Consider the following 51955-nt stretch of genomic DNA (forward strand, 5'->3'; position numbering starts at 1 on the left):
TTTGTATTCCCCATAATATAACAATTCTGAAGCATCTTTTCTTCCAGGCTCTGCTTTGTATCTTGCCTCCATTACCCCTAGAGACATATGAGTAAATTGACAGTAGACTGCATAGACCCTCTTTATACACAGTACAGATTGTACAGAATTCCTCTATAGAGGGTGTGTTTAAACAAGGATGTTGGTTGCACAAAGCAATACAACAATTCTCAGAAGTTTGGAAAAGGAATAACTTATTTACACATTGCTTCATATTTTACGCAAGTCTCTTTGTCCGGGACTTTTGTTCTCCACATTAATTTCAACAACGGTCTCAACTACTTAGGAACGGTAGGCAAGTACAAATATGTAACGCCCTTAAAAAGTTCTGAACAGTCAGGACACGTGTGCAGGTTGGACAGGACAGTGCAAGTGAATCGCATTTTATAAAAAGCTGCGGAAAACAAATCCGCACATATTTGAGGCCGGCAATGGATTTTCAAATACACAACAAGCTGCTTTGCTTCATAGATTTGTTGGGCAGACACAAACTTGTCATATTTGCTGAAACATTTATTTGATAGCTTTATATGTTCCCGCGACTCTTTCAATTAGCACATGATCCCAGTCTTCCCATGAGAAATATCCCATACGGGCAAATGGTCAGAGCCTGTGAACTCCCTACTGATCACCCTCTTGTATTGTATTGCATATATTTAGTGGGGCCCAGAGGAAGGCCATTATACATCGTCTACGGACCCACTGATATAATCCACATAAGCCTGAGGATGAGTCAAAAATGTCTAAAATTGGAATAATTTATTAAGTGGGCCCATAAGTACCAACTCCGGTTTATGGATTTACACAAATATAAAAGGAAAACCACCATCTTGGGAACCAAGTTGGCTCATCAATTCCTATTTAATACGAAACGTTGTAGTTCCTATGCAGTGACTGGTGGGAAAGTGGTGGATGGACCCACAGGTGCATTTATATGCCATCTTCTCCTGGGCCCCTGACAGAAGTATTACCTGTGCTGTGTTGATAGCGGTATTTCTAACAGCTCCCTCACGGTCACTTTTCTGCAGTATTGATGCTGATTTGTTTGCTTTATGGCAGCTACCTGAACTTGGGCACAACAAGCTCATTGCTTATAATCAGAAACTCTGGGTTTCACATAAGTTTCCCTTTAGGATTTGCCAACTAAAATAGAATGATTTACTGTCATCAAACATTTATGTACTTTTTGTAGTATTTATTTGTTTAATTGCAAATACCCATCCCTGAATGCCTGTTACTTTATAGACGTCAGCTAGCTCATACAGGCCAACCCGACCACAAGTATTTCCAAAGAGCTAACACAATGAAAATAATCTCCTGGTAAGATATGGCATTTGTAAAAATACAATATACTGTTTATCTTTCCATTGTGGTCAAATAGAATGATCTGGGTAAGATGGCAAAAAAAGAAGAATTGTAGATATTATTTGCTTTTTCTTCTTTAATTTTCAGCTATTGAATTAGTTGAAGTGCCGGGTTACCCCCAGCAATGTAATGGCTTCGAATCAGGTATACCCGCATCACCAGGTGAGATGAACACTTGTCTTTTTGGTATGGTTGCAGGGGTTGAAATTAACATTGTGTGGGCAACAGAAGAGACTGTGACTTTGTAAGTGCATTACTTGCCTGATTATTTTGAATGGGTAACCACTAACCTCGTATAGTAAGACTATAGTTTTACGATAACCCCTTAAAGGGCAGTTTCACACACAGCTTCTTTTTGAAAAATGTTGCCATTTTTAATGTATTTTGATTGCAACTGTTTACTTCTTCTTCCTGCTGTATCCACTTCTGACTTTGGCTCAAAAACGGCATGAAAAACTGTTCCAAAAAATGTGCCTTTAAAAATGACGTATGCATGAAACCACCATATAGCTGATCTGCTACCATTCTACATTACTAGACCCCATCTTTGAGCAGCCAAGTATGGAGACCGGTCCATTGTAGAGGTCTACTGGACCTATCTTCATTCTATGCTGCCCTTCAATAGCAGAGCATTATGGTGACTGGTCCACTTTATGTTCAACAGACATGCGAGCCCATGCTACACGGTGACATAAAGCAACCAGCAGCAACAAAGAGCAAAGTCATGAATATTCATATATTTACTGCATAGCCCACATTGTTGGCAGAGTGAATAAGATCTTTCTGCCATAAGTGACAAAAACTTTGCAGAATGCTATTCCCATCTGACTAATTAACATAAACGACACATTAATTGGTTTGTTTGCTCTTCAGCGGCATAATTATTGCACCTAAATACAGATTTGAACTTTGTTTAAGCACTTAACATTGATGGCCTGCCACTTGAATGGACGAGCTACTATACCAAGCAAACAATGTGGGGAGGTGATGCTCACAGGAGTGGCCCCTTCATAGTGCTGATTAACAGGCATCCCAAAGTTCAGTCCTCTACCAATCAACCATTGATGGCCCATACGGAGAATAGGTTGTAAATGTTATAGTCCCAAAGAACTCCTTTATTAGAATTGCCCCTGTCAGTGACAGGAGAGATCTGAAAACTCAAGAAATTTGAAACCCAACACACTTTCTATGTGTCAAAGTTGCGCCCAAAAGAGGCAACTTGCAACCTGTCCATGTGGTGTCTCACATACGGATGGCCCGCACATTGATATGCATTTGCATGTCCTAATTCTTGTCCATGATACAGACAAGAACAGGACATGCAATGAGTGTTTATAGCCCCATAGGCTCTAATGGGTCCGTGTGCTGTTCACATGGACCTAAGTGCACTACTATGCACCCGGCCTTAGATTGCGAGATTCATAGGGCCTTGATGCCACATAAGAAGACACCAGTGTTATACATGGCACATGGAAAGTTCTGGCCCTTTCATAGATTTTGTGTTGGAGCCAAGAAAGCTTTAAGTTACACCAGCACAGTAGTTTTGGAAGTAGGAAAGCCAAAGTCATCGGAAACATCTATTTTTTGGGTAGTAAAAGGCCCATTTACACGCAACACTAAAAGTTATTAGTCATCTGTTTCTAAAACTATTGTGTGTGCATAAAAATCTTCATTATTGCAGAATGGGTACATATCACTGGACCGATATTTATAATACATATACTGCTATGATTCAAAATGGCGGCATAAAAGTTCTAATTGTTGGGATAAAAATGTGTGCATGTTTCAAAAAATGTTGCATGTGAATGGGCCAGAGAGCAATCTGAGCAGATCTGTCTAGTTTTTGGTAGCCAAAATAAAGCCAGATTAGTGAAGACCAGTCAGTCAGATCTGGTCTATGACAGAATTAATGACGGGAAGACTATGCTATTACGCTGGATGAGGAGTGAAGTTCTATGCACTAAGTCATTGTGTCGTTAGTAACTTCTGCTTTCTGTTACAATCTCAATAGGATTATGACACATTCTCAGTTTCAACAGAATGGGATTCTAGAAAATCTATGACATTTCAGCGAGAAAGAGGTGAAGGTACGCTGTCTGAGGGCTTGGCTTCTGCAGGGCGAGTTGTATGATTCAATGGTACTATGTAATGTAGCATATAATGTACTGAAAAACGTAAAAATGTCTAAGTGGGCGGGTCTTGTTTTTATGGTGTAAACACTGTGACAGAAATGACATGATAACTTTATTCTATGGGTCGGTACGATTACTACGATACTAAATTAATTAGTTTTTTTGCTGTACTCCTTTTAAAAAATAAAATATCCTTGGAAAAAAATTCTAATTATTTTCTGCCGCCATCTTCTGACCGCCTGAACTTCTTTATTTTTCAGTCAAAGTAGCTGTGTGAGCGCTCATTCTTGTGGGACATCCTGTAGTTACCATTGTTACCATTTTGGAGCACATATGGATTTTTGATCACTTTTTATTAAATTATTACATAGGAGACACGGTGACCAAAAAAGTGTAATTCTGGAGTTGTGCTTTGACTTCCACCATGTAGAGTATATAATACTTTGATAGATCAGACTTTTTTGGGATGTAGTAATACCAAATATGTTTTTAGTATATTTTGTTTTGATTTTTTTACTATATATATGGGAAACGTTTTTTTTTTCCTATTTTTTTCTAATAATTATTAAAACTTTTTAACTCATTATTATATTTTTTAGTCTTTTTTTAGACGTGAAATTTTGATTGTTTGATCGCTCGTAGAATGCAATTCAGTACCATAGTATTGCATTGTATAGTGTTTTTTGTGACAGGCCCCAAGCTGCCATGGCAACCACATGGCACTTCGCAATCTCACTACGCAGCATGGGGGCGTTTGGGACTCCCAAATACTGATTGAGACTTTCAAATGCCACTGATTGCAGCTGTGGTGAACAAATGTCAGCTGTCAAAGACAGCCAGTACCCAGCGGGATCGGCCCCTGATGCTGCTCTGTACAAACCCTGTGTACGCATGACATAAATATATATGTCCTAGCTCATGAAGTGGTTAAGGGGGTTTTTCAGGGCTATACTATTGATGACCTATCCTGACGATAGGTCATCAATATCAGAACATCGGGGGTTGGACATTTAGCACCCCTGCCAATAAACTGTTTTTCCGCGCCTCCGTGCTAGTGCTACATATGGGGTAAATCTAACATAGAATCTAAAAGAATTCCTCAGGGTGCGTTTAGACACAAAGATGATCGCTGAAAAGATGGCTTTTGAGCAATCATTTGGCGTAAAACTAATACTTGGTATTAATGCCTATTAGTACCAGTTAATAGCTTCTGAGCTGCCAGGAGCTGTATTTAGGGAACAGACCACCCGCTGTTCTCTGAATAAATTCCCTTTCTTCTGCCAGCGAGGCTGACAGCTGAGACAATATAATCAGCTGTTATAAGAGGTTCCCGAGCAGAGCACAGCATGCGGTCCTCCTTATCAGCTGTTCTGCTGAACTATGGATTTCGTGCCAAACTGAAATCCATCGTTCGCAGAAAACTGAAAGATGGGCACATTTACACGCAACGATTATCGCTCAAAAGATGGCTTTTGATTGAATTTTGAGCAATAATCGTTGTGTCTAAATGGGCCTTTAGCCTTGGTTAACTCCTTTAAGCAAGAAATGTAAAGAGATTGTTCAAAGCAGATAACTACTACAGACTAGTTTATCAGAGATTGTATTTTCCACTGTTCTCGCTACTCATGTAACGGCCGACTTTTAACCATCACCTGTTTGTCTTTACAGAATGTAGCTGTTGCTTTAGAAGAAGGTGTTTCTGTATCACCGGTCTGGTACTCCTCATCCTAGGCATGATCTCAGCATTGATCACATTAGGCGTCATCTATGGAATACCAAAAAATCAACGTGAGCAAAAAGATGGTATTATAGTGCATATTATAACCAACCATAGAAAACATGTGGCCCTGTGGCAAAATATACAGCATAATGCATGTGTTGGCTTATATCATCATATACCCCTCATTAGTCTTTAAAGGGAATCTCTTACCACCAAAGAGCACCATAAGTTAGTTTATAGGGCAGGTCCAGAGGAGTCCAGGAATGTAATTTTTTCAACTTTATCTGGCTCCCCGTTTCTGCGTTGTCACCCTTAGAAGTTGGTATACAGAGAGTACAGTGGACTAATCCCTTAAAACAATGGGTGTGCATGCACAGCCTGCAAACATGAGTCCGCTGCACTATCTGTGCGGGGACCTGGCCTGTGAGCACTATAACTTAGTCTATGATACTCATATATAGTGACAATTTCTCCTTAACCCCTTGAGTAGCACGCCCGGAAAAGTTCCGTGACGAGCTCCACTGCTCATAGCAACATAGCCCGGAAGATTTCCGGGCTATGTATCACTATGGGAGCTGCAGAGCACACTGCCACAAGCTGTGACAGTGTGCTCTGCCTGCACAGACCCACAGAGAACAAAGCAAGGGCTTTGAAAAAACAGCAGAAGATATTGCCGGCATATCAGCAATGTCCTGCTTTGTTTACAGGTTGCCATAGAGACCATCGGCTTGTCAGAAGCAAGCCGATGGTCTCTGTGGCAGGGAGAGCTTGGTGCTTGGCTGTGAGAGGACAGCTAGGTACTAGCTCTTACAGCAGAGATCAGAGAAAACCTCCGATCTCTGCTGTGTTAACCCTTTACATGCTGCAGTCTATGTGACTGCAGCATGTAAAGGGCTGTCACTGCAGCATGTAAAGGGCTGTCACCATCGGACCCCTGGAATGTGATCAGGGGTCCTGATGGGTCCCTGTGGAAGTCCCCTAAAGGGACAAAAAAAAATAAAAAATTTAAAAAAAATTAAAAAAAAAAAGTTAAAAAATTATTAAAAAAATAAAAAAACACTTGTCTCCCTTTACTTTGTAAAAAAGCAAAAATACAATCACACATGTGGTATCCATGTGCGTCGTAATGACCCAGAGAAGGAAGTTAATACATTATTTAACCCCTTAATGACATGGCCCCTTTTTTCTTTTTTCCCCATTTCTTTTTTTCCTCCCCCCTGTTTAAAAAATCACAACTTGTCCCGCAAAAAACAAGCCCTCATATGGCCATGTCAATGGAAAAATGAAAAAGTTATGGCTCTTGAGATGCAACTGCAAAACTAGTTGAAATTCAATGATTAGACCATTTTAAAAAATCTGCCCTGGTGGGCACGACAGGGTGGTAGGAAACCTGCCACTCAAGGGGTTAAAGGGGTTATCTGGTTTCTACAAAAGGATAAACAAACTGCCTGTCCTTTGTGGGGTAAAGGGTTGTGGAAGCCTTTCCTGGTCTGGTTTCCGACTCCCTTGTCTGCTAATGTTTCAGAACCTGTGAAAGGTATAAGCCATTGTCAACCTCCATTCATCCATTTGGAAAACGCCTGCATCAGTCCTCCCTCCCTCTGGGGGCTCCTTAGCATTAGTTACCTTTATAGCATCTATGACCTTGTATGTTTCTAAAATCTTACAATCCTATTTTAAAATATGGGAGGTAATACTTAGAACTCATATATAGGACACAACAATGCAGGAAGTGTGTATAAGGAGTCCTTCGTGAATCAGCACACCCAATAACAGGGGATCTCAGAACTCAAACTACTACTGAGGAGTCATTTGGATCCTCATCTCGTGGACATAGTGGAGAGCGGTTACAAAGAGCGTGTCTCGCTCCGGAGGACCTTTCCTGCTCTGCATTATACAGTGAAACCCATTGACTTCAATGAACACTATGTAATAGTTTACAATGTGGTAGCACTGCCACGAGATTGAACACTTACTTTCCATTTCTCTATAGACAACAGCAGACTACTGCAGGTTCCAGCAGACGAATACTTCATGTTCTGCTTATCATTAAGGGGCCCCTATAACAAGTAGGAAGTGTTTGTGTGGGTTTCCTCCTACACTGCGAAAACATACTGATAGGTGAATAATGGTTGTAAGACCCTATGGGGGACAGGACAGAATGTAAGTGATGGAAGTCCATGTATAGCACTTCAGAGTATGCATGAGCTAAAAAAAATAATCACATTTACACTAAAGGTTTAGAGTGACATATTTATTTTCATTTATATATTTGCTGTTACTTATATAGTACTCTGAACAATGGTATGTATGACTCTCAGGGTTTTATAGCGGGGTGGGCTGTGCAGGGATCATCATTCAGGATTTTAAGCTGCATGAAATCCTGAACGATGATCGTTCAGTGTAAATAGCAGCCGTTCAGTACTGCACAGCTGCTGTGTTAAGTGAATGCATAGCGGCAGGGGAGAGCGGGGAGAGAAATCTCCTGCAGACTCTCGGCCCCCCCCCACTGGCCACTCTGTGAGTGAGCCAGTGATACTTACTCCTGTGTGACAGCACGGGAGCGAGTACACACAGGGACAAGGGTCAGGCATTGTTTGCCTGACATTCGTCACGTGTAAGGCAGGGTTCACACAGGGCGGATTTGCCGGCGTTTTTCCGTTGCGGTTTTGCCGCAGAAGAACTGCTTCTGTGGCAAAACTGCTTCAAAGGTTAATTTGGGCTTGCGGAATTTTCTGCGGAAAAATCCGAAATTGTTTTTTTCCGCAGCGCTTTTTTACTTTTTGCTGCGTATTTTGGTGTGGATTTGGCTGCGTCCATAAAGGTCTATGGACAAAAAAGCGCTGCGGAAAAGACAGTAGAATGGACATGCTGCATCTTTGAAAACCGCGCCGCAGTTGCATTTCCGCATTGTGGCTGTGCGGAAAAAATCCGTCCTGTGAGAACAGCTTTTTGGCAAAACTCATTTGTGCTGCATTGCACTGCAAACGTAGCGGTTTTGCCGCAGTGCGGGTATGCGACGGCAATCCGCGGCAAAACCGCAGCAAATCCGCCCTGTGTGACCCCAGCCTAAATGGGCCTTAAGGATTTACTCTGCAGCCCATCCTGTTCTATGATTGTTTTATATGCAAATTAATCACACCAGGTGTGTGCCTATATATATATATATATATATATATATATATATATATATATATATATATATATATATATATATATATATATATATATATATATATATATATATATATATATATACACACACACACACTTCTTCAGATCTATCCTATTATAAGTCTCATGAAGTCTCAAGGAGTCTCAAAAGCTTGCAGCAACATCATTTCTTTTTGTTAGCCATTAAAATGTATCATACTTACAAGACTATTTTCTTTCTCTTACTCAGAGCTATAATTTGTTCTACTGAAGCAAACTTTTTGTCTTCTTACATAGTAGCAACATGTTCCACATCGCGGTATAGAGGTTTACAGTCTAGCTCTCTTATCTCAGACAATCACTCTTTGGTTTCATGGAAACTTAATAAACCCTGGCAATACATGTTTGTAACGGTTTCTGGAGACACATATGTGTCGATAAGACTTTCCATATGCCATTACTATGCATCATTTAGCTCATGGTCTTTTTTTCTGCAATGCATCTAATTCCCGATTACAGAACAATTGTCACATTCTTTTCTCATCCATCAGATATCATTACACGTGAGTGTAAAGCATCGTCAGCCCAAACTGGCTTCTTATGTGACGACAGAACAACATGCATTGCAGCGTCAGCATTGTGTGACGGGAAAGTAGATTGTGGAAATGGGGAGGATGAATCTAGAGGATACTGTGGTGAGTTTTACAGTACAGTGGTACCTCGGGATGCGAGTGCCTCAGCTTGCGAGTTTTTTGTCTTGGGAGCAGGCTCTGTTCCAAATTTTTGCTCTGATTTATGAGCAAAAACTCAGGGTACCAGCCTGCTTGCATCATTGAATGGCTGTGATTGGTTGACTCAGCGCCAGCTTTCATTGGCTGACGCGGCGATGAGTTAATCAATCAGAACATGAGATTGCTGGAGGCGGGGCATTGAAGCCCCGCATCCAGAAAGCAATGCTCTGTCGGCGTGGAGGAGGGAGCGACAGCCTGCAGCAGCACCGCAGACCATTGGGGAACTCACCAGTAGGTGAGTATTGATTTATTTTTTTTTTATGTGTAGTTAGTTTTCCCATTGGAACGCATTAATGGCGTTTCAGTATATTTCAATTGGGAAAAGTGCTTTGACATACGATTTTTTTGGCTTAAGAGCTCCGTCTCGGAACGGAACAAACTCGTATGTCAAGGCACCACCGTATTTGGAGACTGTTTAGAAATAGGTAATGTTACCTGAGGGCCATAGACGTACAGGGAGGAATTTATTTATTAATTATATTCTATATCTTTATTAATTAATTTTATTCTGCAAGCAAGCGTGGATTGCACTTTTTCCTGCATGGAATTCTCTGTTGAATTTATTAAGACCGATGTTTCAAGACTGGTCTGAATATGATTTGCACAGTTGTAAGATGTGCTTAATGTATGAAGAGTCGCACACCCCGTCATACGTTAGGAGCATCTTGAGTCATCTGTGCTACCAGCTGCAGTAGATTTCTATTATAATTTGTTTCTGGCATCATACATAGATATGTAGAAATCTCTTTACAATTGCAAAGTGTTTGCATATATAAAGGACCATTTACATACACCCAGAACAGTTGATAAGACCACCACAGGCTGTGCTCTGCCCGGGGATTGCTGACAACAGCTGATTGCCAGCAGAACAAAAAGAATTTATTCAGAGAACAGCGGGTGGTCCTCGGAATAAATTCATCTCCATGTGGCTCACAGGCTACTAATTGGCACTAATAGGCATTAGTACTAATTAGTAGATTATTCAAAATGATCGCTCAAAAGCCATCTTTTGAGCAACCATTTTTGTGCCTAAATGCACTTTGAGGGTGCGGGCAGACGAGCGTAGGCGTATTTACGTTCGCACGAGCGCAACGTATAATCGCCCGAGCGATCGTTTTTCACCGATCACAACCAGAGCTAGAAAGCGTATTTTCGTTTGTTCCTACTTTGCAAACGGTCTTTTCGGCGATCGAATAGGCGTTGGCGCGTATTTCGGTCGCATATGTTCCGTTTTTTTCGAATTGCCGTTTTTACGCGCCGGAAAATCGCCCATGTGAACGAATACATTCGAAACCATTGCCTCAGATGGTCACGTATATACGTTTGGTCGCAAAAACGCGCCGTTTATGCGCTCGTCTGCCCGCACCCTAAGGCTGGGTTCACACGGGGCGGATTTGCCGCGGGAAATTCCGTCCGGAATTTTGCCGCGGCAAATCCACCTGCAGCCGCTAATCCTGGGATTAGCCAGCCATGTGGATGAGATTTCTCAGAAATCTCGTCCACACGGGGTGGTGAATCCGCCGCGGCAAAGCCAGCAGAAGCCAGTTGCTGCAGCGCGGATTTTTTACTTCTTCTGCTGTGGCTGCGCTTTCCTCTATGGGAGCGCTGGCCACAGCGGAAGAGCAAGCGACCAGGCCGCTTCAAAACCCGCAGCTAAGTGCCGCGAGTTTTGAAGCAGCGCTTCTCCCGGTGGAAATCTTGCGGTTTTTCGCTGTGGCCAAACCGCGAGATGTCCGCCGAAAATCCAGCATGTGAGAACCCAGGCTAAGTCTACCACCACATTCGTCTTGATAAATCTCCCCCACAGTGTGTATACTAGTCACCCATGGGCAGTTGTACTGAGTTGCTCAAAAGTATCTTCGTTCACATTGCTGTCATGCTACAGCCCAAATGAGCCTTATAGATGTTCTTATTTAAAGTGCCTCATTGCAAAGTTTTCAGTCATTGATTACTATGGCACCTGTATTTGCACCTTTTTGGGTATGCCCAAATTTTTTAATTTAGATTTGTCTCTTATTTTTAAACCAAATAGGAAATTTACCTAATAGTCTTCCTGAAGGCCTGGTCTTCCACTGTGCAAACAAGAGATCGTGGACATTTATTGATAAACTTTGCGACAATAAGAATGACTGTGGAGACTGTTCTGATGAAACAGGTATTGCCAGTTCTATAATAAGCCAAAGTGTATGGTACAGTATTGACTGACACTAAGTTATTGAGAATATGATTATATTCCAGCTCTTCGCTGCCCTCCATGTCCAGGGTGGAGATGTAACACCGTCTTCTTTACCGATTGTGACTGTATCCCAAAAAGCCGCTGTAATGATACTATCCAGGACTGCATAGACTGGAGCGATGAAATATCTTGCCGTTAGGACGCCATTATGCTGACTATATTCAACACTGGAACCAGAGCTGCATTTGAGAACATTACACGGTTCTCTTTAGCCTCCCACTTTGATACTTTTGTTTCACTCCGATATCCGCTTGAACATCATGTGAATTATTACATGTACGGACTTGAAAGCCATAGTGCAGGGAAAAATAAGCAGCATGTTACTTTTTGGATCGGACTCCATGACATATTTGCACTGCACAAAAAACCTGCAGTTAAGCTTTAGCTTGAGATCAGTATTGGATTGTTCTGCCTCAAAACAATGTACGTGTGTCCTTACAACTTCTATACTGCACAGCATCAGCCATGATGCAACATCTCTAAAGGATGTTCAAACTGCTCCAAATGTAAAGTGTCGAAATACAGCATGGCAATGGAATGGTTAGTTTCAGTACTTCTATATCTTCAGCAAGATGCTAGAAAGGAACTCTGCTATCTGTGCAAAACACAATGGTGTGGTCAACCAAGCATGCTGGAAATAAAAAGAAAGATATGCAAAGGGAGACCTTATTAGGTCTCCACTTAAAAAGGTTCTTCAGGACTTTTCCTATTGATGATCTATCCGCACACTAGGTCATCAATAGATGATAGTCAGGGGTCTTCTACTGCTCAGGATCCCTACTTATTGATCAGCTAATCCTGGTAGACAATCGATGGGATCTATGCCTGCAATACCAACCTGGTCCACTGCACTACAGAGAGCACAATGTGCTTGCCACTCCAGCTCTATTGATAGCAGCTCCAGGAATCAGCTAATTGGCAGCGATCCTGATGAACAGACCCAACCAATCATATCTTGAGGGCCTATCCAGATTATAGGTTATGAACAGAAGAGGGGTAAGAAGAACAAAAAAGCCTAAAGTCCCAGCCAACCCATGGCAGACTATGGCTGCACCTGAATCCTGTTTTCAGAGATTGATTAGAACCATGGGACGTAGTGTTATGCACGATGTGAACTGGTGAATGAGGCGAAGAACTGAAGAAAAGGCTGACATTTAATTTAACAATGGTATGCATATAAAATGTAGTAATGTAAAGAGAATTTTAATAAAAGGGAAAACATGATGTGCCATTAGTCCGGCTCTGTGTAACTGCAGGGGAGAGAGGTCACATTCATCTTCTTCACTAGTCTTGGCTGAGATCTAGTATCTGGTATGCCATAGCAGGTTGACCACTACTGACCTATAGCTTGATGAATGGTCTTGTAAGTAACTGTTAGTGTACACTGCTAGTTTGCATATCCATACTGGTCCATTCCTCCTCTCATTATAATGTCAACAGTAAACCATTTATATACTTCTATATGGTACAGCAATTATTTCTTTAAGCAGTGACCAATATTTGCTTAGGTTAAAGAGAACCCGTCACCTCAGTACAGCACCATAATCTAAGTTATGGTACATGTCAAGGGGAGAACAGGAGCAGGGGGATGTCATTTTTATACTCGCCTGCTGCCCGCTGAAGATCATGCAGTGTCTGAAAATCTGATCATGCACCCAGCAGTCAGAAAGGAGTCCGATTTTCAGACCACATATGATCTTCAGTAGGAGACCGGCAAGTATAAAAATTACATGCCCAGCTCCCCACCACAGCTTAGTTTATGGTGCTGTTGGAGGCGACCGGTTCCCTTTAAATATACCATGGTGCTCGGTATCAGCTGGTAAATCCCCAGACATAAGACAAGTTTTCATGAAGTTTATTATAGATCAATCTTTATTTCCAGATGTGTTGAGTTAAACTAGTCCGCAAAGGCAGAGTCTGCATTAAAGCCGAGCTGCTACATTGTATTGTATATTGTACATTTTCCATGAATTCATCTTTATTTAATCTCAAAGAAAAAAAAAAACCCAAAACACAAATAGATAAGTCACATTATAAAATAGCAGCTCCATTCAGCGTCATGTTCCTCAGTGGTTTTCACATCAGACAGACTCATTCTTTGAGGCTTCGTCAAAATTCTCAACCAGTTCTGTGGATAAACATTAGAGATACCGGCATTAGAAGTCAGAAAGCATGTATTAATGTTACATGTAGATCTACCCAACATGGCATAGTTTATGTGAACCATCTCCTATAGATCCCGAGTTAGGCCTGTGTCACACGAATGGATTTGAGCAGCATTTTGCAGACGCATCACACGATGAATAGAACACATTTGTTTCAATGCTTTGAGTCGCACAATGATATTTTGCACATACATTTAGTTTGCGCAAAATATGCCACATGCGCTACTCTGCTGCTCACGGAAATACCACATGTGGAGCTAACTTAATTGCCATAAATAGGAACACCGTAAAACACAACTGTGTGCAAATACACAACGCCCATTGCACTTACACTTGTGTGACAACAGCACAACTAAAAACCCATTTACACACAACAATTATCGCTCAAAATTCACACAATGTCTTTTGAACAATAATCGTTGCATGTAAATGCTACCATCGTTTACTTTTCAGATGAACGATGTTTAGGTGAGAATAAAGCCCCATTTACATAGGACTGCTGCATAAAATCCTGAAAGATGATCGTTCAGTACTTAACATCTGGTGTGTTAAGTGAATGGAGAGGGGCTGGGGAGAGTAAGGAGTGAAATCTCCTCCAGCCACCCTGCTGCAAGCTAAGGATACACGCTGTACATGCAGGGACGAGCCTTGGGCATTGTTTGCCCAACAGTCATCCTATATAAATGGGGCTTTAAATCCATTGTTCAGCTGGAGAGCGGATAGCAGGGACCGCACATACTGTGTTCTCCACTAGAGCGCTGATTACATTGTATTCAGCTTGCATTCCCAAGGCAGAACAAAGGAGCTAAATGCAGAGAACAGTCCACCAGCTGTTCTCTGCATACAGCTCCAGAGGCTTATGCTAAGTGATCGCTAAAACTGTTAATCATTCTAACTTTTGAACAAAGTTAGAGTGATCATCTTTGTGTGTAAATAGGCTTTAATTTTTGTATTCCCTTAAAGCATAGTGTGTGTGTTGGTAGTGGTTTACAGCTTTGCAGAAGTGCCAATCTAAAAATTTGCTGCTTATTCCTACAGCTAAGATCCAGACTATGCGTCTTCATAGCAGCAGAAACTGATGAGCCTACAGCTATTCCTTTCTATCTGTCCACTGCTTCTGGCTAACCTACTAGATATACGTTAGCACAGTGTATGAGACTGCCGGATTACACTACACAGAATCAGTTTTTGCTGGACAGACCATAAGGCTGCCTGACCACGGGCGTTGCGGTATCCCGTGGCGGAGAACCGAGAGCAGGAGCCTGCAGACGGATCTCCGCTGTCAGCCTATCTGACAGCTAGGCTGACCACGGAGAATCACGGCAAATCGCAGCATGCTGTAAATTGCTGGCCGCAAGCAGAGAGTCACAATGATTCTCCACTCGTGGACACGGGGCCGGCGCTTTCCATAGCAACGCTATGGAAAACTTCAGACAGTGATTTGCTGGCTATTTACCGCCGGCGGTATCACGCCTGTAGACAGGAGCTCTTAGTCTATTTTGTCCATTTTCAGCAAAAACAGCCTCTTGAAATGCTACTCCTATCCAATGCTGCCAAGAAAAATCCATCTGCAACTAGCTGCATAGCTGAAGAGGGATAGTGAATATAGTACATCTACTCTTCAATGCGCAAGCACTCTTACACGCTGTGCAGTGTACATTGAATAGTTTATTAATGGCTGCCCTTTGTCTAAAGTAGACCAACCGGTGATCTTATAATACTGCTGCCCATTTGTGAGTGTTGTGGGAAAGGGAGCCATGCTGCGATGCATACAGCTTCTCAGCACAGCACGCCTTTGTGTACTGGGTGTAGTACTAAGATACAGAGCAATGGGTCTCAGTGGTTAGCGGGTATGATGCAAGAAGCCATATGAAGCACAGGACACCTTCTCACAGATGACCTGACCAGAAGCAGTATTAGATGCTCTAGTATGTACACTGCTGTTGGCACTACAGTTGAGAGGTCCCTGCATTCACTAGCCCTATTCAGGGAAGACAGATTTAACATCGCAGCTGAATAGGGATTAGGGCAGTTTGTCCAAGAGCTTTTTCTGCTAGAATACAAAGATGTATTGAAAAGCTGCTTATAATTACCTGCTCTACATAAATCACCTCGAAGGATGCCCTATTACAGCTGTGTGCAAAACAGACCTACAGTACGGCCAGGTGAGGATTAAGGCTTACATGGGTGCTGCAGTTTGTCATGGATCTGTTAACACAGAATGGGCTAGTCTGTTCTGAGAAATGAGCCAGAGTAATGCATGCTGTGAGAAAGGCTTGTCAACCTACAACTACTGAGGTCTGTGAACTGCGATGAACACACAAACGCAAAATATGCCCAGCAGAATAAGTAACAAGGCTGTGGAAAGCGAGGACATCCTACCTGGAACTTCATCATCCTCTTCCTCCCCAGTAGCAAGTGGTGCTTTGCCATCTACAGCTAGAAGAAGATGGTCAATAATTAATACAAAAGAACACAAGCCGAATATGATTACTTTAATTTCAGCCCTTTCCTAAGGACCAGACTGCTTGAAATTGTACAGAATAAGACAAATGTCATATTAAAAAAAGAAAAGGTCATGATAAAAAAAAAATAGCTTTACGGGCCTGAACACTTGATAATATGTTATATCAGATGAGAGATGCTAAGCGGTAAGCCCCCACCGATTAGTTGTTTGAAGTGAAAGCAACGCCTACATGGACGCCATGACTACTTCAATCAGCTGATCGGTGAGGATCGCAGGCAGTGGACCCCTACCAATTGATACCGGTTACCTTTTGTAAGGATAGATCATCAATATTTCTGTCCCAGAAAACCCCTGTAATGTTCTAAAGAACTATATAAAAAAAATAATTGCATGAAATGGAGCTCACGACTATTAGACAACGGTTATGTTAATTAGGAAGGTTGCCAGTAATAAAATGTTTATATCAGGAAAATACCATCAATACAAGTTTTTTTAAAGTTTTTAAAAGTTTTTTTTTTAACCTCAAGTTTTCAGTCCTGCTATGACCAGGTTGGTTTGAGTGCCACTTACTACTTCATTTTTGCATTCCAGTTGCTGTAATTTATTTTTGTATTGGCAAGGTCTCATATTAAACAGGAAAAAAGTATATTTATACCAAACCAAATTTAAAGATGCCCATACAAAAATATACGGGAAATGTAGTTACATTTTTCAGCGATTACTGTTATATAGCTTAAAATAAAAATTACTACATTTTCCACACTAAGATCTGCAGCAAAGTCACAGTGGATTTCAATCATTACAATGCAGTGAATGAAATCTGCAATACAGCCTAAAATAGGACTCGCTACGATATTTTTTTATGCACATAAAATATGCGCCTCAATACCGCAACACAGATTAATGGCGTTTAGGCTGTCTAAAAAAAAATAGAGGTAATAGACAGAAAATGTGCCTTGGGAATATGCCCTTAGGCTGCCTCCACACAGGCAAGAAAAGTCATGCGAGATTTGCGCGTTGTGAGACACACAAATCACACATATATGAACCCATTCTTTTGAATGGGGTCATACACATGAGCGATGTTTTCCTGCATCACGGTGCTATACAGGAAACAAGTCGCTGCATGTTTTAGCCTTATCTCTCTCGAACAGCTTGTTTTAAACGGGGTCGGCCACCACATCTCACCATGGGCTAGGTGCACACCATGCGAGGTCTCCATTGAAAACAATGGGAGAAACTCCACGATCCTCTGCTGTGGCTTACAGCTGCAGCAGAGGATCACTGCATCCCTTAAGTGATGCAATGCCATTTTGTCATAAAAACGCCTCGCATCCGTGAGGAGCGCAATATGGGGCTGTGATTCATAGCCACATATTGCGCTCACCCGTGTGAAGTTAGCCTTAAAGGGGTTGTCCCGAGGCAGCAAGTGGGTCTATACAATTCTGCATGGCCATAATAATGCACTTTGTAATGTACATTGTGCATTAATTATGAGCCATACAGAAGTTATAAAAAGTTTTATACTTACCTGCTCCGTTGCTAGCGTCCTCGTCTCCATGGTGCCGACTAATTTTCGCCCTCCGATGGCCAAATTAGCCGCGCTTGCGCAGTCCAGGTCTTCTTTTCTGAATGGGGCTCCGTGTAGCTCCGCCCCGTGCCGATTCCAGCCAATCAGGAGGCTGGAATCGGCAATGGACCGCATAGAAGCCCTGCGGTCCATGGAGACAGAGGATCCCGGCGGCCATCTTCAGCAGGTGAGTATGAAGACGCCGGACCGCCGGGATTCAGGTAAGCGCTGTGCGGGTTGTTTTTTTAACCCCTGCATCGGGGTTGTCTCGCGCCGAACGGGGGGGGGGGGTTTAAAAAAAAAAAAAAACCCGTTTCGGCGCGGGACAACCCCTTTAAGGCTGGGGTCACACAGGGCAGATTTGCTGCGGTTTTGCCACGGATTGCCGTTGCATATCCGCACTGCGGCAAAACCGCTGCGTTTGCAGTGCAATGCAGCACAAATGAGATTTGCCAAAAAGCTGTTCTCACAGGACGGATTTTTTTCGCACAGCCGCAGTGCGGAAATGCAACTGCGTCGCGGTTTTAAAAGATGCAGCATGCTCATTCTTTGGTCTTTTTCGCAGCGTTTTTTTGTCCATAGACCTCTATGGACGCAGCCAAAACCGCACCAAATACGCGACAAAAAGTAAAAAAGCGCTGCGGAAAAAACAGCTTGCGCACGAAAATCCGCAAGCCCAAATTAACCTTTGAAGCGGTTTTGCCGCAGAAGCAGTTCTTCTGCGGCAAAACCGCAACGGAAAAAAAACGCAGCAAAACCGCTGCAAATCTGCCCTATGTGAACCCAGCCTAAGGGGATAAGCCACTAATGCAGTTACTAGCATTACTGCAGTAAGTTGCTAATGAATGAACATTAGTGTAAACTTTACATGGCGCCACTAGGATGTTGGCAGTGTAAGCGATCTGACCCTGCAGTCAAAGGTGTTATCTTCCAGTCCTAGTACTGCCTAATACCAAACACTTTTGCAAATACCGGCTGAATGACAAGCGTTTCACTTACATTGTTTTGGCAGGGCTTCTGCAAGTCTCCGCAGGCTGGTGAGGCTGTCTGCTCCGAGCTGATTCAGGATGCTTGGCAACATCTCTGTAAGCTGCTTGGTCTCAGCATGTCCTGTAATGGTGAAGGTGTTGGCAGCCAAGGAAGCCTGAACTTTAGGGTTGTTGAAGTGGATAACGGTCCCTTGGTTTGTAAACATGTTTACCTGGAGAGACAAACAAAAGCTTTCTAAGGCCTCATGCCCACGGGAAAAATGTAATTGTGGAATACGCGTGGATGATCCGCAGTTCAATATGCCCATAGACAGTCAATGGGCATCCAAAGGTAATTAAATACCTGTAGATGTCATGTTATCCCAGGGTGCGGATCCCACACACAGGTTTTAATAATTTAAAAAAAGAATTAAATAAAAGCACAGCGCATGCAGAAGATCGATCTGGCCGCGACGAAGGAGACCCGCGCCGCATCCGGACAGGTGAGAAAATGTCATTTTTGGCCTCATGGCTATGGGCACAGCTGCAAACCGCTGCGGGATTCTGTACTGGGAATCCATGCATGCCCGTGAACATGAGGTCTAAAGGTTTAATGAAAACGCATAGCAGACGTTTACCTAAACATATGGTTTCCAAAGCTACAGCAGCAGTGACCACTAATAGTCCACACTGCACCAACTAGATGGAAATACCTGCAAGCCCTTTCCTGCACTTGTGTTATGTACAGGGAACCTAGTTGAGCAGGTCCTATTACATTATTGGCACTGGTAAATGGATTTGCATTTCTGCTGCCACAGATCAGTACATGGATTTTGGCCTCAATGGGGCAAATCTGCAAGCTGTAAACCAGGCGCAGAATAAGCATTGAAGAAACATCACTTTACCTGCAATGCAGATTTAAAATTCATGGCATATGTACTACGGGGCATATTCCTATTCAGATGAATGGGACACATTCACATAGACGTCACTGTTGAATCCATGTCAATCATGCAACAATTTTTTTTTTTTTTGGGGAGGTGGATATATTTTCTTTTTTTAAAATGTAAAACTTGCTGGTGACCCGGCCATATGAGGTGTTTTTTTACAAAGCAAATTGTAGTTTTTACTGGTACATACAATATATTGCCTCACTTAACTTTTGGGGGGAGGGCAGGAAGAGAAAAAAGAATCTAAAAATAGTATTTTTTTACAGCATTAATCATGTAGCACAAGTGACCTGATGAATTTTTTCAGCCAATTGGTACAATAACAATATCCCAATTTTTTTTTTATATTTTTCAACTTTTGCACGATATAAAGCCCCCTTTGCTTATATTTTGTTTCATTACTGCATTGGAAGTCTTATAACTTATTTTTCTATTGACAAAGCTGTGAGGGCCTGTTCTTTGTGTGTTGAGCTGACACTATTTTGGGCATTTTTGATCACTTATTACTTTCTTTGGCAGGCAAAAGTAAACATTTTTTACTCCTTTTTTCAATAGCATTTGCTGTGTAGGATGAAAAGGGAATTTAATTTATTGTAAGGGTCGTTACGGATGTGACAATACCAAACGTGTGGTTTAATTATTTTATTTTTTAAAAACAAGAGAGCGAGTGCCCAAAAAGTTTTGACTATGTTTAACTTTTTTTTTTGCATTATTTTTATGTCCCTGTAGGAGACTTAGGCCTCATGTCCACGGGCAAAAGAAGAATTAAAATCCGCAGCGGATTTTAACTCTTCTCCTGCCCGCGGATCCGCATCCCATAGGAATGCATTGACCACCCGCGGGTAGATAAATACCCGCGGATGGTCAATAAAAGAGATTTTAAAAAAAATGGAGCATGAAAAAATCTGGACCATGCTCCATTTTCGTGCGGGTCTCCCGCTTCTATTGAAGCCTATGGAAGCCGTCCGGAACCGCGGGAGACCAAAACAGGAATTTACTCACCTGCTCCAGATCTTCCCTTCGCCGCGGCTTCATCTTCTCTCCATCGCAGCCGGATCTTTTTTCTTCGGGACGGCGCATGCGCGGGGCACGTAACCGACGTGCCCTGCACATCCGCCGAACCGAAGAAAGAAGATCCGGCCGCGACGGGGAGAAGATGAAGCCGCGGCGAAGGGAAGATCCGGAGCGTGTGAGAGGTGAGTTAATTTTTATTTTTATGTCTCATGTCGGCGGGGCAGGAGGGACCCGCTACGGATTCTACATGGAGAATCCATAGCGGGCCTGATTTTCCCCATGGACATGAGGCCTTAAACCTGTGATGTAATTGCTTTGATAAAACACTGCACTACTGCAGTACTGCAATGTAATATCGCTTATCATAGCAATCACAGGCCATGGCAGACCTGGCCACCATTGACTAGGTTACGGTTGCCATGGCAACCCATCAGTCCTCAGCAATTACATGTCGGAGGGTTAATGATATCACAGGTTGATCACCCTTCCTCTGTGATCCTTTTACATGCTGCAATCAACATTAATCGCAGCATATAGAAAGTGAACAGTAGTGATACTAAGTCACTGATTCCTGCTGTTGCATTGGGAGGCCAGCTGTCCATCACAGCTGCCTCCCACTGCAGATGGCACCGGCTTAGCTTCTGAGCCCACGCCAAGTGTATTCTCATTCGTAGAAACCCTTTCCCACCCAGAGCGTATTTATGCCCCGAGTTGGGAAAAGGGTCAAACAGTCATGAAAAAAAATTAAAAAAATGCACAAGTCTACAGATTTATCAGCTCCATATTACAGTCCACAAAACACAGATTAAATGTGGATTTGAAATACGCTCATCTGAAAGCGGCCTCAAAAGAAATAGAGGCACAGACAGGCATTTCCTTCCTTCTGGAGTAAGATCTGCCAAATTAAGAGGAGCACACCTCTGATGGCAATGTGTGCGCCAGGTCTATGGCACCAATGAGCTGGTGTAAATTATAGTAAATATGCTGGACCTGAAGACAAACACCCCTCACTTCTTAAATGCAATACAAAACCTAAAGGTCACAAGTTTTTGTGCAAACATTTATGCCTTTAAAATTGGTGCAAGTGCCTTTATAACCCAACGCTCCTCCCCCCCACCCTTCACCCCCCAAAAATGAAAGTGAATAGCTTACTTCTTCAATGCCGGAGATGTTATTCACACCCAGCTTCTTCAGTGAAAACTGTAGTTTCTTGTCATCAGCAGTGGCTGTTCTGTGGACGACCTTCTTCTTTCTACGGGCTGTTCCCTGAAGAGTCATAAAACACACGAAATGAAGTCTGTGTACCTAAATATTCACCTCTAAGGCCCTCTATAGATGTGGCTTCCATTATAAAAGGAAACCACAATGGTGTGATGATACCACTGACACTGGCAACTGAATCATTGGGTCTGTCTGGTTTGGATGGGTAAAAACAGCAGCGCATCTCGTTAGTTTTCCTAGGAGAAAAGCCCCAAATTGTGACTGAAGCTCCCAAGTCTGACACCAGTATGAAGAGAACCTTATAGTGTATTTTCAATAAGATTGTAAACATCTTAACCACAAGAACCATTATAGAGCAAAACAGTTCAGTGAAGTGTACAAAATATCGCCAGGCTGCCCAGCATACCCTGGGTAGGTTTCCATTTGAACCATAGTTTGGCCAAGTTACAATATTACTTTATACCAAGACTCAAGAGATCTAAATGACCAGCCATGGAAGGCTAGTGAGTTAGTCCTTGGAGGAGAAAGGCCAAAGCACAGAGTTGAGCATAAAGACTGAGGAGACAGACAATCTCCACCTACAAGTTCCTATCTTCCCAGCGCAGTCAGTACTTGCCCAACAGTGCTCTGCAAGTGGGAAACACCCTTCAGTAAGTGACAAACGACTGCGGCACATAGCAAGTTTCCAAGTGGCAGCTGCAGCCTGCAAACTTGCTGACTACTCAAGATATTCCTATGGCCTGCAGCTGTCTCCATATAACCCTAGCCTTAAGACCAGCCAACACAGCAATACCACTTAAGGCACATTACTAATGCAGACCAACAACCAATGCACTGGTGTATGACCATAGCAAGCTGCAACTAAACAACTGTGGGTCCCCGTATACCTGCAGGCGTCTCAATAATATAGATTGAGCTTTTAGTGGCCCTCTGCATTATCCTTACTAGGACACATTCAATGGTCCAGTAATTCCCTCATCGGGGTCACTGACATGCAGGAAACACACTGTTCAAACATTATAGCAACAGCCAAAGGGTGGTGGAAACTGTCTGAGCACTGCTTCCCTTCAAGCATTCCACAGCTGATAGCAGAGTAAGCACACTGAGTGATGAGAAGTGCGAGGATTTAGATTACTGATATTTTTTCTCTTATTTAAAGGGGTTGCCCGGTGACTGAACTAACCCACCAGCCCCTTCAGTGCTAAAATGAGAGGAACAGTACTCCCCCATTTCTGCAGCTTCGATGCGGTACTGGTGTTTGTTGTGACAGATGTCACCAGAAGCCAGGTGACAGCTGCAGCGTCTGCTTGCTCTACTGGCATCGGCACTCACATATGCCAGGAACGCAACACTGCAGTGGTCACCTGGCTTCCAGTGACATCTGTGACAAATGCCGGGACCACGGTGCTAGATGAAGCAAGTACTGCTCCGCTCCTTATTTCAGCACAGGAGGCGCTAACGGGGCATGTTGACCAGTAGTCAAGACAACCCCTTTAACACATTCAGTTTTTAAACACACACTTACCTTTCCACCGATGCGGACTTGTGCTTGAAGTTTTGCTAACTTTTCTTGATTCATGATACTTTCTTTCATCTGAAAAAGAAAACAAGATCTAAGAGGATTCCAGAAGACTCACACAAGGGTGAAGTGACCCAAGTACTAGATGGTACCTGGAAGGACAGTGGGTCACATTAGGTGGTCTGCACACCAGTGACTTCTACTCCTCCAGTGCGCAGCATTTTGTCGTGACCAAAAGTCATTGAAAACTAAGTATCAGTAGGAAATTTCCTCAACGCTTATAAGATAACCTGCAGGATTACCATCATCTGCACGAGCGCTCAGCAAACTGCAACCGAGAGTTGGTTAAACCTACCAAACCATCTGATGTGTACTGCCAGCTTAAAGGGGTTGTCCAGTTGTAAACCATTGATGGCCTGGCAGGAGATCAGCAGCAGGGACCTTGCTGATCAGCTGTTCACTGGGCTGGTGCATGTGTGCAGCAAGCTAGTTTCTGCAGAAAGCAGTCAGCTCTGTTCCCACTGCAGTGGAGAGACTTGGTATTAGTACTAGTGTACCTTGACAGCCAGGTGACGCCCCCACTTCCTGATTGGCTGAAAAGCTCCTGCCTGCTGCAAGGTCCTAGGAGCGTGGAAGGACTTTTGTAATGGAGGGTTAGGGGTAGTTTAACAGTTAGGTGTAGATTATTCACGTGAACATGGAAGCATGTACAGCTCATAATTTACGCCTGACTGTGAAACAACCCCTAACCATCGATTACGAAACTCGTTCTAGGCTCCTAGGCCATGAAGCTACAAAGTTAGGCGCCCATGTGTTAACCCCCTCCCTGCCGGGAGCACCGACGCTGATCCAGATGCCTGCATCACTGTGCAATCTCCCATGCTGATCCTCCGCTCTCCATCCTCTGCTGTCACGCTCCCCAGAGCCACAGGAGCCTCTGCTGTGCCTTTCCCTTGCTGCTGCGGCGCTGTCGGTTCCCTGCTCCCAAGGTCCTTGGCACCGCCGCTGCGCCTTCTCCCCTGTGCCTCTCCGTCCCACCCCCAGGAAGTGACCCAGGGCGTCACCTGGCTGTCAAGCAGCCTAATAGTAGTGTACACCCACCACTTCCAGTGGCGTCAAGTTACACCAGTACCCTTAGTATTGCATGTTAACTTCCTATTCATTTCACTGAAAACTGGGCCTGCAATGCCAAGCCTCTCCATGGCAGTGGGAACGGAGCTGGCTACAGAAATCAGCTCAATGCATTGTCACACCAGCTCAGAGTGTAAGGGGTCTCATGTGGTAGACCCTCAGGCCTCATGTCCATGGGCAAAAGAAGAATTAAAATCCGCAGCGGATTTTAACTCTTCTCCTGCCCGCGGATCCGCATCCCATAGGGATGCATTGACAACCCGCGGGTAGATAAATACCCGCGGATGGTCAATAAAAGTGATTTTAAAAAAAATGGAGCATGAAAAAATCTGGACCATGCTCCATTTTCGTGCTTTCTATTGAAGCCTATGGAAGCCGCCCGGATCCGCGGGAGACCTAAAATAGGAATGTAAAAGAATTAACTCACCCGCAGCGGACCCGGAAGGTCTTCTCTTCCTCACGGCCGGATCTTTCTTGCTTCGGCTCGGCAGATGTGCCCGGAGCATGTGTGCGGCACGTCGGCGACGGGTTCATCCGCCGCCCGAAAAAGAAGATCCGGCCGTGAGGAAGAGAAGACCTTCCCGGTCCGCTGCAGGTGAGTTAATTCTTTTAAATTCTTATTTTCAGCCCTCATGTCCGCGGGGCAGGAGGGACCCGCTGCAGATTCTACATGTAGAATCTGTAGCGGGCCTGATTTTCCCTGTGGACCTGAGGCCTTACTGATCTATTAATGGTCAGATGTGGCCTATAGCTGTGGGTCAGGAATCTATACTCTCCTATTCCCCCCCTCCCCCAGTCTCCTTACCACATCTTTTCCTGGCTGAGCTTCTTCAGTGCCACGGGGTCACCTCACCAGATGCCTTGTTATGAACGCTTCATTCCTTCCTGCCAGTGAAGGTCATGTCCCTGTGACGTAGCCTTTACTGCCTAGGAAGGAGTTCTGATCTATTGCAAAGACAACTCGCATGAGCAGCCCTATGCAGTAGATCGGCAGTCCCCTTGCTGGCCTCTGAACTGTGATGTAACGTACATTGGCTGGCAGGCAGAAGACTGCTAACCAATGTACGTAACCTCACAGAAAGGAGAGGAATCAGGCAGCTGGAGGTGAAGTGATCCAGGGGAACTGCAGGAGACAGGAGAAGATAGGTGAGGAATAGGCAAGTATCTTTTTCAATGACAGAACCTATAAGGTGAGTGAGGAAACTTAGACCATCCATGCTCCTCTGGGAAATATGCAATACCTCTGCAGCGCCACCTATTGGAAGGCACCATTCCTGCAAGTCAATATCAGACTTCTTAGACAAGCCTTGTAACAATGGCTTCAAGAAACTAGAAAATCCCCTTGGGCCCATTTCAGCCTTCTGTAGACATGAAATAACAGATAGCACGCCGAACATCACAGACTGCAGCTTATCAGACTGCATAGAAGAGAAGAGTCTACCTTTGTGAACCTAGACAGATCTCTTTATGCTCCTGTGCCTTTGGTCTCAGCCAAAGTCCACAGAGTTTTAATCTACTCACTCTGGTAACAACCTTACACCGGTCAGTGATCAGGAATGATCATTTGGGTCAATCACCCCCCTCCTTCCATGTAAAAGCCCTTTACAGGGTGAAGCTGCAGCCTCTGCTATACCGACTCCACCTGTCACATAACAGCAGCGGGACGGCGTACATTACACGAAAGGGACTCCTAAGGCTCCTGCACACGACAGGGTTGGGCCTGGCATGCGGGATCCGACCCTGTGCCCGGCCGGTGCCCCCTGCGTACCTGACCGGATTCTTCATCTGTACTGTGGAGTCCAGATTAGGCTGCGGATGGCGCAACATTTGTGCAATGATGATGGCGGATGGGCCACGGGACGGACAGTTTCCATTGACTTCAATGGGAGCCGTCCAGGCGGAAGTTGCACAAAAATGGAGCATGCTGCGATTGTAGAGGAAGTGCTAGGTGCAAATAGGATTTTCACGAGCGTGCGAACCCTTTTTCTGTCAGTTTAACAAGTAGACCCTCTTGTGAATCGCGACCACATCTGATACAGATCACTGATTTTTTGCGCTAAAGGCATCACGCGTTTGACGATCACCGACATGTGAGTGCGATACTGGTGCGCATTTCTCGGGCCGACATCGCTCAGCCATGCTGTAGCCAATGCCGTCTCTCCTGGTAGCCGGCCGGATGTGGCGCAGCGCGTACATTACACGGATGGCTACCAGAAGCACCGTGACAGGTCAATAAAATGGGTCATGAATGGTCAGTAGGAAGCAGCTATGATAGTTCTGCCTGTCACAGGGGAGAGGAGCCAGGCAACATATCCTACCAGACACTACGTTACCGCCAGTGGAACTACAAGCCCCAGCATGACAGCCTCCCAGCAACCCTACAGCATGGCTTCCCCCAGCCCGCCCGCTCTCACCTTCTGCAGCCGGCAGGCGGGTGTCTGCGAGGAACACGGCGGGTTTATAGACCTGCGGAGAGCGGCGGCACCGGGCGCGCACACACGCGGGGAGCGAGGCGGAAGCCGAGAGGAAGGACCGGAAGAGGGGCGCGCACCACGTGACCTGCGGCCCCGCCCAGCTGCGGTATGAGCAGAAGAGAGAAGCAGAATACATCCACCAATAACAGTCCAGCTCTCAGTTCTCACAGACTTGAGCAGAGAGCTGATTGGTTCCCCGGACGAATCACCATGGCAACCCTTACTGTAGTGTTTACAGGGCCCAGTGTCTGTGACAGAGATGTGTAGAAGTTGTGTATTTTCACATAAGCCTCTGTTCACATTGCACTATTGTGTTTACAGGAGTGTTAGGGCTCCCACACACTTGCGTTTTTTTAACACTGCGATGTCGCTGCAATTTTTTAACGCAATTGTCAATGGGACTTTCTAATGTTAAAAGCGCATCGCAAGTTTGTGCTCTGTGATTTATGTGCGATGCGCTTTTAACATTAGAAAGTCCCATTGACAAAAGCGTTAAAAAAACGCAGCAATATCGCAGCATTAAAAAATGCAAGTGGGTAGGAGCCCTTACCAGTGTATACACCAAATGTATCCATAAAGCCCCAGTCACCCATTGTATGTATGATACAATACTGTCCTGTTCTCGCAGCAGCACCCGACCCGAGCGTCTGCAGAGAGCAGCGTGTCACTCACCTGCTCCCGCGGCCCCGCCTCTTTCATGTGTCGGCTGCCGGGCAGCCGGCGCATGCGCAGAGCGGGGCCGGCGAATGACGAGCCCCGCACAGAAATAGAGCATGCCGCGATTTGTTTGCCGTGCGACATTTCGTGCGGCCAAATCATGGCAGTCCGCCTAGGATTGCGTTTCTTATTGCAATCCTATGGCAGCTTCCAGGGGCAGAAATTCAGCGGGAAATCCCGCTGTGGAATCTCTGCCCGTCTGCAGGTGGCCTTTGGCGTACATTGGGCTGTACAGGGACGATTGTTGTGGCGTCCCATGTGGGCATTTTTCTGTTGACCACACCTCTTTTACACTAAGCCACATCCTTTGCATCGATTCACAGTAATAGGGCCCCCAGTTAGTAATAATTCACCCCCAAACCCTGCTCCGTAATAATGCCCCCCCATACCCTGCTCCATAATAATGCCCCCCTCCCCATAAAATATCTCAGACTTACCCCTTTCACTCCCCCGCCTGCTTGGCTGCCACGCTCACTTCCAGGCAGTGTAATCATATCACGTGGCATTACAATGAACTATAGATATACACCAGTAAACCGTCCTTAGATATACTCTACCATTCAAAAGTTTTAGAGCGCCTCAATTTTTGCAGTTGTTTTTAACAATAACGCAGTTCTAGTCCAGCAAATACTATGAAATGGTTCAAAAGGTATAAACTTCAAGAGTGCTTGAACTTTCAGAAAACTTTTGATGTGTCAAAAGCATTGATCAGTGGGGGTCCTGCTGCAGAGATCCCTGATGATCCCTAAAATGGGGAGGCCATAGGAGCTTGCTATACATCTCTATGAAACTGTCTTCAACTGCCGGAAGCAGTCCAAAATAAGCAAACATAGTTGAGGAGGCACAGCCCTCAGGCAAGTGTTGCAGCCCCTTTATTCTAGTGATCAGTGGGGGTCGCAGCAACGGGAACCCCGCTGATCAATACATTTGACATATCAAAAGTTTTCTGAAAGTGCAGCTACTCTTTAAAAGATTATGAAATTTTAACCTGAATTACAACAATAGTCTGAATTCATGATTTTAACTACTTTTGATTGGCGTGATTGTCGGGGCGATGAAATTGGGCAGATTTTTGCTAAATCAAAACAGACTGAATCATCCCACTCTAATTTAAGCAAAAACAACAAAAAAAGAGTTTTTTGCTAGGAGCAGAAAGGACAAGTTTGAATATGGGGATTTGAACTTGGGACTCCATCACTGCAGTGTAGCAGTGCTGACTACTGGGCCACTGCTGCCAGCAAATTAGAGAACTCAATTTTTACTCCCATTGATTTTAATGGGAGTCAGAATCGACCATCCTAATTCACGATGATTGTCTGGCAAGTACTGGTTGTGTAGCGTAAATGACGACCATATCCCATATTTTTCATATGACTGGGCTGCGGCAAGATGGAAGCCTTTTCTAACAAAGAAATAGATCCAAGCCCGGCTATCTTTTGCCAAAACCTACAGAACGTGTTATGGTTGGATTAGTCCATGATTGAACTTCTTGGTATTTATTCCAAAAGGTATGTTTGGTGCAACGCCAACACTGCGCATCACCAAAAGATCACTATACTCCCAGTGAAGATGGTGAAGGCAGCATTATGCTTTTGGGTTGGTTTTCTGCTGCTGGACCTGGGGCTTTAGTCAAGGTGGAGGGAATTATGAACAGTTCCGAATATCAGTCCACCTTAGCACAAAATCTTAAGGCCTCTGCTAAAAAGCTGAAGATGAAGAGCAATTTCACCCAAAGCAGACCTCCAAATCAACAAAAGCATGGCTTCACCAAAAGAAGATCAAAGTTTTGGGATGGCCCAGACCTGAATCCCATTGTTATTTGTATAGCACCAATTTATTCTGCAGTGCTTTCAGGTAATTTTTTTTAACATTTATTACCTTCCCCCCAGGATGGAAGGCTGAGTCAACCTTGAGCCGACTACCTGAACTGTGCAGGAATTGTGAGCGCTTAAAGGGGTTGTCCCGCGCCGAAACGGGTTTTTTTTTTTTCAACCCCCCCCCCCCCGGTCGGCGCGAGACAACCCCGATGCAGGGAGGTAAAGAAAGCTCACCGGAGCGCTTACCTTAATCCCCGCGCTCCGGTGACTTCAATACTTACCGCTGAAGATGGCCGCCGGGATCCTCTGTCTCCGTGGACCGCAGCTCTTCTGTGCGGTCCATTGCCGATTCCAGCCTCCTGATTGGCTGGAATCGGCACGTGACGGGGCGGAGCTACACGGAGCCTGCATTCTGCACGAGCGGCTCCATAGAAGACTGCAGAAGACCCGGACTGCGCAAGCGCGGCTAATTTGGCCATCGGAGGGCGAAAATTAGTTGGCTCCATGGGAACGAGGACGCCAGCAACGGAGCAGGTAAGTATAAAACTTTTTATAACTTCTGTATGGCTCATAATTAATGCACAATGTATATTACAAAGTGCATTATTATGGCCATACAGAAGTGTATAGACCCACTTGCTGCCGCGGGACAACCCCTTTAACACTCTGTGCCACATGAGGCCCAAGAGCAACTGTAGGCTGTCCTCCAAACTGACAGATTTGGAGAGCTATTGCAAAGAAAAGTGGGCAAAGATTGCCAAGTCAAGATGTGCTATGCTGATAGACACCTACCCAAAAATACTGAATGTTGTCATAAAGGTCTCATGTCCACAGGCACGCACAGATTCCTCATAGGGAATCCTGCATGGAATCCACACATGTCCACTGCTGGCGACCCTGAGTACTTGTTCGCTTCTTTGTTTTTCTGTACTGCGGATGTGTGCAGAAGTGCCGGCCGGCGGACATGTGCAGTACAGTTGTTTTTTTTTTTGTAAACTCCTGCTTTCCCGCGGAATCCTCAGCCCATCTGCGGATTCCGTAACAATTAGAAAGTGGGAAAGAAAGAAAAAAAAGACAACAAAATCAGAAGGAGAGCAGAAGATCAAGAGACACTGATCACAAACTAAAATGTTTCTACACAAATGCCCAGAGCATGGGGAACTAACAAGAGGAATTGGAGCTCCTAACACAGGAAGAAAAATATGATGTCATTGGCATCACAGAAACTTGGTGGGATGATACACCAGATTGAAATACAAGGCTTGAAGGATACAACTTATTTATAAGAAGCAGACCTAAAAAAGGGGGAGGAGGTGTTGCCTTGTATGTTAGGAAAACATTCATCTCCACAGAGATTCAAGCTTCAGAGCATGGAGTTCTGTAGAAACCGTATGGGTAAGAATACAAGGAGAGAACAACAGAAAGGGAGATTTTAACTATCCAGACATTTGTTGGGAATCTGCCTCAAGCAAAAGTAATGGGTCCACCAAATTCTTATCAGGCAGATTTTAATTGAATCAGAAAGAGGGTAGGAAGGATCCAATAGCTGGATCTTCTTAAGGACAGAAATGTCAAAGAAAGTTGGGAAATATCGCGAAATTAGATTCCCAAAGCACAATCATTATGTTGCGGCTTGTCGGTCGCGACAGCGTCGTGACATGGTGGCCTCAACACAAGTAAAGACCTGCTGTCTTGTTAAGCAGGTCAAAAGTTAAAGGGGTTGTCCCGCGCCGAAACGGGTTGTTTTTTTTTTCAACCCCCCCCCCCCGTTCGGCGCGAGACAACCCCGATGCAGGGACGTACAGAAAGCTCACCGGAGCGCTTACCTTAATCCCCGCGCTCCGGTGACTTCTATACTTACCTGTGAAGATGGCCGCCGGGATCCTCTGCCTCCGTGGACCGCAGCTCTTCTGTGCGGTCCACTGCCGATTCCAGCCTCCTGATTGGCTGGAATCGGCACGTGACGGGGCGGAGCTACACGGAGCCCCATAGAGAACAGGAGAAGACCTGGACTGCGCAAGCGCGGCTAATTTGGCCATCGGGGGGCGAAAATTAGTCGGCACCATGGAGACGAGGACGCTAGCAACGGAGCAGGTAAGTATAAAACTTTTTATAACTTCTGTATGGCTCATAATTAATGCACAATGTACATTACAAAGTGCATTAATATGGCCATACAGAAGTGTATAGACCCACTTGCTGCCGCGGGACAACCCCTTTAATGCACCGTGTGCAGAGTTAGCTGGTGCTGTCTGCCTTTGCTCCATGGATGCATGCTGTCACATTGCTACAAAATTGCGTGATTGTGTAGCCCATGTGAAAGCAGCCTTAAGATAATGGGCTACCTATTCACACTGCGACGCTGACAGGCCTGGGGCGAACTGTAAGGGGCCCTCCAGTAAGACAATAGACACAAACTTCTACTATTTGTGTGGATTTTGATGCAGATCTGCAGCAGATTTCACCTCTTCAACTGAAAGGGTAAAATCTGCTGCTGATTCGTGTCAAAATCCACACCAAATGGTGCAGATCCATATCAAAGTCTGCAGAGCAAAGTATGCTGCGGATTTTGTTGTAGTTCTGCACCAAAATCTGACATGTGTAACTGCACCCTAAGGGTATGTTCAGACGACAGAATTCCCCCCAGAATTTTCCATGTGAATTCCACTTCAAAAACCATATCAAAATCTGCAGGATTATGCCAAGATTTTTGCGTGGATCTGCATGCGGAATTTCCCATGTCAATGTGTGGATCTCAACATATCATGCAGAAGCAAGATTTTCCACATCAGAATTCTGCACCCAGTTTTGCCCATTGACAGGACAAATTTGTGTGCGGATCAACACCAAAAGACGTGGCAGAAAGCCACGGATTTAGACGCGGCTTTTAAAGGCAGAATTTCCACAGAAAATGCCACTGTGAATTCCACCATCTGAACATACCCTAAGGCGGGACAAACATGAGCCTGTTTGTGTATGTATTTGCATTCCTTAAGCGTGAAAAAAAGCAGCATGCTCTATTTTAGCGCACATTTGTGCACCAAAGGTTCTATAGGAGTCTATGGATGGGCGGGGTGTGCAAATGTACATCAGATACCCGCTCTATTGCGCAATATGCTGCGCAATTTTGCGGGGAAAAGAACACATCGGGAACTAATGAGACTAAATAGCCATTTAACTGTGTCCCGGCCCAAGTGAAATGTCCCAAAGTACAGTAATATGCGCAATGTTCACAAAAGCGCTGCATTTATGTGAGCGTTTTTGCATGTGAAGCCACCCTAAGTGTGTTTTATCATGTGGTATTGCAGAAAAATCTGCCATGCACAAATCTGCACTCAAATCTGCATATTTTAGGGTACATCCACATAGAACAGATTTTGTCGGGATTTTCCACAGCAGAATCTGCTCCAATATAGGTGTCAATTCCACATCAAAAACAGCATAAAAATCGGAATCAGAATGATCATGCATACAATCATTGCCCCCCCCCCCACCCCCATACAGTTTCATTACTTTTGGCAGCACATCCCCTATTTACACAGGGAGTTGTGCTGCCAACAACAATGCTTTTGGTGTGGCATGATAGGTGCTTTCATCAGACCACTGAGCGTTTTTCTCATTTATAGGGTGATAGGCTATACCTTCATACAGGCAGATGATCGGGTGAATGAACAGTTGGATGAATGTTCATTCATGATCATCTGCCCATGTAAAAGGCCCTTAAATCTTGGTGCTGTCTGCAAGCCATGGCTTGAAGTTTGGAGAAAGTGAATGCATAATATATGGAGGTGAACAAGGTTTCTAAGGAAATCAAAACGCGTTCTCTATGATCTGATGTATGTGCACTGAATAAGAAATAAAGCAGAAGGCATTGTTTCACATAACCCGAGCTCCCGCAATCTCTTTCTTATGTGCATAATATATTTGGTGCATCATACTATTGAACCTCATGTGGTACCATGGGGTTTATTTGACCCCAGCCTTGTTCATTGCAGTCCTACTGTTTGAAACTGGTACCGCAAGAGGGTTAATTAACAAACTTTTTCATAGGTAATATTCTGTTGTTTGAATGATTTCTAAACAAGTGACGGTGGAAGCCCCGAGACATTTGCTTTCAATATAATCCATTTTTGACACTGTAAAGAATGAGTAGATTGCCTTTGTTATCTTCTGTAAAAATACTTTTTTTGTGACGTCGAACAGAGTTGTTAAATTGTTCCAAAAATATTCAAAATAATGCTAAAAAGTATTCTTTACAAGTGTAAAGAAAATGAGTAGAAAGCTACATTCACACTAGCATTTTTTTGCTGATCCAGTTTTATTAAAAGTATCTGTAAAGCTTTTCACTTACATTTGTTTTGCAACATTTTAAATGACATCATGGTGGTGGCTCTTCAATGAATGTGGCATGTGGCTCAGTGATTAGCACTGTTGCCTTGCAAGGACAATGTCAACTTTAAAAAACTCCATACAGGCATTGTTCTTGGTCAACTCTAACTAAGCCACCACATATGCTCTTTCATTGCCAGAGAAATAGAAGAATAAACACAAAAGAAGATTAAAAAGCCAATATAGACATCATGCTTGGTCAGATTTGAATCTACAATTCCGACCCCTGCAAAACAGCAGTGCTAATGACTGAGCTGCCATGTTGGAAGAGAAAAATAAAAATAAACATGAGAACATACAACTGATATTGTTGTATTTTGATGCCACCGGAAGCTAGGAATTTGACAGAGCTTGGATGAAGGAACGCCCCTGTCACACCCCTAGCTTCCAATAGGCTGAGTTCTGTAAGGTCCTAGCAGCTGTAACATGGAAGCATTTACAGTTAATAATGTAAGCCTAACAGAAAAACAACCCCTAACCCTAACCCTCCAGGGCAGCCAAACATCTCTACAGACAATGCACCTATCTATTTCCCAGTAGCAGCCGTCCCCCTTCCATCTCCCCTGGGCAACCGCTCGTTTCAGACAGAGGGGAGACGGACAGCGGGGAGCAGCATCAGCGGGGAAGCACCAGACTCCACTCTCCTGCCGCTGCTGCCTCACCCTACCCTGGGCGTTCTGCCGTCGCTGTTTGGGAGAGAATGGAGATGCACAGTGGAGAGCAGCGGGGAAGGGCCGGGGAACAGACTCCAGCAGCGGGGAGCAAACCTTACGGCCGGGGAGCCAGGTACAGTGACAGCAGCAGCAGGGAGCTTACATATCGGCCGGCCCAGGGAGCCTGGGAGACTGACACCACCACTGGGGAAGACAACTGTGTGCCAGGAGCATGGACTGAAGCATTTTAACTGGCCTGCCATGACCTGCTACAGTGACAGCAGGGAGGTTAAATCTCGGCCGGCCGGGAGCAGGGATGGGAGAATTATAATACCCTGCCAGGACTTGCAGGGAAGTCATCTCTGTAGCCAATGAGCTACAGGGAGCGTCACCATGCTGTCACTGTTGTCTCCAGCAGTACTTCCTGGTGGCATCAAGGTACAATAATACCCATACGTACTCCACGTAGATGTTGTCCATAGTCAGATGTGAGCCTAGAACCCCTATGTTACAAAGTGTGGTGGAGTTATAGTTTCAAATCTGACCAAGGGCGATGTTACCCTTGATAAGATTTGAACCCAGTACCCCAGCATTACAAGTGCACTTTTGCCCCAGTGTAAAAAAAATGGAATGGAAACAGAAAATACAGAAATGGATTCCACTTCTATACATTTCTATGGGCTTGAAAATGGAAGCATTTTCTCTCTGTTTTGCTGTTCCCATGACGGATCAGCAAAACGGAAAGCAACGTGCGAATGTGAAAAGGCTAGGTCATGGCATACATAATTTATAAAGTTAATGTTCCTTATTTGTAGGGTTCATAGCTGCCTTGTGTAAACTTTGGTTCATATACCTGAGATATGTGAATGTATTACTCAGTAGGTACGATGGACACAAATCAGTAATTCAAAATTCACAGTGTTAATTAGAGAGGGAGGGTTGAATAATCATGTAAAATGAGTATTACTTGAAATGTCAACTATTAGCACTTGTTAGCCCAAGGTTGTAAGGGACCTTTATGCTGTTTATATTCGTTATATAACTGACCCTTGAGAAACATTCATAATTAGTACTTGATTTGATATTATAACTTTGTACTTACTGATTATGGTGTAGAATTGATACTGTTTAACCTTTTTATTATTGAATTGATACCTTAATGGCCAGACAGCCTAATGATAATGATGATGATGATGATGATGATAATACACTTTGTCAAAAAAAATCCAGCACCTAGGAGAAGTTATCTTTTGCTGCAAAACTCGGCATGCAGTTACATCACAGGCGGATATACAAGTGACTAGAGTTATGGTGTGATTAGATGAACAGTCTTGTCACCTGAGGCCCTAAAAGTGATGTCACTGAAGGTCCTTTTCCTGTGTGTCAGTTCTGTTTACCTGTCAGGTCCGGCGGCTCTCGGGGTCTCCGTGTCCGCACCGCTGGTCCTATTACCCGCGGTGATCAGGTGCGATGCAGGGGAGCCCCGGTCTTGGTGACCTCCCCAGGCTGCCAAAGTCCTGGATGCCGGCTCCGGCCGCGCATGTCCCTATTGCCATGACTCCTGGGTGCTTTTGCTCTGCTCTGTCTCTGCAGGTGATGGGAGGGGCTTTCTCCCAGTGTCTAATTTGGTCCTGCTGCTGTCAGACTCCCCGCCCCAATCAGTTGCTGGGGCGGGAGTTCTGACAGCATTTACCCTCCTCAGTTTCTCCTGATACCTGCCAGTGTATGTTTGTCTCCAGGCTACACCCACGTTATTCTGATCCGATTCCCCGTTGTGACTCTCTGCTTTTGGACCTGACTTTGACCTCGCCTGATCCCTGATACTGCGTATTCTCCTGTTGCCGACCCGGACTTATTGACTTGCCTCTGTTTCTGTTTGTCTCTGTATTTGTTTGTAAGTCTGACCCCTTGCCCCGCTTCCCTAGTGAATATAGGGACCGTTGCCCAGTTGTCGTCCTCGGGTCTAGCCCAGGGGGGCAAGTAGGTAGGGACAGGGGTTGCGGGTAGCTTTTAGGGACTTCCAGTACCCAGACCCCAATTTCCTGACATTACCTAGTAATGGCTCACACAAATGTCTCTCTGATTGAAAGGATTAAACCAACATACCTCATACAGTACTGTTGTACTATTGTATCTTGTGTCCACCACAAGTATCGGTGGAGACCTGGGGATGGGCTGTATCCACCCATGTTACGCCCCCAAGCAAGTGATTGGCTGGCTGTAGCAAGGTCCTAGCAGCAGCATGGGGAGTGAGCTTTGTCTTGAGTGGAAGGTTAGGGTTAGGGTTAGGGTTAGTTGAAGTTTTAAGCTTACATTATTGGCTGTGAAAGCAATTGCAGCTAATAGTATAAGCCTAACAGTGAACTTACCCTAACCCTCCATCCAAGCACGCTGCTCAGAGCTTGTTCCAGCGGACAGTGACGGGCTGACATGCGATGGAAATGCTTGTCCTCAGGTCTTGCTATCTCCTCTCACGGCTGCATCCCTCGGCCTCATGCCCCTCCCGCATGCTGTCAGTCACTCCATGGCTGTGCCTTCTCCTGTGGTCCTCCTGTCTCCCCTCAGGGCTCCTGTCAGTTTTGCCCTGCTGGGTCCTGACACTCACCCCCCGGTCTTCCTTGTCAGCTCACGGCTCCTGCGCAGTTACTATCAGGGGCCGCAGGGCCATCCTTCGCTCCTCCAGCTCTGCTGAAGAGCTTTGTGGTCTGGCTGTCCCGCTCCCCTGTCGTCCTCCCTGTCGCTGAAGCGGGGCCACTCTCTCCATGGCTGGATAGAGGGCCGCGGCCACACTCACAGTTGGGGGTGTGGTATTTGTTAGAGGCTGCAGGGGGGACATGAGCTGACATGGGCGGCAAGGTCTGAGCAGCATATGGACTTTGTTTTGGCTGGGATTGAGGGTTACAGTTAGGGTTAGGTTCAGTGTTAGGCTTACATTAATAGCTCTAAATGCTTCCATGTTACTGTGGCCTGCTCTCACATGGAAGCATTTACATCTAATAATGTAAGCCTAACACTGAACCTAACCCTAACCCTCCATCCAAACAAAAACTCACTCCCCACACTGCTAGGACCTTGCTGCAGGCAGCTACTCATTACCTTTGGGGCATACACAGGGTGGATACAGCCCATTACTGGGTCTCCACCCATACTTGTGGTGGAGACAAGATACAATAGTATCCAATACTGTTACCTCACTAGTTAGTCATTCATTTAGTATTCTGTCTGTGCAGCACAGAGAAGGCTACTATGGTTATAGGCAGTCCTCAATGCCCTGTAAGAGAACACAGTTCAGCATGAGGTTGTTTTTTAAATCGGTCACAGTTGAGGTGCCTAGATGGAAGGTTACATGGTGTTTTTCAAATGCACTCATTGTAAAACAAAAATCAAGTCCCTAGAAGGAGTTGTCATTTTTCTGCAAAACTCGCCTTGCAGTTACATCTTAAGCCCCATTTAGACACAGCGATTACCACTCAAAATTCGCTCAAAAGCTGTCTTTTGAGCAATAATCTTTGTGTCTAAATGTGCTCGTCTTTCAGTTTTCTGACAAACAGCGGTTTTCAGTTCTGCTAGAAAACCATCATTAAGCAGAACAGCTGATAAGCAGGACCTCACGCTGTGCTCTGCCAGTGGAGATCTGATAACAGCTGATAACATTGTTACAGCTGTTGTCATTTCTCACCCAGCAGTCAGAACAGCTGATTAGCAGGACTGCATGCTGTGTCTGCTGTCCACGGTGCTGAATTCTCTAAGGGGAGCCCATGGCTGAACAATACAGCTAATTACAGAGCTCAGACCTCCTGCTGAGTTCTGTAGCAGCTCCTAGAAGCTCATTTGCATGCAAATGAAGCTGATAAGTGCTAACAGCAATTAGTGCCTATTAGCACTTTTAAGCAAAATGATTGCTGATCTTTCAATCTTTTGAAAGATATCTGTGTGTGTAAATGGACCATGCAAATGATTGGAGTTGTGGTGTGATTAGATGAACAGTCTTGCCACCTGGGGTCCTATAAGTGGTTCCCCCCTTGTCTTATAAAAAGGCTCTCAGAGGCCACTTGTTTCTAGCTTGGTGTTTCGTCTGACATCCAGGTGTTATTTGCCATTACAGCAACATCTATATCCGTATGTGGATGGATCTGACAAAAAAAGCCAATATTGGATTTTAGTGTCATTTTTTGAGCATTATTACAATTATGTGTAGATATTTTTTATGTATTCATTAGCATTCATGCACTGTGGTATCACCATAAGCGTTCTTTGGCTGATATGAACTATTACCTGGAAAATGGTGCTTCAGGTGCTTTACACACAACAATCAGGTCACAGGAATGCCACTACAGCATTGTCACACTTCTGGCCGTTGGCCAGATTTATCGCTAATAGCACATGTATGGGACCATCTGTGATGCAAACTTCGGCAGCCTACAACTGCATGATCTAGAGGTTCAGTTACAGCAAATGTGACCCGATCTGCCATGGTATACCATATGGAACCTGTATGCTTCCATGCCCACCTGTATCACATTATGCATCCAAGCAGGAGGTGACCCAACAGGGTACTAGAGCCTCCCTTTAAGTGTTCAATTTTCTGCAATAAATTCTGCTTTTGCTCTGATATTGTAATCACTTACTTATATCAACATTACAATAAGTGTATTAAACAAGCCATTGGTTTAAAGGCCCTAAGAAAGTTGGATACATATCTATTTTGTGATGGGATAATTTTTGTAATAGTATTTTCTATTATACAAGTGAATCTTTAACATAAAATGAAAACTGCTTGTAATGGGGTTAGGGTGGTTTCACACTTGTGCCTGTAGTTCCGCTTTTCTGCTTCATTTGGGGTCCATTGACTATAATAGGGGTCCATATGCTTTCCGTTCAGCTGCCCAGCCTTTAACCGGAAGAAAAAGCGCTGCATGCCAAATCTATGACAAAACCTCCAACTGGAGGTTCCAACACAGATGTGAAACCACCCTTAAAAAGTTATGTGGACTGTCATTATGCTCAACTACCCTTCCATCACTTTATCCTTGGATTGTTAATAGTTGATTGTTTGCATGTTTATTACTATGTGTTACATTGATATATACATCATATTGCACTGTTGACAATGGCACAGCAGGTAGGCTTCTTCAACCAGTTCTGAGAGGACTGAGAATCAGATATACAGACTTCAGAGGAATTGGAAAAATTGTAGGATGCAAGTTATAAAGTGGCTAGAAATAGTATTATTTCTTACGTACAGATGGTAGCTTATTCTGAAAAGTTAGGAATGCCTTAAAGGGATTTTCTGGGACTTAAACATTTTTTACAGTCTTAAAAATGGTGTAAAATAAAAAAAATGTATACTCATCTACGTTAGTGGCTCCACATCCAGCACTAGGGCCCTGCTGCTCGGAAGCCGGAAAAAGCCAGTGGCCGGTTACGTACCATATATTGTGCACTTAACTGCTCAGCCAATCACATGCATCAGTAGCCATTGGCTGAATCACCACTGAAGCCTATGATTGGACGGCAGTCACAATATACAGCATTTGACCAGCTTCTACCTGGTTTCAAACAACAGGGAGCTGCTGGAGCAGGTGCGTATACATTTTTTCCTGAAACTCCTTTAAGCCCGTTGCCCTCATTGAGAGACTGTAACCACCATGCCCGTTGTCTTATAGTACGTAAAGGCCTGTTCTGCTTAATTCAGCTGTGTTTGTGTCACTGTCTGCTGACTGAGCAAAATACTAGTTCAAACCCTCTAATGAATCAATTAGTACACTAAATGCACTGCAATGAAATCAGCGCACTATCTATGTAATGCATGAATGTGCCAAGTCCACTAGAGCGGATAATGCTCTTTTGTAGCAACTGTTCCAACTCATACATGATGGTCCTCAACAGGTGATCCCCCGCTGCTAATTCACAATTCCCTAATGGATTGTTTAAATGTGTTTTTTTTTAAAACCAGATACCCCTTTAAGTAAAATGAATGTGGATTTAGGAAGTGTGTGTGTGATCTGGGCAGATGGAAAACACACTTTGCAATACGTGATGTTACCTTTTGTCTCCAGGACTAATAAAATGATAACAAAATGTGTTGCTTTATTTATTGAGTAACTTATACCTGTGTGTTCTCAGAAAAACGATACTCAGCAGGAGAGAAGAGCGTAAATATACCACCTACCTTGGTGTTTAGGATTGTGACAGATGAAATATTATATGGCAGACATGAATACAAGGGTTTATTTATACAGTGCCAACTAATACCACAGAACTCCGCATAGAGCGCTCAGAACAATAACTATACTGGAACAGACAATGTAATATTCAGTAGCAGAACAAATACACAGAAGATATCAGTACAGATATTGAATAATTGTTATTGTTAAAATAAGGCACTGCTGCTGTAGTATATGGTAATGGGCACGATACTCTACAACACAACGGCCATTAAGCAGCAACAGTCTTCCTGAGCAGATACCACATGGCGCCAGTTGATTACAATGTAAGGTCCTGCAGTTCCGCATTGTCAAGAGCAGAGTTATGTAGGTAGCATGTCTTTATCTAATAAAGCGACTCTTCAGGGTGTTCAAAAAGGATTTTTTGGCATTGTTGGATCAGGACATATGCACCCTGGGGCAAGATGGCAAAGGATGTTTGGCTGTAATGGTGACATCGCCAACTATGTATTCCAACACAATAGGGCAGTGTCCTAGGAGAGGCCATCTGATCATATTGTCGTAGGGCATATTTGTTAATCTCTTAAGGACGCACTCCTTTTTTTTCATTTTTGTTTTAGTTTTTTTCTCCCCACTTTCCAAAAGTCATAACTCTTTTATTTATGTATTGACTTGGCTGTCTGAGGGCTTGTTTTTTGTGGGATAAGTTGTACTTTTCAATTGTACTACTTAATGTATCATATAATGTACTGAAAAACTTTTACAATTTTAAACATTTCTGAATGGAGTGAAATGAAAAGAAACCTAAATTCCACCAACTTTAGGCTGCATTCCCACGAACGTATATCGGCTCGGTTTTCATGCCGAGCCGATATACGTCGTCCTCATGTGCAGGGGGGGGGGGATGGAAGAGCCTGGAGCAGGAACTGAGCTCCCGCCCCTTCTCTGCCTCCTCTCCGCCCCTCTGCACTATTTGCAATGAAAGGGGGTGGGGCGGGGCTAAAGTATGAGAATTAGCCCCGCCCTCTTTCATTGCTCAGTTCCTGCTCCTGGCTCTTCCACCCCCCCCCCTGCACATGAGGATGACGTATATCGGCTCGGTGTGAAAACTGAACCGATATACGTTCATGGGATTGCAGCCCACGGGGGATTCTTTTTTTATGGTAGACATTTTGCAGTAAAATGACATGATAACTTTATTCTATGGGTCAATATGATTAAGATGATATGAAATTTACATCGTTTTTTTTCCCCGTACTACGTTTAAAAAATCTAATGTTTTTGGAAAAAAATAAAATTATTTTCTGTCACCATCTTCTAAGAGCCATAATTTTTAACTTTTCAATCAACATAGTTTTCTGAAATCTATTTTTTTGTGGGACGTCTTGTAGTTTCTATTGGCACTACTTTCAAAGTGAATAAAGAAAAAAACTCTGCGCTCGGTCGATCAGGAAAGCATCTGGCCATTTGGATTAATAGCTTATATTTTCCCTCAATTATTAAGGAGAAAAAAAAGAATGCTTGAGAAAGGCGCACTGTAGCGCTGAAATGCGTCGCATACTGCATTTACCCCCCTTTTTTGTCCTTAATAAAGGAAGGAAAATATAAGCTATTTGTCCAAACGGCCAGATTCTTTCCCAATCCACTGAGTGTGGAGATTTGTACTTTGGATTTTTATGCATGTATGCCCCCGAAGAATTAGTGCGCATATTCTCCTGGACGACTCTCCAGATTTGGGCCCATTTACACGGGAGAATAATCGCTCAAATGGCAGTTTGAGTGACAGTTTTGAGCGATCACTTTGCATAAGTTCTTAAGTAGGTAATTAGCTACTTAAGAGTTTATTAGTGTGTAAATGAAGGCAGCCGCTGTATGCAGAAGACATCAGGAGTGCTGTCATCTAAATACAGCTGCTTTGTTCTCAGAGCTATTAGCTGGTATCCCACTGAGCTGATAGCTCCCAGAACAGCAGGAGCGCTGACAGCTGCTTTGTTCGCGGAGCTATCGCTGAGAGCTCTGAGCAGGATATCAGCTGAAAGAATGCTATCAGCGGTATCCTGCTGAGAACTCAGAGCGTGGTGCTGATAAGGCTCATTGCTGACTTATCGCTTGCTAAAAGTCAGAGATGAATGAATAGTGCACAAAAAGTGCACGATAGCCACGTGTTTAAACACAATGATGGCTTTTGAGCGAATTTTGAGCGATAATCGTTGTGTCTAAATGGGCCCTTCAGATGGGATCAGAAGCACAGTTGCTCTATATACAAGGCAAACCGGGACAAAGAGTTGCCGGCGGGTTGCCCTTTCATAAGGAACCCCCGTCAGGCACCAGTTGAGTCCCTTTTATTTATATCTTGAATTTCTAATTGGTACTACTTTGGAATACATACAACTTTTTGATTGCTTTTTTTATAAAATTTTTTCTTAGGCTTTATTCCCACGAGCGCATATACGCCATGTTTTCACGCCCGGGCGCATATACGGTACCCATGTGAAACATTGGTTTCCAATGCAGCCATTCACTCGGGCAGATATACGGCGCGTAAATACGTCGGCAGCGTGAAAAATAGAACATATACGCGGCCAGCGTATATACGCTCAGCCAAAACGTAGTTTTGAAACTATGTTTTGGCCAATATACCCCAGTGGTTCCCATAGACTACAATGGAAGCAAGGAAAGAGAAGGGAGGTGGAGGCATTTTTGCAGCGTACAATGCTGTGAAAAGCTTACAGGTGCCTATATATAGTCACTGGAAGGCATCCCGAGGATTTTGGCAGAGTAAGGGTTTTCTGGGGTGCGGCATATTTTTTCACTAAAAATAACGCTTGCGGTCATGTGAATGGACGAGAAAACGCTGGCCATGATCGCTGAAAAAGGCCCATTCAAGCACTTATACGGAGCAGGCATGAAAATGTAAAAACGCCATTGCCGTTTTTGGGCTCGTGTGAAAGAGCCCTTAGAGACAAAAATAGTGCTTTTATGGCGTTGTGTATTTTCTTTTTCGGATGACGTTCACCTTGTGGGATAAATAATGCATTATTTTGATAGATTGGACTTTTACGAAATCAGCAATACCAAATATGTGTTTTTTGTTTTGATCTTTTTATTATAAATATTGGAAAGGGTTTTTAAAAAAAGCAAAACTGCTAATACCTTTTATTTTTTCTAATAATTAATAAAACTTTTTTAAAGTCATTTCACTTTTTTTTTAGTCTCCACTTGAACTTGTGATCGTTTTATCGTTCCTGCAGTATAATATAATACCATAGTATTACATTATACCACGATCTGACAGGCATTCTATCAAGCCACATTGCAGGCATGGCTTGATAGGCAGTCAGCCATGGCAGTACTGAGGGCTTTCAGAAGGCTACAGGCTGCCATGACTACTGAACAGCATCCCGCAATCTCATCTTAGGGGGGGCTGTTGGCAACCCCACAAAACCAATTAAGGTATTTGAATGCCACTGTCCGAACTGACAGTGGCATTTGCAGGGTTAACAGACACAATCCCCATACATACAAACCCCGAATGTACATAATTCAGTGTCGTTAAGGGGTTAAAATTAGCTTAGCTAAAATCTAAGGTAAATTATATACACGGACTTGCCAAAAGTGATGGAATAGGAACTAATATCATGTAGGATTCCCCGTCTAGGCCGGTGAAGTGCACCAACCCCACCTGGCATCGATTCCACAAGTGAACAGAAGATGTTTGGAGGGATGTTGAGCGATGCCATCTGGATAGCCACCCACAGCTCCATGGTATTTGTAGTTGCAGGATCTTGGGTGCAAATGGATCTCTCTACCACATCCCATAAATGCTCGATTGGGCTCATGCCGGCTAAACCATAGACCACATCATTCACAGGAACTATGTAGAACTCCTCGAACCAATTCTCGACAACATGGGCCTGATAGCATTGTGCATTATCCTGCTGGAATGCCCCATTATTGTAGGAGTACATGAACCCATGCCATGAGTACACACTCCACACTACTATGGAACCACCACCAGCCTGCACAGTACCTTGTTAACAGCTGGGATCAATGGCTTCACGGGGTCTGTGCCACACATGAACCCTACCATCAGCTCTAAACAATTCAAACCATGCAACATATTGGCAGTCCTCTATGATCCAGTTAGGAACCTCACAAGGCCAACTGAGGCGCTGTGTCCGGCGTAGTGGTGTTAACAGAGGCACTCTGGGGGGTGTTTCTGCTCCCATTAACTACGGAAGCTAAAGAACTCTGCACTGACCTGCAGGATATGGAGTCTTCTGCATTGAATGTCATTTCAGCCGAAGTCACTTATCTGTTCACACGGACAATTCTAGCCAGACGCCACCGTTCGTGATCATGAAGCACTCATGGGTGGCCACGGCACTGTCCACTGTAGCTGATACTGCCTTCAATGATGTACAAATTCCCAATACATGTTACATTGTGGATTGAGGATTGTTAAATGCCCACACAACTTTGGAAATGGCATGCCCAATCTGTCTGACTTCTAATATCATGCCTCATTGAAACACAGATAATTCACCTTGCCTTGCACATTAGCACACTTGCCAGTATTCAACCTCACTTACAAGATAACCCGTCACAGCTTATACAAGTGTCACCTGAACCATTACCGAAGGTGAGATAACACCACTTCATAATCAATTTGCATGCTGCTGTCCCATAACTTTTGGCACATAAGTGTAGATATATACTGAAAGATCACTGCATTAGGAATGCAGTCCCGGATTTGGAACGCTGTCTCACAGTCCCAGGTGGGAAGAGGCATGTCCCTCCAAATCCTTTAAAAGCATTTAACTCCCTTCAGTCCTGGGGTGGCAGCCGTGGCCGCTGCTGCTGTAATCACTGCGACCCCTGACCTCTTCCAGTCAGAGGTCACACTGGTTACAGCAACGGTGCTGCTGATGCCGCACCAGTTCTACAAATGAGTTAAATTGCTTGTTGGATGGCTGGAGATTCATTATGAGGATCACTGTTAAGACTGGGGCTTCTAATGGGGGTCACTATTACTATTGGAGCTACTATGGGGGTCACTATTACTACTGGGGCTTCTATGGGGGCCACTATTACTACTGGGGTTACTAACGGGACTACTATGGGGGTCACTATTACTACTAGGGCCACTATGTTTTCTCATTTCTCCATTTCCCACACTTCTATCAGCTCCTAGACATCATTGCAGACAATGTCCTGATCCTAAGTAATGTCAAGACATTGCCTACAGTAGCACCTGTCTTATTTGAGTAGCCAGGGCATAAGGAAAAAGTTCTGCGTAACACACTACATCCTGTGCTGCTTTCCCCTTGTTTAGAATCTCCCAGATGTCCATTGCAAAAGTTTGCAAACATGTGGAAAACCTCCTTAAAGTCCATGCATCCCAAAGTTCTCTTTCACACAGTTTTAGGGTATTTATGCCGTTGCTTGACCAATTGTCTTGAACTGCTGTTGTCATTGAAGATGCTTCCACATTGTAAAAATAGTCACCCTGCCAGACCTGGGGATATGGTTTATTGTATGGCAAAGTTGAATAATGGAAACCCCAGAGCAGATGTGAATGAAGCCTTGCGCAATAAGTGTCTAAAACACATAATAAATGTAGAGCCAGGCATGGATGCCAGTTTTTGTGCAAAGTGAATTCCTTTGTATTTGCCTTAATATCTCTCCAATTAGCTTCATGTTACTAGTAGAATTACATACACCTTTGTTATAGTGCCATCCAGTGGATTAAAGGAACACTTCAAGAAAAATTGATACATCTTTTTATGCCTAGTGCATGTGGGGCACAAAGGGGAATTATTCCTATGGGGGGAACAAATAACAGAAGCATTTCTGTGGGGCAAAAGGGGAAGTTTTGTTGTTTAGAAGCACAAAGCGGGACTCTACCACAACGGGGATATAATTGTGTGGAGGCACAAAGGAGGCGTTATTAATTAGGCTGGGCTCACACGAACAAGTTGGTTTCCACTTGCGGATATCCGCAGCGGAAAACCTACGAGTGACTGTGGAAACGAATTGGACAGCGTATTGTCTGAATGGAAGAAAGCTCGCAAGCAGGGAAAGACATCAGAAGATCGCATAAGTCAACCACCCAGGTGAGAATATTTTCTCTTTCTCAGAAGGCAGCACCTGGGAAATCCCACTTTTCACGCTTGACCTCTCCAAGTGGGGTACCACCTTTGCTGTGGGGGCTCCCAAGCCATTACACACACAGATAGTCCCAGTAATGTGGCTGCTGATGCTGCATTGGGTTGAGGCATGGTACCTGAAGGTCTGAACAGGGGAGTAGTGGAGAAACAGACTGTAGTCAGGGCTGGCAGCACCAGTGCAGTAAAGAGGTCCAGGCTGAAGGTCAGGGCAGGCTGTAATCAACACGAATTCCGGGACACAGAGCCGAGGCCAAGGAGCACAGAAGTCAGAATAGTCAGAATCAAGCAAGGGTCAGACCTAGAATTAACACTAAACAGGGGTTTTGTCACAATTGGCAGTATGAGACTAACGCCCCCTGTCCACGGCTGTGACGGAATATCGGCATGCCGTGATTTAGATCCCGCGAGCAGGGAATAGCTATGATTCTCCGCTCGTTGACGCTGGTGCTGCGCTTTTCATAGCAACGCTATGGAAAGCTTCACACAGAGTGATCTGCCAGCAATTTATCACCGGTAGATCATCGGCCGTGGACATGCAGCCTTAATTGCTCAGGAAACCTTCATGAGGGGAGAATGCCTAGTAGAGCAGGAAATAGCTGGTGATTGCTGGGAACTCGATACGGGATCGTGCACTGGCCCTTTAAGGAAGGGGCAAGAGCATACATGAGCCCTGCGGGCAGAGGAATGGGATGGAGCAGAAGTAGAGGTGTGGTATACAGCATGTGACAGGTGGTGCAGGTGGTGGTGCCACACAGGTTCAGCATGGCATGGCGATGACAGACGGAGACAGAGGCAGCACGTTTAAAAAAATAAATAAACTTACAGAACAATAAGAAAATAAATGTATTTATACTCCATAGGAGGGTTCGGTACTTTAATGTTAAGACAGTACTCTTAAAGTGACAGTGACAATTCCGCATCACATTACTTTACTCGCTGAATTTGTACTGCTGCTCAGTGCCATGTGCCTCACTGCGCCATTACACATACTGCATCATAGACACATCATATACATCATTTGTATTACACTCCATTATATCACATCTCATCAATGTAAACTATATACAAAGCATCCCTTCACACTGAACCATAAAACATTACTATACAGCAATTAATCATTGCGAGGCCTTGCATTCCCAAACTATGGTGCAATTTTCACTACATTAATCTCATATCATCACAGTCCCCATGAGTCCATCACTGCTACCCTGGCCAGGGATTTAACCTCATGCAATATCAGGGATTGTTGTTCAATCATACTTGCTGGAAACACTGTATGCTTCTTGCTGGCATCTCTTCGGCACTGCTGCTACGGTGTCCGGCACTGCGGGGAGGGAGACTCCTTTTCCTCTCATGTGCTGCAAGGTGCTTCTCCCCAAGGGTCCAGACATTGTTTCACCATGCTCAGATTCTTCGGTCCCCAGGTCGTCAGGGCCCTTTTGTCTGTCTGTCTAGGCAGCTCCTCAGCATCTGTGAAGAGTGGTTGTGTGGAGGGAGTGGGTGGCAAAGCTTTTTTTTACCAGGGTACAAGAGTCTGTAGCTTCTCTGCTGTATCCATCCAACAGTTATCATGCTGAAAAATCACAAAGTGAGAGGTGGGGACATTCTGGAAATGCTTCCTTGGGCACCAATAGAGCTTGTACATATGCTCTTGCACACACAATAAAGCCAGAAGCTGCTATTACAGTTCTTCACTAAAGGCTCGTTACACTGGCATTAGCCTCAGTTATGCATTCTCACCTCTCTGTTCCATTTGAAGAACCGAGAAACAGAAATAAAAACTGAATTAAAGTGTTCTGTTTTGTTCCCCATTGATTTTAATGGGTTTTCATTAAAGACAGAAATATTTCTACTTATTTCTATTTATGTCCATTCCATTTCATTTCCTTTTTTTGAGGGAAGCAAATAGCACATCCACTAAAAAAGTGTCTGAAGAAGGCTTTAACCCCTTAAGAAAATGGTCTATTTTGGCTTTGGGGACACAACGATTTTTGGGGGATTTTCATCTCCACGTTTCAAAAGCCATAACTTTTTTATCTTTCTGTCCACACTGCCATATGAAGGCTTGTTTTTTGCGTGAAGAACTATAGTTTTTATTCATATCATTCTTGTGGTGCATATAATGCATGTAAAACTTTTGTTTATTTTTTTACAGCAGGGAGAGAAAACACATCAATTCTGCCATTGTTTTTTTTTTATTTACAGTGTCAATCATACAAAAAATAAAATAAATAAACCTTGTTATTTGTGTAGCACCAACTTATTTCACAGAACTTTCAGGTCATTTATTTATTACCCCCCCACAAGCTGGGTACTCATTTTACTGACCTCCGAAGGATGAGTCAACTACCTGAACAAAGTGGGGATTGAACTTGTGACCTTCAGATCGTGAGTTAGAGCATAGGACTGCATTTCTGCTGCCTTAACAATCTGCACCCCACAAGGCTCTCTGTGACACAATGCAATTTTTCTGCGGGTCAGTACGATTACAACAATACCAAAAATATATTTTTTAAATTCTTTTCCACTTTTGCACAATATACTCATTTTTTTAAAAACTTACAAGTATTTTTCGATTGCTCTATTCAAAGATCCAGATTTTTTAAATTTTTCCATGGACAGAGCTCCATCAGGGCTTGTTTTTTGCGTCACAAGCTGTAGTATTTATTTGTACCATTTTGGGGTACATATGGCTTTTTCGATCACTTTTAGGGCTTATTTAAGCAAGCATATAACAGCCAGCGTCTTCACGGCCGGCCGATATACACTTCCATCTAAGCAGTTTCCCCCTTCCCTCCCCCTCGCTGGCCCTCTGCCTCTCTTCTCCACTCCAGCATTTGCAATGGGAGGGGGCAGGATGGGGGCAGAGCTAATCTCCGCTCTTTCCTGCCCACTCCCATTGCTGGCTATGGACAAGGGGCGGGGAGGGAATAGGAGCTTAGCTCCGCACTATCTCACCCACTCCCATTGCAAACCGCTCAGAGGGGAGGAGAGAAGCAGAGAGCCAGTGAGGGGGAGGAAATCGGGGAACTGCTCAGATGGAAGCGTATATCAGCCGGCCGCGAAAATGCCGGCCAATGTACACTCATGTAAATAAGCCCTTATTGCACTTTTTGGGAGGTAAAACGAACAAATTTTGCCTCCATTTTTTTTACACTTTTTGTTGCGCAGGATTAATAGTGTACTCAAATTATAGTACAGATTATTTCGGACATGATACCCTTAGGGCGCCCACCCACTGGCTTTTTTTTTTCCCTGCGATATTCGCAGCATTTTTTTTCTCCTGGGGTCTATGGGACTTGTAATGTTAAAATCGCGATCGCGCAAAATCGCAATTTACTGCGAATCGGTAAATTGCGATTTTGCGCGATCGCGATTTTAACATTACAAGTCCCATAGACCCCTGCAGAAAAAAAATGCTGCGAATTTCGCAGGGAAAAAAAAACGCCAGTTAGTGGGGGCCCTTATGTGGACTTTTTCCTAAATTTTAAATGTTTATTTTACAAATTGGGGAAAATAAGCAAAAAAGCCTTTTTCTTGTTATTTCTTTTACAAGATTCTTTTTTAAACATATCGCGTTAAGTACCACGCTGCCATGACGTAACCTTACGTCCTGTCACATTAAGGGGTTAAAGGGGTATACTCATCTCGGGAATTCTAGTTCTATATTTTTGAAATCACAAAACAATCCATTCACCCAGAAGATGTTGATTTCCAAAATGTCCCGTTCTCCAGATATTGCAGATATTGATTCCTCTGTCCTCTCATGTTTACTGCACATTGCCAGAGAAACCGATTACCTGTTCTATGGAAAGGAATAGCAGAAGAGTCTGATGGCCAAGCTGAAAGCTAGTGTACGCACACTCCTGAGATCTCGGTGCTGGCCTTCTCTGCTATTTCTTTCAATTGAAGTAACAGGCAGGAAACAACCAGAGGGCAGAAGAATCAATATCTGCAATATAAGGAGAACGGAGCATTTTGGAAATAAGCATCTTATGTGTGAATAGATTGTTGTGCAATTTTCGGAAACATTCAAATGGGATTCCTGCGATGAGAATACCCCTTTAGGCCTCCTTCCCACGAACGGATTTCCGCAGCGTAATTCGCGGCAGAAATCCGCTGCGTTTCCCGCAGCTATTAGGTTCTGTTGAACCTAATAGCTCAATGCTCACGGTGCGGAATTCCATCGCGGAATTCCGCACCATGAAATCTCCCGTCCTCACCCGCGGCATGCTCTATTTGCCACAGGTGTACGCGCGGACGGCTTCCATTGCAGTCAATGGAAGCCATCCATTCACGCTATCTTCCGCTGTAGTACAGCGGAAGATAGCGTGAAAACGCTTCCCCGCCCACCGCCGCCGCGTCATGTGACGCGGTGGGTGTGTCACATGACGTGGCGGAGGTGGGCGGGAAAGCGTCATGCCGGATCCGCAGGTAAGTTTGGGGTTTCCTGGGGGGCGCCATGACGGGCTACGCCGCAAAATTCCGCAGCGGAGCCCGTCACGGCCGTGTGCAGCCGGCCTTAATGTATATTTAAAATCATAAAAACTTCATGCGCTTCATTTTAAGAATCATTCTTTTTCTGGCAACATCATTTTTAGGGTTAACTCTGTTGTCTGTCATAAATGGTAACACTTGGCCAGGAGCCTAAAAAATGGCGACTAGTACAAACTTCGCTTCAGCTGTTTCAACAGGTTAGTATAATTCATGACTAGAGATGAGCGAGCATACTCGCTAAGGGGAATTGCTTGAGCAAGCATTGCCCTTAGCGAGTACCTGCCCACTCGGCGCGGGGGAGCGGTGAGTAGCGGCAGTCAGCAGGGGGGAGCAGGGGGGAGAGAGAGATGTCCCCTCCGTTCCTCCGCGCTCTCCCCCGCAGCTCCCTGCCTGCCGCTGGCAGCCGAACCTTTTCTCTCGAGCGGGCAAGTACTCGCTAAGGGCAATGCTCGCTCGCGCAATGGCCCTTAGCGAATATGCTCGCTCATCACTATTCCTGACCGCTACCTGCAGAGACTTTGAGTTTGCTCAGCAGTCAGGGCAGCATGTTTATCCATCTAGAGATAACTGTTTTTACATTAAACTGTTAGGCCAGGTTCCCATTTGTACAGCGATCCAGCATCTCAATCC

The 51955-nt window shown here is 44.3% G+C and overlaps 2 protein-coding genes across 2 annotated transcripts; one reads left to right on the forward strand and one right to left on the reverse strand.

Annotated features, from left to right (window-relative positions):
- Positions 1 to 3399: 3399 nt before the first annotated feature.
- Positions 3400 to 11646, forward strand: LOC136628791 (low-density lipoprotein receptor class A domain-containing protein 1-like). The gene is made up of 5 exons (XM_066604891.1): positions 3400 to 3491; positions 5205 to 5324; positions 8961 to 9104; positions 11233 to 11355; positions 11439 to 11646. Exons 1-5 carry the CDS (start codon positions 3464 to 3466, stop codon positions 11573 to 11575), a joined length of 552 nt encoding a protein of 183 aa, XP_066460988.1. The 5' UTR covers positions 3400 to 3463; the 3' UTR covers positions 11576 to 11646.
- A 1644-nt stretch (positions 11647 to 13290) lies between these two features.
- Positions 13291 to 26986, reverse strand: BTF3 (basic transcription factor 3). Its single transcript, XM_066602914.1, has 6 exons — positions 26856 to 26986; positions 23317 to 23385; positions 21723 to 21836; positions 18638 to 18839; positions 15984 to 16040; positions 13291 to 13564 (listed from the first exon to the last, which is right to left on the reverse strand). Exons 2-6 carry the CDS (start codon positions 23383 to 23385, stop codon positions 13518 to 13520), a joined length of 489 nt encoding a protein of 162 aa, XP_066459011.1. The 5' UTR covers positions 26856 to 26986; the 3' UTR covers positions 13291 to 13517.
- Between the last annotated feature and the right edge of the window lie 24969 nt (positions 26987 to 51955).

Source organism: Eleutherodactylus coqui, chromosome 5 (assembly GCF_035609145.1).
Source record: "Eleutherodactylus coqui strain aEleCoq1 chromosome 5, aEleCoq1.hap1, whole genome shotgun sequence".
In the NCBI taxonomy this organism is placed as follows: Eukaryota; Metazoa; Chordata; class Amphibia; order Anura; family Eleutherodactylidae; genus Eleutherodactylus; species Eleutherodactylus coqui.

Bases quoted from the DNA above. Each gene is read 5' to 3' on its own strand.
- LOC136628791 (XM_066604891.1), top strand. From the start codon at position 3,464: ATGACATTTCAGCGAGAAAGAGGTGAAG. The intron at 5,325-8,960 runs GTGAGCAAAAAG...CTCATCCATCAG, and splicing joins TGGAATACCAAAAAATCAAC to ATATCATTACACGTGAGTGT. The intron at 9,105-11,232 runs GTGAGTTTTACA...TAAACCAAATAG, and splicing joins TGAATCTAGAGGATACTGTG to GAAATTTACCTAATAGTCTT.
- BTF3 (XM_066602914.1), bottom strand. From the start codon at position 23,385: ATGAAAGAAAGTATCATGAATCAAGAAAAGTTAGCAAAACTTCAAGCA. The intron at 21,837-23,316 runs GTAAGTGTGTGT...ATGACTCTTCAG, and splicing joins AAGTCCGCATCGGTGGAAAG to GGAACAGCCCGTAGAAAGAA. The intron at 13,565-15,983 runs GTAGGATGTCCT...GTTTATCCACAG, and splicing joins AGAGGATGATGAAGTTCCAG to AACTGGTTGAGAATTTTGAC.